Source organism: Hyperolius riggenbachi, chromosome 2, assembly GCF_040937935.1.
Source record: "Hyperolius riggenbachi isolate aHypRig1 chromosome 2, aHypRig1.pri, whole genome shotgun sequence".
NCBI classification, from domain to species: domain Eukaryota; kingdom Metazoa; phylum Chordata; class Amphibia; order Anura; family Hyperoliidae; genus Hyperolius; species Hyperolius riggenbachi.
This window is the reverse complement of record NC_090647.1, coordinates 3,187,287-3,257,500: the sequence shown is the minus strand read 5'-3', so window position 1 is coordinate 3,257,500 and position 70,214 is coordinate 3,187,287. Positions and strand designations below refer to the sequence as shown.

The 70,214-nt window shown below is 54.1% G+C and overlaps 1 protein-coding gene across 1 annotated transcript; it reads left to right on the top strand.

The window, feature by feature from the left end:
* The first annotated feature begins 9,698 nt into the window (after positions 1-9,698).
* Positions 9,699-62,141, top strand: ILK (integrin linked kinase). Its single transcript, XM_068263951.1, has 13 exons — positions 9,699-9,768; positions 12,789-12,913; positions 12,990-13,155; positions 24,066-24,161; positions 29,385-29,481; positions 29,552-29,635; positions 30,423-30,508; positions 43,420-43,529; positions 45,167-45,294; positions 51,277-51,398; positions 54,493-54,592; positions 60,701-60,831; positions 60,919-62,141. The coding sequence occupies exons 2-13, from the start codon at positions 12,825-12,827 to the stop codon at positions 61,066-61,068; spliced, it is 1,359 nt and encodes a 452-aa protein (XP_068120052.1). The 5' UTR covers positions 9,699-9,768; positions 12,789-12,824; the 3' UTR covers positions 61,069-62,141.
* The last annotated feature ends 8,073 nt before the right edge of the window (positions 62,142-70,214 follow it).

Sequence of the window (70,214 nt, the reverse complement as noted above, 5' to 3'; positions counted from 1 at the left end):
CTGGCGGAGGCCGGTACTGGCAGCGCTATGAGATATATATATATAGGCAGGTCTGCAGGCGGCCTCCTCCTGAGCACAGAGCAGTGACCCCTGCTGGCGGAGCGCCGGTACTGGCAGCGCTATGAGATATATATATATATATAGGCAGGTCTGCAGGCGGCCTCCTCCTGAGCGCAGAGCAGTGACCCCTGCTGGCGGAGGCCGGTACTGGTAGTGCTATGATATATATATATATATATAGGCAGGTCTGCAGGCGGCCTCCTCCTGAGCGCAGAGCAGTGACCCCTGCTGGCGGAGGCCGGTACTGGCAGCGCTATGAGATATATATATATAGGCAGGTCTGCAGGCGGCCACCTCCTGAGCGCAGGGCAGTGACCCCTGCTGGCGGAGGCCGGTACTGGCAGCGCTATGAGATATATATATATAGGCAGGTCTGCAGGCGGCCTCCTCCTGAGCACAGAGCAGTGACCCCTGCTGGCGGAGCGCCGGTACTGGCAGCGCTATGAGATATATATATATATATAGGCAGGTCTGCAGGCGGCCTCCTCCTGAGCGCAGAGCAGTGACCCCTGCTGGCGGAGGCCGGTACTGGCAGCGCTATGAGATATATATATATATATATATAGGCAGGTCTGCAGGCGGCCTCCTCCTGAGCACAGAGCAGTGACCCCTGCTGGCGGAGCGCCGGTACTGGCAGCGCTATGATATATATATATATAGGCAGGTCTGCAGGCGGCCTCCTCCTGAGCGCAGAGCAGTGACCCCTGCTGGCGGAGGCCGGTACTGGCAGCGCTATGAGATATATATATATAGGCAGGTCTGCAGGCGGCCTCCTCCTGAGTGCAGAGCAGTGACCCCTGCTGGCGGAGCGCCGGTACTGGTAGCGCTATGAGATATATATATATATAGGCAGGTCTGCAGGCGGCCTCCTCCTGAGCGCAGAGCAGTGACCCCTGCTGGCGGAGGCCGGTACTGGCAGCGCTATGAGATATATATATATAGGCAGGTCTGCAGGCGGCCACCTCCTGAGCGCAGAGCAGTGACCCCTGCTGGCGGAGGCCGGTACTGGCAGCGCTATGAGATATATATATATATATATAGGCAGGTCTGCAGGCGGCCTCCTCCTGAGCACAGAGCAGTGACCCCTGCTGGCGGAGCGCCGGTACTGGCAGCGCTATGATATATATATATATATAGGCAGGTCTGCAGGCGGCCTCCTCCTGAGCGCAGAGCAGTGACCCCTGCTGGCGGAGGCCGGTACTGGCAGCGCTATGAGATATATATATATAGGCAGGTCTGCAGGCGGCCTCCTCCTGAGCGCAGAGCAGTGACCCCTGCTGGCGGAGGCCGGTACTGGTAGTGCTATGATATATATATATATATATATAGGCAGGTCTGCAGGCGGCCTCCTCCTGAGCGCAGGGCAGTGACCCCTGCTGGCGGAGGCCGGTACTGGCAGCGCTATGAGATATATATATATAGGCAGGTCTGCAGGCGGCCTCCTCCTGAGCACAGAGCAGTGACCCCTGCTGGCGGAGCGCCGGTACTGGCAGCGCTAAGAGATATATATATATATAGGCAGGTCTGCAGGCGGCCTCCTCCTGAGCGCAGAGCAGTGACCCCTGCTGGCGGAGGCCGGTACTGGCAGCGCTATGATATATATATATATATATAGGCAGGTCTGCAGGCGGCCTCCTCCTGAGCGCAGAGCAGTGACCCCTGCTGGTGGAGGCCGGTACTGGCAGCGCTATGAGATATATATATAGGCAGGTCTGCAGGCGGCCTCCTCCTGAGCGCAGGGCAGTGACCCCTGCTGGCGGAGCGCCGGTACTGGTAGTGCTATGAGATATATATATATATATATAGGCAGGTCTGCAGGCGGCCTCCTCCTGAGCACAGAGCAGTGACCCCTGCTGGCGGAGCGCCGGTACTGGCAGCGCTATGATATATATATATATATAGGCAGGTCTGCAGGCGGCCTCCTCCTGAGCGCAGAGCAGTGACCCCTGCTGGCGGAGGCCGGTACTGGCAGCGCTATGAGATATATATATATAGGCAGGTCTGCAGGCGGCCTCCTCCTGAGCGCAGAGCAGTGACCCCTGCTGGCGGAGGCCGGTACTGGTAGTGCTATGATATATATATATATATATATAGGCAGGTCTGCAGGCGGCCTCCTCCTGAGCGCAGGGCAGTGACCCCTGCTGGCGGAGGCCGGTACTGGCAGCGCTATGAGATATATATATATAGGCAGGTCTGCAGGCGGCCTCCTCCTGAGCACAGAGCAGTGACCCCTGCTGGCGGAGCGCCGGTACTGGCAGCGCTAAGAGATATATATATATATAGGCAGGTCTGCAGGCGGCCTCCTCCTGAGCGCAGAGCAGTGACCCCTGCTGGCGGAGGCCGGTACTGGCAGCGCTATGATATATATATATATATATAGGCAGGTCTGCAGGCGGCCTCCTCCTGAGCGCAGAGCAGTGACCCCTGCTGGTGGAGGCCGGTACTGGCAGCGCTATGAGATATATATATAGGCAGGTCTGCAGGCGGCCTCCTCCTGAGCGCAGGGCAGTGACCCCTGCTGGCGGAGCGCCGGTACTGGTAGTGCTATGAGATATATATATATAGGCAGGTCTGCAGGCGGCCTCCTCCTGAGTGCAGAGCAGTGACCCCTGCTGGCGGAGGCCGGTACTGGCAGCGCTATGATATATATATATATAGGCAGGTCTGCAGGCGGCCTCCTCCTGAGCGCAGAGCAGTGACCCCTGCTGGCGGAGGCCGGTACTGGCAGCGCTATGAGATATATATATATAGGCAGGTCTGCAGGCGGCCTCCTCCTGAGTGCAGAGCAGTGACCCCTGCTGGCGGAGGCCGGTACTGGCAGCGCTATGATATATATATATATAGGCAGGTCTGCAGGCGGCCTCCTCCTGAGCGCAGGGCAGTGACCCCTGCTGGCGGAGCGCCGGTACTGGTAGTGCTATGAGATATATATATATAGGCAGGTCTGCTGGCGGCCTCCTCCTGAGCACAGAGCAGTGATCCCTGCTGGCGGAGGCCGGTACTGGCAGCGCTATGAGATATATATATAGGCAGGTCTGCAGGCGGCCTCCTCCTGAGCGCAGGGCAGTGACCCCTGCTGGCGGAGCGCCGGTACTGGTAGTGCTATGAGATATATATATAGGCAGGTCTGCAGGCGGCCTCCTCCTGAGCGCAGAGCAGTGACCCCTGCTGGCGGGGGCCGGTACTGGTAGCGCTATGAGATATATATAGGCAGGTCTGCAGGCGGCCTCCTCCTGAGCGCAGGGCAGTGACCCCTGCTGGCGGAGCGCCGGTACTGGTAGTGCTATGAGATATATATAGGCAGGTCTGCAGGCGGCCTCCTCCTGAGCGCAGGGCAGTGATCCCTGCTGGCGGAGGCCGGTACTGGTAGCGCTATGAGATATATATAGGCAGGTCTGCAGGCGGCCTCCTCCTGAGCGCAGGGCAGTGATCCCTGCTGGCGGAGGCCGGTACTGGCAGCGCTATGATATATATATATATAGGCAGGTCTGCAGGCGGCCTCCTCCTGAGCGCAGAGCAGTGACCCCTGCTGGCGGAGGCCGGTACTGGCAGCGCTATGAGATATATATATATAGGCAGGTCTGCAGGCGGCCTCCTCCTGAGCGCAGAGCAGTGACCCCTGCTGGCGGAGGCCGGTACTGGCAGCGCTATGAGATATATATATATAGGCAGGTCTGCAGGCGGCCTCCTCCTGAGCGCAGAGCAGTGACCCCTGCTGGCGGAGGCCGGTACTGGCAGCGCTATGAGATATATATATATAGGCAGGTCTGCAGGCGGCCTCCTCCTGAGCGCAGAGCAGTGACCCCTGCTGGCGGAGGCCGGTACTGGCAGCGCTATGAGATATATATATATAGGCAGGTCTGCAGGCGGCCTCCTCCTGAGCGCAGAGCAGTGACCCCTGCTGGCGGAGGCCGGTACTGGCAGCGCTATGATATATATATATAGGCAGGTCTGCAGGCGGCCTCCTCCTGAGCGCAGAGCAGTGACCCCTGCTGGCGGAGGCCGGTACTGGCAGCGCTACGAGATATATATATATAGGCAGGTCTGCAGGCGGCCTCCTCCTGAGCGCAGAGCAGTGACCCCTGCTGGCGGAGGCCGGTACTGGCAGCGCTATGATATATATATATATAGGCAGGTCTGCAGGCGGCCTCCTCCTGAGCGCAGAGCAGTGACCCCTGCTGGCGGAGGCCGGTACTGGCAGCGCTATGAGATATATATATATAGGCAGGTCTGCAGGCGGCCTCCTCCTGTGCGCAGAGCAGTGACCCCTGCTGGCGGAGGCCGGTACTGGCAGCGCTATGAGATATATATATAGGCAGGTCTGCAGGCGGCCTCCTCCTGAGTGCAGAGCAGTGACCCCTGCTGGCGGAGGCCGGTACTGGCAGCGCTATGAGATATATATATATATAGGCAAGTCTGCAGGCGGCCTCCTCCTGAGTGCAGAGCAGTGACCCCTGCTGGCGGAGCGCCGGTACTGGTAGCGCTATGAGATATATATATATATAGGCAGGTCTGCAGGCGGCCTCCTCCTGAGCGCAGAGCAGTGACCCCTGCTGGCGGAGGCCGGTACTGGCAGCGCTATGAGATATATATATATAGGCAGGTCTGCAGGCGGCCACCTCCTGAGCGCAGAGCAGTGACCCCTGCTGGCGGAGGCCGGTACTGGCAGCGCTATGAGATATATATATATATATATAGGCAGGTCTGCAGGCGGCCTCCTCCTGAGCACAGAGCAGTGACCCCTGCTGGCGGAGCGCCGGTACTGGCAGCGCTATGATATATATATATATAGGCAGGTCTGCAGGCGGCCTCCTCCTGAGCGCAGAGCAGTGACCCCTGCTGGCGGAGGCCGGTACTGGCAGCGCTATGAGATATATATATATAGGCAGGTCTGCAGGCGGCCTCCCCCTGAGCGCAGAGCAGTGACCCCTGCTGGCGGAGGCCGGTACTGGTAGTGCTATGATATATATATATATATATATAGGCAGGTCTGCAGGCGGCCTCCTCCTGAGCGCAGAGCAGTGACCCCTGCTGGCGGAGGCCGGTACTGGCAGCGCTATGAGATATATATATATAGGCAGGTCTGCAGGCGGCCACCTCCTGAGCGCAGGGCAGTGACCCCTGCTGGCGGAGGCCGGTACTGGCAGCGCTATGAGATATATATATATATATATAGGCAGGTCTGCAGGCGGCCTCCTCCTGAGCGCAGAGCAGTGACCCCTGCTGGCGGAGGCCGGTACTGGCAGCGCTATGAGATATATATATATAGGCAGGTCTGCAGGCGGCCACCTCCTGAGCGCAGGGCAGTGACCCCTGCTGGCGGAGGCCGGTACTGGCAGCGCTATGAGATATATATATATAGGCAGGTCTGCAGGCGGCCTCCTCCTGAGCACAGAGCAGTGACCCCTGCTGGCGGAGCGCCGGTACTGGCAGCGCTATGAGATATATATATATATATAGGCAGGTCTGCAGGCGGCCTCCTCCTGAGCGCAGAGCAGTGACCCCTGCTGGCGGAGGCCGGTACTGGCAGCGCTATGAGATATATATATATATATATATAGGCAGGTCTGCAGGCGGCCTCCTCCTGAGCACAGAGCAGTGACCCCTGCTGGCGGAGCGCCGGTACTGGCAGCGCTATGATATATATATATATAGGCAGGTCTGCAGGCGGCCTCCTCCTGAGCGCAGAGCAGTGACCCCTGCTGGCGGAGGCCGGTACTGGCAGCGCTATGAGATATATATATATAGGCAGGTCTGCAGGCGGCCTCCTCCTGAGTGCAGAGCAGTGACCCCTGCTGGCGGAGCGCCGGTACTGGTAGCGCTATGAGATATATATATATATAGGCAGGTCTGCAGGCGGCCTCCTCCTGAGCGCAGAGCAGTGACCCCTGCTGGCGGAGGCCGGTACTGGCAGCGCTATGAGATATATATATATAGGCAGGTCTGCAGGCGGCCACCTCCTGAGCGCAGAGCAGTGACCCCTGCTGGCGGAGGCCGGTACTGGCAGCGCTATGAGATATATATATATATATATAGGCAGGTCTGCAGGCGGCCTCCTCCTGAGCACAGAGCAGTGACCCCTGCTGGCGGAGCGCCGGTACTGGCAGCGCTATGATATATATATATATAGGCAGGTCTGCAGGCGGCCTCCTCCTGAGCGCAGAGCAGTGACCCCTGCTGGCGGAGGCCGGTACTGGCAGCGCTATGAGATATATATATATAGGCAGGTCTGCAGGCGGCCTCCTCCTGAGCGCAGAGCAGTGACCCCTGCTGGCGGAGGCCGGTACTGGTAGTGCTATGATATATATATATATATATATAGGCAGGTCTGCAGGCGGCCTCCTCCTGAGCGCAGGGCAGTGACCCCTGCTGGCGGAGGCCGGTACTGGCAGCGCTATGAGATATATATATATAGGCAGGTCTGCAGGCGGCCTCCTCCTGAGCACAGAGCAGTGACCCCTGCTGGCGGAGCGCCGGTACTGGCAGCGCTAAGAGATATATATATATATAGGCAGGTCTGCAGGCGGCCTCCTCCTGAGCGCAGAGCAGTGACCCCTGCTGGCGGAGGCCGGTACTGGCAGCGCTATGATATATATATATATATATAGGCAGGTCTGCAGGCGGCCTCCTCCTGAGCGCAGAGCAGTGACCCCTGCTGGTGGAGGCCGGTACTGGCAGCGCTATGAGATATATATATAGGCAGGTCTGCAGGCGGCCTCCTCCTGAGCGCAGGGCAGTGACCCCTGCTGGCGGAGCGCCGGTACTGGTAGTGCTATGAGATATATATATATAGGCAGGTCTGCAGGCGGCCTCCTCCTGAGTGCAGAGCAGTGACCCCTGCTGGCGGAGGCCGGTACTGGCAGCGCTATGATATATATATATATAGGCAGGTCTGCAGGCGGCCTCCTCCTGAGCGCAGAGCAGTGACCCCTGCTGGCGGAGGCCGGTACTGGCAGCGCTATGAGATATATATATATAGGCAGGTCTGCAGGCGGCCTCCTCCTGAGTGCAGAGCAGTGACCCCTGCTGGCGGAGGCCGGTACTGGCAGCGCTATGATATATATATATATAGGCAGGTCTGCAGGCGGCCTCCTCCTGAGCGCAGGGCAGTGACCCCTGCTGGCGGAGCGCCGGTACTGGTAGTGCTATGAGATATATATATATAGGCAGGTCTGCTGGCGGCCTCCTCCTGAGCACAGAGCAGTGATCCCTGCTGGCGGAGGCCGGTACTGGCAGCGCTATGAGATATATATATAGGCAGGTCTGCAGGCGGCCTCCTCCTGAGCGCAGGGCAGTGACCCCTGCTGGCGGAGCGCCGGTACTGGTAGTGCTATGAGATATATATATAGGCAGGTCTGCAGGCGGCCTCCTCCTGAGCGCAGAGCAGTGACCCCTGCTGGCGGGGGCCGGTACTGGTAGCGCTATGAGATATATATAGGCAGGTCTGCAGGCGGCCTCCTCCTGAGCGCAGGGCAGTGACCCCTGCTGGCGGAGCGCCGGTACTGGTAGTGCTATGAGATATATATAGGCAGGTCTGCAGGCGGCCTCCTCCTGAGCGCAGGGCAGTGATCCCTGCTGGCGGAGGCCGGTACTGGTAGCGCTATGAGATATATATAGGCAGGTCTGCAGGCGGCCTCCTCCTGAGCGCAGAGCAGTGACCCCTGCTGGCGGAGGCCGGTACTGGTAGCGCTATGAGATATATATAGGCAGGTCTGCAGGCGGCCTCCTCCTGAGCGCAGAGCAGTGATCCCTGCTGGCGGAGGCCGGTACTGGTAGCGCTATGAGATATATATAGGCAGGTCTGCAGGCGGCCTCCTCCTGAGCGCAGAGCAGTGATCCCTGCTGGCGGAGGCCGGTACTGGTAGCGCTATGAGATATATATAGGCAGGTCTGCAGGCGGCCTCCTCCTGAGTGCAGAGCAGTGATCCCTGCTGGCGGAGGCCGGTACTGGCAGCGCTATGATATATATATATATAGGCAGGTCTGCAGGCGGCCTCCTCCTGAGCGCAGAGCAGTGACCCCTGCTGGCGGAGGCCGGTACTGGCAGCGCTATGAGATATATATATATAGGCAGGTCTGCAGGCGGCCTCCTCCTGAGCGCAGAGCAGTGACCCCTGCTGGCGGAGGCCGGTACTGGTAGTGCTATGATATATATATATATAGGCAGGTCTGCAGGCGGCCTCCTCCTGAGCGCAGAGCAGTGATCCCTGCTGGCGGAGGCCGGTACTGGCAGCGCTATGATATATATATATATAGGCAGGTCTGCAGGCGGCCTCCTCCTGAGCGCAGAGCAGTGACCCCTGCTGGCGGAGGCCGGTACTGGCAGCGCTATGAGATATATATATATAGGCAGGTCTGCAGGCGGCCTCCTCCTGAGCGCAGAGCAGTGACCCCTGCTGGCGGAGCGCCGGTACTGGTAGTGCTATGAGATATATATATATAGGCAGGTCTGCAGGCGGCCTCCTCCTGAGTGCAGAGCAGTGACCCCTGCTGGCGGAGGCCGGTACTGGCAGCGCTATGAGATATATATATATAGGCAGGTCTGCAGGCGGCCTCCTCCTGAGCGCAGAGCAGTGACCCCTGCTGGCGGAGGCCGGTACTGGTAGCGCTATGATATATATATATATATATATAGGTAGGTCTGCAGGCGGCCTCCTCCTGAGCGCAGAGCAGTGATCCCTGCTGGCGGAGGCCGGTACTGGCAGCGCTATGATATATATATATATAGGCAGGTCTGCAGGCGGCCTCCTCCTGAGCGCAGAGCAGTGACCCCTGCTGGCGGAGGCCGGTACTGGCAGCGCTATGAGATATATATATATAGGCAGGTCTGCAGGCGGCCTCCTCCTGAGCGCAGAGCAGTGACCCCTGCTGGCGGAGCGCCGGTACTGGTAGTGCTATGAGATATATATATATAGGCAGGTCTGCAGGCGGCCTCCTCCTGAGTGCAGAGCAGTGACCCCTGCTGGCGGAGGCCGGTACTGGCAGCGCTATGAGATATATATATATAGGCAGGTCTGCAGGCGGCCTCCTCCTGAGCGCAGAGCAGTGACCCCTGCTGGTGGAGGCCGGTACTGGCAGCGCTATGAGATATATATATATAGGCAGGTCTGCAGGCGGCCTCCTCCTGAGTGCAGAGCAGTGACCCCTGCTGGCGGAGGCCGGTACTGGCAGCACTATGAGATATATATATAGGCAGGTCTGCAGGCGGCCTCCTCCTGAGTGCAGAGCAGTGACCCCTGCTGGCGGAGGCCGGTACTGGCAGCGCTATGAGATATATATATATAGGCAGGTCTGCAGGCGGCCTCCTCCTGAGTGCAGAGCAGTGACCCCTGCTGGCGGAGGCCGGTACTGGCAGCGCTATGATATACAGGCAGTAGGTGGTTCGCTCCGGGGCGGGTCACGTGGTGCCGCACTCTCTCCTCCTCCCTATATATGGGCATGCAGCGCTGAGAGGGGAGGGGGCGGGGCTGAGTGTGGGACTGGGCGGCCCCGCCCTTGTGATGTCACCGGTCTGGGCGCAGTGTGCGGCGAGTGAGCGGTGATTGGTTAGTGGGATGGTAGCCCCGCCCTCCTCCCGCAGCAGTTGGTGAGGGGACTGGTGGCTCCGCCCCGCCGTGGAATGTGACGTGTAGGGGTGTCGGGGTGCGCGCACGCAGGGCGAGTCGGGAGCGCGCATTGAGGTGTGAGGAGGGAGCGGCGGCCGGAGCGGTAATTATACATTATTATGCGGGAGTCCCGGGATGGAGGGGAGTGACGTCACGTCCCGGTGCGGCCCCGCCCCCTCCTCCTCCGGGTGTTCCCCCGGCCAGTGGTGGAGCTGTATATACATTACAGAGAACCTGCCAACTGCAGGGGACAGGAGCAGCTTGTATGCATTGTATATAGAGAGCTGATACTGCGGGTGAGGGGGGCCCCGGTGCAGCCTCTGCACCCCCTATTGCTTTATGCTCCTGTTACAGCTGTCTCCCCCCAACCCCCATCCTCTCTCCCCCTGGTATTGCCCCCCCTGGCATGGTGCCCTGGTATTGCCCCCTTCCCCCACCTCCCCCTGGTATTGCCCCCCCCCAGCATGGTGCCCTGGAATTGCCCCCTTCCCCCACCTCCCCCTGGTATTGCCCCCCCTGGCATGGTGCCCTGGAATTGCCCCCTTCCCCCACCTCCCCCTGGTATTGCCCCCCCCCAGCATGGTGCCCTGGAATTGCCCCCTTCCCCCACCTCCCCCTGGTATTACCCCCCCCCCCCCAGCATGGTGCCCTGGAATTGCCCCCTTCCCCCACCTCCCCCTGGTATTGCCCCCCCCCAGCATGGTGCCCTGGAATTGCCCCCTTCCCCCACCTCCCCCTGGTATTACCCCCCCCCCCCCCCCAGCATGGTGCCCTGGAATTGCCCCCTTCCCCCACCTCCCCCTGGAATTGCCCCCTTCCCCCACCTCCCCCTGGTATTGCCCCTCCACCAGCACCGTGCCCTGGTCTCCCGTCCTCAGTGGTGTTTCCGTGGACGGGGGCGTTTGCCACATACCCAGTTGCCATATTTTATGAATGGTGTAAATGTAGAACGCTCCTGGTGACGGGCGATTGAGGGGGGCGGGGCCACACATGTAGCCTCGATTGGCTGACACGGCCAGCTTTCAGAGGGGCTCATCTCACTAAATATGGAGGCATTCCTCTGGGGGAGTCAGTGCAGCCGCACCAGATTATGGGGGGAGGGATCTCCTGCGGGTCACAGGGTGGGGGGACTACACGACTCTCGTGCCCGCTGTAGGCACTCTCAGCTGCTGAGACGCGTCACTCAGGCAGGCCGCCTAATACAACTCCATATACAACTCTTGTGTGTACCTCTGTGGGAGGAGATAGGACTGGTAGCCCCACCCCCTGGTGATCAGTGACGTGGGGTGCTAAGGGATAACACTCCATATCGCCAATCAGTAATCATACAACAAGCCACCGCCCCCTTCATATCTCCATCATTACATAAGTATGGGGGCGTGGCTTATATATTGCCAGTACCTCTGTGGGAGGAGATATGACTGGTAGCCCCACCCCCTGGTGATCAGTGACGTGGGGTGCTAAGAGGTAACATCTCCAATCAGTAATTATATAACAAGCCACCGCCCCCTTCATATCGCCATCATTACATAAGTATGGGGGCGTGGCTTATATATTTCCTGTACCTCTGTGGGAGGAGATAGGACTGGTAGCCCCACCCCCTGGTGATCAGTGACGTGGGGTGCTAGGGGGTAACATCTCCAATAAGTAATTATATAACAAGCCACCGCCCCCTTCATATCGCCATCATTACATAAGTATAGGGGTGTGGCTTGTTATATATTGCCTGTACCTCTGTGGGAGGAGATATGACTGGTAGCCCTGCCCCTTTATGGTCAGGGATCCAGGCCTGCTTGCACAAGGCTTTAGATCCTTACTGTTGCCCATTTTTCTTGCTTCCAGCACATCACCTTGAAGAATCAGTTGTTTCACATTAGCTATATGCAAATCCTGGGCAGAAGCTATTGTGGACAGGCTACTCCCCTCAGCTGCCACGGGTTGTGGTTGGTCAGTGTTGGTATAGCGCTGTGTGTGAGTGTGTGTGTGTACACAGTGTGTGTGTGTACACAGTGTGTCTACAGTGTGTGTTTTGTGTGTGTGTGTGTGTGTGTGTGTACTGTGTGTGTGTGTGTGTGTGTGTGTGTGTGTGTGTGTGTGTGTACAGTGTGTGTACTGTGTGTGTGTACAGTGTGTGTGTGTATATAGTGTGTGTACTGTGTGTGTGTGTGTGTGTACTGTGTGTGTGTACACAGTGTGTATATAGTGTGTGTACTGTGTGTGTGTCTACAGTGTGTGTGTGTGTGTGTGTGTGTGTAGTGTGTGTGAGTGTGTGTGTGTAGTGTGTGTGAGTGTGTGTGTGTGAGTGTGTGTGAGTGTGTGTGTGTGTGTGTAGTGTGTGTACTGTGTGTGTGTGTATAGTGTGTGTATAGTGTGTGTACTATGTGTGTATATAGTGTGTGTGTGTATATAGTGTGTGTGTGTATATAGTGTGTGTGTGTGTATATAGTGTGTGTGTGTGTATATAGTGTGAGTGTGTGTGTACAGTGTGAGTGTGTGTGTACAGTGTGAGTGTGTGTGTGTACAGTGTGTGTGTGTACAGTGTGTGTGTGTACAGTGTGTGTGTGTACAGTGTGTGTGTGTACAGTGTGTGTGTGTACAGTGCGTGTGTATATAGTGCGTGTACAGTGTGTGTGTGTACAGTGTGTGTGTGTGTATATAGTGTGTGTGTGTATATAGTGTGTGTATTGTGTGTGTGTGTATATAGTGTGTGTATTGTGTGTGTGTGTGTGTACAGTGTGTGTGTGTGTGTATATAGTGTGTGTGTGTGTATATAGTGTGTGTACTGTGTGTGTATATAGTGTGTGTGTGTGTGTGTGTGTGTGTGTGTGTGTGTGTGTGTGTACTGTGTGTGTGTGTGTGTGTGTATGTGTACTGTGTGTGTGTGTGTGTGTGTGTATATAGTGTGTGTAGTGTGTGTACAGTGTATGTGTGTGTACAGTGTGTGTGTGTGTGTGTGTGTGTGTGTGTACTGTGTGTGTGTGTGTGTGTGGGGGGGGGGGGGGGGGGGGGTTATACGTGGAATGGGGAAGGGTTTTGTGTACAGGTTGTGGAAAGTGTGTGGATCAGGAGTTATGCGTTGGAGGTATTTTCTATATACATATATCTCACTTGTTGTCTCCTCAGGAAGATTGGATAGCAGATCACCCCAGATCGATTATCATGGACGACATTTTCACGCAGTGTCGGGAAGGGAATGCTGTGGCTGTACGTCTGTGGTTGGACAACACAGAGAATGACTTGAACCAGGGGTGAGTGTCTCATCCACGGCATGTTGTCCCCGTCTGGTAATGACAGGTCTGACAGCTTTGCATCCTTCTCTCGCAGTGATGATCATGGCTTCAGCCCCCTGCATTGGGCATGCCGGGAGGGCCGCAGTAACATCGTGGATATGTTGATCATGAGAGGAGCTCGGATAAATGTTATGAACCGTGGTGATGACACGCCTCTGCACCTGGCTGCCAGCCACGGCCACCGGGACATCGTCCAGAAGGTAAGTCGTCACTTCATCTACTGGAGCTTGGGTATTGGGAGATACATGTGGACAGTTGAGTTTTTAGACATCTTTGGGGTGATAAGATTGAGTTGGTGGTGTATAGATCTTTCTGTTGGTGGTGTATAGATCGTTCTGTTGGGGCTCCTCGTTGAGTTGGTGGTGTATAGATCGTTCTGTTGGTGCTCCTCGTTGAGTTGGTGGTGTATAGATCGTTCTGTTGGGGCTCCTCGTTGAGTTGGTGGTGTATAGATCGTTCTGTTGGTGCTCCTCATTGAGTTGGTGGTGTATAGATCGTTCTGTTGGTGCTCCTCATTGAGTTGGTGGTGTATAGATCGTTCTGTTGGTGCTTCTCGTTGAGTTGGTGGTGTATAGATCGTTCTGTTGGTGGTTTATAGATCGTTCTGTTGATGCTCCTCATTGAGTTGGTGGTTTATAGATCGTTCTGTTGGTGCGCCTCGTTGAGTTGGTGGTGTATAGATCTTTCTGTTGGTGCTCCTCGTTGAGTTGGTGGTGTATAGAACATTCTGTTGGTGCTCCTCATTGAGTTGGTGGTGTATAGATCGTTCTGTTGGTGCTCCTCGTTGATTCGGTGGTTTATAGATCGTTCTGTTGGTGCTTCTCGTTGAGTTGGTGGTGTATAGATCGTTCTGTTGGTGCTTCTCGTTGAGTTGGTGGTGTATAGATCGTTCTGTTGGTGCTTCTCGTTGAGTTGGTGGTTTATAGATCGTTCTGTTGGTGCTCCTCGTTGAGTTGGTGGTGTATAGATCGTTCTGTTGGTGCTCCTCGTTGAGTTGGTGGTTTATAGATCTTTCTGTTGGTGCTCCTCGTTGAGTTGGTGGTGTATAGATCGTTCTGTTGATGCTCCTCGTTGATTCGGTGGTTTATAGATCGTTCTGTTGGTGCTTCTCGTTGAGTTGGTGGTTTATAGATCGTTCTGTTGGTGCTCCTCGTTGAGTTGGTGGTTTATAGATCGTTCTGTTGGTGCTCCTCATTGAGTTGGTGGTGTATAGATCATTCTGTTGGTGCTCCTCGTTGAGTTGGTGGTGTATAGATCGTTCTGTTGGTGCTCCTCGTTGAGTTGGTGGTTTATAGATCGTTCTGTTGGTGCTTCTCGTTGAGTTGGTGGTGTATAGATCGTTCTGTTGGTGCTCCTCGTTGAGTTGGTGGTTTATAGATCGTTCTGTTGGTGCTCCTCGTTGAGTTGGTGGTGTATAGATCGTTCTGTTGGTGCTCCTCGTTGAGTTGGTGGTTTACAGATCGTTCTGTTGGTGCTCCTCGTTGAGTTGGTGGTGTATAGATCGTTCTGTTGGTGCTCCTCATTGAGTTGGTGGTTTATAGATCGTTCTGTTGGTGCTCCTCATTGAGTTGGTGGTGTATAGATCGTTCTGTTGGGGCTCCTCGTTGAGTTGGTGGTTTACAGATCGTTCTGTTGGTGCTCCTCGTTGAGTTGGTGGTTTATAGATCGTTCTGTTGGTGCTCCTCATTGAGTTGGTGGTGTATAGATCGTTCTGTTGGTGCTCCTCATTGAGTTGGTGGTTTATAGATCGTTCTGTTGGTGCTTCTCGTTGAGTTGGTGTATAGATCGTTCTGTTGGTGGTTTATAGATCGTTCTGTTGATGCTCCTCATTGAGTTGGTGGTTTATAGATCGTTCTGTTGGTGCTCCTCGTTGAGTTGGTGGTGTATAGATCTTTCTGTTGGTGGTGTATAGATCATTCTGTTGGTGCTCCTCTTTGAGTTGGTGGTGTATAGATCGTTCTGTTGGTGCTCCTCGTTGATTCGGTGGTTTATAGATCGTTCTGTTGGTGCTTCTCGTTGAGTTGGTGGTTTATAGATCGTTCTGTTGGTGCTCCTCGTTGAGTTGGTGGTGTATAGATCGTTCTGTTGGTGCTCCTCGTTGAGTTGGTGGTTTATAGATCGTTCTGTTGGTGCTCCTCGTTGAGTTGGTGGTGTATAGATCGTTCTGTTGGTGCTCCTCGTTGAGTTGGTGGTTTATAGATCGTTCTGTTGGTGCTCCTCATTGAGTTGGTGGTGTATAGATCGTTCTGTTGGTGCTCCTCATTGAGTTGGTGGTTTATAGATCGTTCTGTTGGTGCTTCTCGTTGAGTTGGTGGTTTATAGATCGTTCTGTTGGTGCTTCTCGTTGAGTTGGTGGTTTATAGATCGTTCTGTTGGTGCTCCTCGTTGAGTTGGTGGTGTATAGATCGTTCTGTTGGTGCTCCTCGTTGAGTTGGTGGTGTATAGATCGTTCTGTTGGTGCTCCTCATTGAGTTGGTGGTTCATAGATCGTTCTGTTGGTGCTCCTCGTTGAGTTGGTGGTTCATAGATCGTTCTGTTGGTGCTCCTCATTGAGTTGGTGGTTTACAGATCGTTCTGTTGGTGCTCCTCGTTGAGTTGGTGGTGTATAGATCGTTCTGTTGGTGCTCCTCATTGAGTTGGTGGTGTATAGATCGTTCTGTTGATGCTCCTCATTGAGTTGGTGGTGTATAGATCGTTCTGTTGGTGCTCCTCGTTGAGTTGGTGGTGTATAGATCTTTCTGTTGGTGCTCCTCGTTGAGTTGGTGGTGTATAGATCGTTCTGTTGGTGCTCCTCGTTGAGTTGGTGGTTTATAGATCGTTCTGTTGATGCTCCTCGTTGAGTTGGTGGTGTATAGATCGTTCTGTTGGTGCTCCTCGTTGAGTTGGTGGTGTATAGATCGTTCTGTTGATGCTCCTCGTTGAGTTGGTGGTTTATAGATCGTTCTGTTGGTGCTCCTCGTTGATTCGGTGGTTTATAGATCGTTCTGTTGGTGCTCTTCGTTGAGTTGGTGGTGTATAGATCGTTCTGTTGATGCTCCTCGTTGAGTTGGTGGTTTATAGATCATTCTGTTGGTGCTCCTCGTTGAGTTGGTGGTTTATAGATCGTTCTGTTGGTGCTTCTCGTTGAGTTGGTGGTGTATAGATCGTTCTGTTGGGGCTCCTCGTTGAGTTGGTGGTTTACAGATCGTTCTGTTGGTGCTCCTCGTTGAGTTGGTGGTGTATAGATCGTTCTGTTGGTGCTTCTCGTTGAGTTGGTGGTGTATAGATCGTTCTGTTGGTGCTCCTCGTTGAGTTGGTGGTGTATAGATCGTTCTGTTGGTGCTCCTCGTTGAGTTGGTGGTGTATAGATCGTTCTGTTGGGGCTGCTCGTTGAGTTGGTGGTGTATAGATCGTTCTGTTGGGGCTGCTCGTTGAGTTGGTGGTTTATAGATCGTTCTGTTGGTGCTTCTCGTTGAGTTGGTGGTTTACAGATCGTTCTGTTGGTGCTCCTCGTTGAGTTGGTGGTTTATAGATCGTTCTGTTGGTGCTCCTCGTTGAGTTGGTGGTGTATAGATCGTTCTGTTGGTGCTCCTCATTGAGTTGGTGGTGTATAGATCGTTCTGTTGGTGCTTCTCGTTGAGTTGGTGGTTTATAGATCGTTCTGTTGGTGCTCCTCGTTGAGTTGGTGGTGTATAGATCGTTCTGTTGGTGCTTCTCGTTGAGTTGGTGGTGTATAGATCGTTCTGTTGGTGCTCCTCATTGAGTTGGTGGTTTATAGATCGTTCTGTTGGTGCTTCTCGTTGAGTTGGTGGTTTATAGATCGTTCTGTTGGTGCTTCTCGTTGAGTTGGTGGTGTATAGATCGTTCTGTTGGTGCTCCTCGTTGAGTTGGTGGTGTATAGATCGTTCTGTTGGTGCTCCTCGTTGAGTTGGTGGTTTATAGATCGTTCTGTTGGTGCTTCTCGTTGAGTTGGTGGTTTATAGATCGTTCTGTTGGTGCTCCTCGTTGAGTTGGTGGTGTATAGATCGTTCTGTTGGTGCTCCTCATTGAGTTGGTGGTGTATAGATCGTTCTGTTGGTGGTGTATAGATCGTTCTGTTGGTGCTCCTCGTTGAGTTGGTGGTGTATAGATCGTTCTGTTGGTGCTTCTCGTTGAGTTGGTGGTGTATAGATCGTTCTGTTGATGCTCCTCGTTGATTCGGTGGTTTATAGATCGTTCTGTTGGTGCTCCTCGTTGAGTTTGTGGTGTATAGAGCGTTCTGTTGATGCTCCTCATTGAGTTGGTGGTGTATAGATCGTTCTGTTGGTGCTCCTCGTTGAGTTGGTGGTGTATAGATCGTTCTGTTGGTGCTCCTCATTGAGTTGGTGGTGTATAGATCGTTCTGTTGGTGCTTCTCGTTGAGTTGGTGGTGTATAGATCGTTCTGTTGGTGCTCCTCGTTGAGTTGGTGGTTTATAGATCGTTCTGTTGGTGCTCCTCGTTGAGTTGGTGGTGTATAGATCGTTCTGTTGGTGCTTCTCGTTGAGTTGGTGGTGTATAGATCGTTCTGTTGGTGCTCCTCGTTGAGTTGGTGGTGTATAGATCGTTCTGTTGGGGCTCCTCGTTGAGTTGGTGGTGTATAGATCGTTCTGTTGGTGCTCCTCGTTGATTCGGTGGTTTATAGATCGTTCTGTTGGTGCTCCTCGTTGAGTTGGTGGTTTATAGATCGTTCTGTTGGTGCTCCTCGTTGAGTTGGTGGTGTATAGATCGTTCTGTTGGTGCTCCTCATTGAGTTGGTGGTTTATAGATCGTTCTGTTGGTGCTTCTCGTTGAGTTGGTGGTTTATAGATCGTTCTGTTGGTGCTCCTCGTTGAGTTGGTGGTTTATAGATCGTTCTGTTGGTGCTCCTCATTGAGTTGGTGGTTTATAGATCGTTCTGTTGGTGCTCCTCATTGAGTTGGTGGTTTATAGATCGTTCTGTTGATGCTCCTCGTTGAGTTGGTGGTTTATAGATCGTTCTGTTGGTGCTCCTCGTTGAGTTGGTGGTGTATAGATCGTTCTGTTGGTGCTCCTCATTGAGTTGGTGGTGTATAGATCGTTCTGTTGGTGCTTCTCGTTGAGTTGGTGGTGTATAGATCGTTCTGTTGGTGCTTCTCGTTGAGTTGGTGGTTTATAGATCGTTCTGTTGGTGCTTCTCGTTGAGTTGGTGGTTTATAGATCGTTCTGTTGGTGCTCCTCATTGATTCGGTGGTTTATAGATCGTTCTGTTGGTGCTTCTCGTTGAGTTGGTGGTTTATAGATCGTTCTGTTGGTGCTTCTCGTTGAGTTGGTGGTTTATAGATCGTTCTGTTGGTGCTCCTCGTTGAGTTGGTGGTTTATAGATCGTTCTGTTGGTGCTCCTCGTTGATTCGGTGGTTCATAGATCGTTCCGTTGGTGCTCCTCGTTGATTCGGTGGTTTATAGAGCGTTCTGTTGGTGCTCCTCATTGAGTTGGTGGTTTATAGATCGTTCTGTTGGTGCTCCTCGTTGATTCGGTGGTTTATAGATCGTTCCGTTGGTGCTCCTCGTTGAGTTGGTAGTAGGGCTGCACGGTTTTTCGGTTCAAAACCGAAACCGCGGTTCGAGGCAAGACGATCTGCTGATCGTCAGTGCCTTCGGTTTTTTGGTCCGCTGTCTAACTTGCTTCTGGCCCCGCTGTGCGCTGATTGGCCAGAAGCAGTGAATATGCATAAGTGTTAATGAGCGGGGGGCGGATCCACTCGAGCGAGCGGCAGGCACATGCAGCATTACTAATCACTGGCTAGCGATGGAATGACGGCAGCGGTAGGCGGAGCTGTACAGAGCATACAGCTCCGCCTACCGCTGCCGTCATTCCATCGCTAGCCAGTGATTAGTAATGCTGCATGTGCCCGCTGCTCGCTCGAGTGGATCCGCCCCCCCGCCCGCTCATTAACACTTATGCATATTCACTGCTTCTGGCCAATCAGCGCATAGCGGGGCCAGAAGCAAGTTACAGACAGCGGACCGGGCATTGCGGACCGTGAACAAATTCCCCCCCCCCCCCCCCCCCCCCCCCCCCCCGAAGTGCAAAAAGCAGGATTTGAAAAAAAATCGGGGGAAAATCGAAATTGTGATTTCTGAGAGAAAAATCGCAATTTCGATTTTCCCCTAAAATCGTGCAGCCCTAGTTGGTAGTGTATAGATCGTTCTGTTGGTGCTCCTCGTTGATTCGGTGGTTCATAGATCGTTCTGTTGGTGCTTCTCGTTGAGTTGGTGGTGTATAGATCGTTCTGTTGGTGCTCCTCGTTGAGTTGGTGGTGTATAGATCGTTCTGTTGGTGCTCCTCATTGAGTTGGTGGTTTATAGTCGTTCTGTTGGTGCTCCTCGTTGAGTTGGTGGTTTATAGATCGTTCTGTTGGTGCTTCTCGTTGAGTTGGTGGTTTATAGATCGTTCTGTTGGGGCTCCTCGTTGATTCGGTGGTGTATAGATCGTTCTGTTGGTGCTCCTCGTTGAGTTGGTGGTGTATAGATCGTTCTGTTGGTGCTCCTCGTTGAGTTGGTGGTTTATAGATCGTTCTGTTGGTGCTCCTCGTTGAGTTGGTGGTGTATAGATCGTTCTGTTGGTGCTCCTCGTTGAGTTGGTGGTTTATAGATCGTTCTGTTGGTGCTCCTCGTTGAGTTGGTGGTGTATAGATCGTTCTGTTGGTGCTCCTCGTTGATTCGGTGGTTTATAGATCGTTCTGTTGATGCTCCTCGTTGAGTTGGTGGTTTATAGATCGTTCTGTTGGTGCTCCTCGTTGAGTTGGTGGTGTATAGATCGTTCTGTTGGTGCTCCTCGTTGAGTTGGTGGTTTATAGATCGTTCTGTTGGTGCTCCTCGTTGAGTTGGTGGTGTATAGATCGTTCTGTTGGTGCTCCTCGTTGAGTTGGTGGTTTATAGATCGTTCTGTTGGTGCTCCTCGTTGAGTTGGTGGTGTATAGATCGTTCTGTTGGTGCTCCTCGTTGAGTTGGTGGTGTATAGATCGTTCTGTTGGTGCTCCTCATTGAGTTGGTGGTTTATAGATCGTTCTGTTGGTGCTCCTCGTTGAGTTGGTGGTTTATAGATCGTTCTGTTGGTGCTTCTCGTTGAGTTGGTGGTTTATAGATCGTTCTGTTGGTGCTCCTCGTTGAGTTGGTGGTGTATAGATCGTTCTGTTGGGGCTCCTCGTTGATTCGGTGGTGTATAGCTAGTTCTGTTGGTGCTCCTCGTTGAGTTGGTGGTGTATAGATCGTTCTGTTGGTGCTCCTCGTTGAGTCGGTGGTTTATAGATCATTCTGTTGGTGCTCCTCGTTGAGTTGGTGGTGTATAGATCGTTCTGTTGGTGCTCCTCTTTGAGTTGGTGGTTTATAGATCGTTCTGTTGGTGCTCCTCGTTGATTCGGTGGTTTATAGATCGTTCTGTTGGTGCTCCTCGTTGAGTTGGTGGTGTATAGATCGTTCTGTTGGTGCTCCTCGTTGAGTTGGTGGTGTATAGATCGTTCTGTTGATGCTCCTCGTTGAGTTGGTGGTGTATAGATCGTTCTGTTGATGCTCCTCGTTGAGTTGGTGGTTTATAGATCGTTCTGTTGGTGCTCCTCATTGAGTTGGTGGTTTATAGATCGTTCTGTTGATGCTCCTCGTTGAGTTGGTGGTGTATAGATCGTTCTGTTGGTGCTCCTCGTTGAGTTGGTGGTGTATAGATCGTTCTGTTGGTGCTCCTCATTGAGTTGGTGGTGTATAGATCGTTCTGTTGGTGCTCCTCGTTGAGTTGGTGGTGTATAGATCGTTCTGTTGGTGCTCCTCATTGAGTTGGTGGTGTATAGATCGTTCTGTTGGTGCTCCTCATTGAGTTGGTGGTTTATAGATCGTTCTGTTGATGCTCCTCGTTGAGTTGGTGGTGTATAGATCGTTCTGTTGGTGCTCCTCATTGAGTTGGTGGTGTATAGATCGTTCTGTTGGTGCTCCTCGTTGAGTTGGTGGTGTATAGATCGTTCTGTTGGTGCTCCTCGTTGAGTTGGTGGTGTATAGATCGTTCTGTTGGTGCTCCTCGTTGAGTTGGTGGTGTATAGATCGTTCTGTTGATGCTCCTCGTTGAGTTGGTGGTGTATAGATCGTTCTGTTGGTGCTCCTCGTTGAGTTGGTGGTGTATAGATCGTTCTGTTGGTGCTCCTCATTGAGTTGGTGGTGTATAGATCGTTCTGTTGGTGCTCCTCGTTGATTCGGTGGTTTATAGATCGTTGTGTTGGTGCTCCTCGTTGATTCGGTGGTGTATAGATCGTTCTGTTGGTGCTCCTCGTTGATTCGGTGGTTTATAGATCGTTCTGTTGGTGCTCCTCGTTGAGTTGGTGGTTTATAGATCGTTCTGTTGGTGCTCCTCATTGAGTTGGTGGTTTATAGATCGTTCTGTTGGTGCTCCTCATTGAGTTGGTGGTGTATAGATCGTTCTGTTGATGCTCCTCATTGAGTTGGTGGTGTATAGATCGTTCTGTTGGTGCTTCTCGTTGAGTTGGTGGTGTATAGATCGTTCTGTTGGTGCTCCTTGTTGATTCGGTGGTTTATAGATCATTCTGTTGGTGCTCCTCATTGAGTTGGTGGTTTATAGATCGTTCTGTTGGTGCTCCTCGTTGATTCGGTGGTTTATAGATCGTTCTGTTGATGCTCCTCGTTGAGTTGGTGGTGTATAGATCGTTCTGTTGGTGCTCCTCGTTGAGTTGGTGGTGTATAGATCGTTCTGTTGGTGCTCCTCGTTGAGTTGGTGGTGTATAGATCGTTCTGTTGGTGCTCCTCGTTGAGTTGGTGGTTTATAGATCGTTCTGTTGGTGCTCCTCGTTGAGTTGGTGGTGTATAGATCGTTCTGTTGGTGCTCCTCGTTGAGTTGGTGGTGTATAGATCGTTCTGTTGGTGCTCCTCGTTGAGTTGGTGGTGTATAGATCGTTCTGTTGGTGCTCCTCGTTGAGTTGGTGGTGTATAGATCGTTCTGTTGGTGCTCCTCGTTGAGTTGGTGGTGTATAGATCGTTCTGTTGGTGCTCCTCGTTGAGTTGGTGGTGTATAGATCGTTCTGTTGGTGCTCCTCGTTGAGTTAGTGGTGTATAGATCGTTCTGTTGGTGCTCCTCGTTGAGTTGGTGGTGTATAGATCGTTCTGTTGGTGCTCCTCGTTGAGTTGGTGGTGTATAGATCGTTCTGTTGGTGCTCCTCATTGAGTTGGTGGTGTATAGATCGTTCTGTTGGTGCTCCTCGTTGAGTTGGTGGTGTATAGATCGTTCTGTTGGTGCTCCTCGTTGAGTTGGTGGTGTATAGATCGTTCTGTTGGTGCTCCTCATTGAGTTGGTGGTTTATAGATCGTTCTGTTGATGCTTCTCGTTGATTCGGTGGTTTATAGATCGTTCTGTTGGTGCTCCTCGTTGAGTTGGTGGTTTATAGATCGTTCTGTTGATGCTCCTCGTTGAGTTGGTGGTGTATAGATCGTTCTGTTGGTGCTCCTCGTTGAGTTGGTGGTGTATAGATCGTTCTGTTGGTGCTCCTCGTTGAGTTGGTGGTGTATAGATCGTTCTGTTGGTGCTCCACGTTGAGTTGGTGGTGTATAGATCGTTCTGTTGGTGCTCCTCATTGAGTTGGTGGTTTATAGATCGTTCTGTTGGTGCTTCTCGTTGAGTTGGTGGTTTATAGATCGTTCTGTTGGTGCTCCTCGTTGATTCGGTGGTTTATAGATCGTTCTGTTGGTGCTCCTCGTTGAGTTGGTGGTTTATAGATCGTTCTGTTGGTGCTCCTCGTTGAGTTGGTGGTGTATAGATCGTTCTGTTGGTGCTCCTCGTTGAGTTGGTGGTTTATAGATCGTTCTGTTGATGCTCCTCATTGAGTTGGTGGTTTATAGATCGTTCTGTTGGTGCTTCTCGTTGAGTTGGTGGTGTATAGATCGTTCTGTTGGTGCTCCTCGTTGAGTTGGTGGTGTATAGATCGTTCTGTTGGTGCTCCTCATTGAGTTGGTGGTGTATAGATCGTTCTGTTGGTGGTTTATAGATCGTTCTGTTGATGCTCCTCGTTGAGTTGGTGGTGTATAGATCGTTCTGTTGGTGCTCCTCGTTGAGTTGGTGGTTTATAGATCGTTCTGTTGATGCTCCTCGTTGAGTTGGTGGTGTATAGATCGTTCTGTTGGTGCTCCTCGTTGAGTTGGTGGTGTATAGATCGTTCTGTTGATGCTCCTCGTTGAGTTGGTGGTGTATAGATCGGTCTGTTGGTGCTCCTCATTGAGTTGGTGGTGTATAGATCGTTCTGTTGGTGCTTCTCGTTGAGTTGGTGGTGTATAGATCGTTCTGTTGGTGCTCCTCATTGAGTTGGTGGTTTATAGATCGTTCTGTTGGTGCTCCTCGTTGAGTTGGTGGTTTATAGATCGTTCTGTTGATGCTCCTCGTTGAGTTGGTGGTGTATAGATCGTTCTGTTGGTGCTCCTCGTTGAGTTGGTGGTGTATAGATCGTTCTGTTGGTGGTTTATAGATCGTTCTGTTGGTGCTCCTCGTTGAGTTGGTGGTGTATAGATCATTCTGTTGGTGCTCCTCGTTGAGTTGGTGGTGTATAGATCGTTCTGTTGGTGCTCCTCGTTGAGTTGGTGGTGTATAGATCGTTCTGTTGATGCTCCTCGTTGAGTTGGTGGTGTATAGATCGGTCTGTTGGTGCTCCTCATTGAGTTGGTGGTGTATAGATCGTTCTGTTGGTGCTTCTCGTTGAGTTGGTGGTGTATAGATCGTTCTGTTGGTGCTCCTCATTGAGTTGGTGGTTTATAGATCGTTCTGTTGGTGCTCCTCGTTGAGTTGGTGGTTTATAGATCGTTCTGTTGATGCTCCTCGTTGAGTTGGTGGTGTATAGATCGTTCTGTTGGTGCTCCTCGTTGAGTTGGTGGTGTATAGATCGTTCTGTTGGTGGTTTATAGATCGTTCTGTTGGTGCTCCTCGTTGAGTTGGTGGTGTATAGATCATTCTGTTGGTGCTCCTCGTTGAGTTGGTGGTGTATAGATCGTTCTGTTGGTGCTTCTCGTTGAGTTGGTGGTGTATAGATCGTTCTGTTGATGCTCCTCATTGAGTTGGTGGTGTATAGATCGTTCTGAAGTAGGAAGCCCTAATAATGCTCTCCTTCCTTCAGCTCATTCAGCAGAAGGCGGATGTCAATGCGGTGAATGAACACGGGAACTCTGCCCTGCACTACGCCTGTTTCTGGGGGCAGGACGAGGTGGCGGAGGTAAGTACCGCAACATGCAGGTGAATGTGTGTTCCTCTTCACTCACAGGAAATGCTGCTTTCTGGTGATGTCCGCTCTGGCTCCTCCCATTACTCCATCTATCCAGGAGTCCTATGCTGGCTCCTCCCACTGCTTCCTCTTTAGGAGTTCGATGCTGGCTCCTCCCATTAGTTCATTCAGTCCAGGAGTCCCGTGTTGGCTTTTCCCACTACTTCACCTCCAGGAGTTCAATATTTCCATTAGTCATCCGTTCCAGGAGTTCCATGCTGGCTCAGCCAAAGTGTGTGTGACACCAGTGCGCATGTGATGGCATCAGAGCGTGTGTGATGTCAGGGGGTGTGTGTGACGTCAGAGCGTGTTTGAGGCAGGGAATGCGTGACTTCGGAGCGTGTGTGAGACCGGGGCGTGTGTGAGACCGGGGCGTGTGTGAGACCGGGGCGTGCGTGAGACCGGGGCGTGCGTGAGACCGGGGCGTGCGTGAGACCGGGGCGTGCGTTAGACCGGGGCGTGCGTTAGACCGGGGCGTGCGTGAGACCGGGGGCGTTAGACCGGGGCGTGCGTTAGACCGGGGCGTGCGTGAGACCGGGGCGTGCGTGCGTGAGACCGGGGCGTGCGTGCGTGAGACCGGGGCGTGCGTGCGTGAGACCGGGGCGTGCGTGTGAGACCGGGGCGTGCGTGTGAGACCGGGGCGTGCGTGTGACTCCGGGGAGTGTGCGTGTGACTCCGGGGAGTGTGCGTGACCACGGGGTGTGTGTGTGACCATGGGGAGTGTGCGTGACACAGTTATGTGTGTGTGTGTGACCACGGGGAGTGTGCGTGACACAGTTATGTGTGTGTGTGTGACCACGGGGAGTGTGCGTGACACAGTTATATGTGTGTGTGTGTGACCACGGGGCGTGCGTGAGACCGGGGCGTGCGTGAGACCGGGGCGTGCGTGAGACCGGGGCGTGCGTGAGACCGGGGCGTGCGTGTGACCACGGGGAGTGTGCGTGACACAGTTATGTGTGTGTGTGACCACGGGGAGTGTGCGTGACCACGGGGAGTGTGCGTGACACAGTTATGTGTGTGTGTGCGACCACGGGGAGTGTGCGTGACACAGTTATGTGTGTGTGTGACCACGGGGAGTGTGCGTGACACAGTTATGTGTGTGTGTGTGACCACGGGGAGTGTGCGTGACACAGTTATGTGTGTGTGTGTGACCACGGGGAGTGTGCGTGACACAGTTATGTGTGTGTGTGACCACGGGGAGTGTGCGTGACACAGTTATGTGTGTGTGTGTGACCACGGGGAGTGTGCGTGACACAGTTATGTGTGTGTGTGACCACGGGGAGTGTGCGTGACACAGTTATGTGTGTGTGTGACCACGGGGAGTGTGCGTGACACAGTTGTGTGTGTGTGTGACCACGGGGAGTGTGCGTGACACAGTTGTGTGTGTGTGTGACCACGGGGAGTGTGCGTGACACAGTTGTGTGTGTGTGTGACCACGGGGAGTGTGCGTGACACAGTTATGTGTGTGTGTGACCACGGGGAGCGTGCGTGAGACCGGGGCGTGCGTGAGACCGGGGCGTGCGTGTGACCACGGGGAGTGTGCGTGACACAGTTATGTGTGTGTGTGTGACCACGGGGAGTGTGCGTGACACAGTTATGTGTGCGTGTGACCACGGGGAGTGTGCGTGACACAGTTATGTGTGTGTGTGACCACGGGGAGTGTGCGTGACACAGTTATGTGTGTGTGTGACCACGGGGAGTGTGCGTGACACAGTTATGTGTGTGTGTGTGACCACGGGGAGTGTGCGTGACACAGTTATGTGTGTGTGTGTGACCACGGGGAGTGTGCGTGACACAGTTATGTGTGCGTGTGACCACGGGGAGTGTGCGTGACACAGTTATGTGTGTGTGTGACCACGGGGAGTGTGCGTGACACACTTATGTGTGCGTGTGACCACGGGGAGTGTGCGTGACACAGTTATGTGTGTGTGTGACCACGGGGAGTGTGCGTGACACAGTTATGTGTGCGTGTGACCACGGGGAGTGTGCGTGACACAGTTATGTGTGTGTGTGACCACGGGGAGTGTGCGTGACACAGTTATGTGTGTGTGTGTGACCACGGGGAGTGTGCGTGACACAGTTATGTGTGCGTGTGACCACGGGGAGTGTGCGTGACACACTTATGTGTGCGTGTGACCACGGGGAGTGTGCGTGACACAGTTATGTGTGCGTGTGACCACGGGGAGTGTGCGTGACACAGTTATGTGTGCGTGTGACCACGGGGAGTGTGCGTGACACAGTTATGTGTGTGTGTGTGACCACGGGGAGTGTGCGTGACACAGTTATGTGTGTGTGTGACCACGGGGAGTGTGCGTGACACAGTTATGTGTGTGTGTGACCACGGGGAGTGTGCGTGACGCAGTTATGTGTGCGTGTGACCACGGGGAGTGTGCGTGACACAGTTATGTGTGTGTGTGACCACGGGGAGTGTGCGTGACACAGTTATGTGTGTGTGTGACCACGGGGAGTGTGCGTGACACAGTTATGTGTGCGTGTGACCATGGGGAGTGTGCGTGACACAGTTATGTGTGTGTGTGACCACGGGGAGTGTGCGTGACAGAGTTGTGTGTGTGTGTGTGACCACGGGGAGTGTGCGTGACACAGTTATGTGTGCGTGTGACCACGGGGAGTGTGCGTGACACAGTTATGTGTGTGTGACCACGGGGAGTGTGCGTGACACAGTTATGTGTGCGTGTGACCACGGGAAGTGTGCGTGAGACCGGGGCGTGCGTGTGACCACGGGGAGTGTGCGTGACACAGTTATGTGTGTGTGTGACCACGGGGAGTGTGCGTGACAGAGTTATGTGTGTGTGTGTGACCACGGGGAGTGTGCGTGACACAGTTATGTGTGCGTGTGACCACGGGGAGTGTGCGTGACACAGTTATGTGTGTGTGACCACGGGGAGTGTGCGTGACACAGTTATGTGTGTGTGACCACGGGGAGTGTGCGTGACACAGTTATGTGTGTGTGTGACCACGGGGAGTGTGCGTGACACAGTTATGTGTGTGTGTGTGACCACGGGGAGCGTGCGTGACACAGTTATGTGTGTGTGTGACCACGGGGAGTGTGCGTGACACAGTTATGTGTGTGTGTGACCACGGGGAGTGTGCGTGACACAGTTATGTGTGTGTGTGACCACGGGGAGTGTGCGTGACACAGTTATGTGTGTGTGTGTGACCACGAGGAGTGTGCGTGACACAGTTATGTGTGTGTGTGACCACGGGGAGCGTGCGTGAGACCGGGGCGTGCGTGAGACCGGGGCGTGCGTGAGACCGGGGCGTGCGTGAGACCGGGGCGTGCGTGAGACCGGGGCGTGCGTGAGACCGGGGCGTGCGTGTGACCACGGGGAGTGTGCGTGACACAGTTATGTGTGCGTGTGACCACGGGGAGTGTGCGTGACACAGTTATGTGTGCGTGTGACTACGGGGAGTGTGCGTGACACAGTTATGTGTGCGTGTGACCACGGGGAGTGTGCGTGACACAGTTATGTGTGTGTGTGACCACGAGGAGTGTGCGTGACACAGTTATGTGTGTGTGTGACCACGGGGAGTGTGCGTGACACAGTTATGTGTGTGTGTGACCACGGGGAGTGTGCGTGACACAGTTATGTGTGTGTGTGACCACGGGGAGTGTGCGTGACACAGTTATGTGTGTGTGTGACCACGGGGAGTGTGCGTGACACAGTTGTGTGTGTGTGACCACGGGGAGTGTGCGTGACACAGTTATGTGTGTGTGTGACCACGAGGAGTGTGCGTGACACAGTTATGTGTGTGTGTGACCACGGGGAGTGTGCGTGACACAGTTATGTGTGTGTGTGACCACGGGGAGTGTGCGTGACACAGTTATGTGTGCGTGTGACCACGGGGAGTGTGCGTGACACAGTTATGTGTGCGTGTGACCACGGGGAGTGTGCGTGACACAGTTATGTGTGCGTGTGACCACGGGGAGTGTGCGTGACACAGTTATGTGTGCGTGTGACCACGGGGAGTGTGCGTGACACAGTTATGTGTGTGTGTGACCACGGGGAGTGTGCGTGACACAGTTATGTGTGTGTGTGACCACGGGGAGTGTGCGTGACACAGTTATGTGTGTGTGTGACCACGGGGAGTGTGCGTGACACAGTTATGTGTGTGTGTGACCACGGGGAGTGTGCGTGACACAGTTATATGTGTGTGTGACCACGGGGAGTGTGCGTGACACAGTTATGTGTGTGTGTGACCACGGGGAGTGTGCGTGACACAGTTATGTGTGTGTGACCACGGGGAGTGTGCGTGAGGCCGGGGCATGCGTGACACAGTTATGTGTGTGTGACCACGGGGAGTGTGCGTGACACAGTTATGTGTGTGTGTGTGTGTGTGTGTGTGTGTGTGTGTGTGTGTGTGTGACCACGGGGAGTGTGCGTGACACAGTTGTGTGTGTGTGTGACCACGGGGAGTGTGCGTGACACAGTTATGTGTGTGTGTGACCACGGGGAGTGTGCGTGACACAGTTGTGTGTGTGTGTGTGTGTGTGTGTGTGACCACGGGGAGTGTGCGTGACACAGTTATGTGTGTGTGTGTGTGTGTGTGTGTGTGTGTGTGTGTGTGTGTGTGTGTGTGTGTGTGTGACCACGGGGAGTGTGCGTGACACAGTTGTGTGTGTGTGTGACCACGGGGAGTGTGCGTGACACAGTTATGTGTGTGTGTGACCACGGGGAGTGTGCGTGACACAGTTGTGTGTGTGTGTGTGTGTGTGTGTGACCACGGGGAGTGTGCGTGACACAGTTATGTGTGTGTGACCACGGGGAGTGTGCGTGACACAGTTATGTGTGCGTGTGACCACGGGGAGTGTGCGTGACACAGTTATGTGTGCGTGTGACCACGGGGAGTGTGCGTGACACAGTTATGTGTGTGTGACCACGGGGAGTGTGCGTGACACAGTTATGTGTGCGTGTGGCCACGGGGAGTGTGCGTGACACAGTTATGTGTGCGTGTGACCACGGGGAGTGTGCGTGACACAGTTATGTGTGTGTGACCACGGGGAGTGTGCGTGACACAGTTATGTGTGCGTGTGACCACGGGGAGTGTGCGTGACACAGTTATGTGTGTGTGACCACGGGGAGTGTGCGTGACGCTGGAGCATGTTGATAGTGTACAGCTTTCTATGTATGTTCAGTAATGACTCTTGTCTGGTAGGATCTGGTGAATAATGGAGCTTACATCTACATCTGTAACAAATATGGGGAGACTCCGCTGGACAAGGCCAAGCCGCATCTCAGGGAGCTTCTGCGGGGTGCGTACTGTCCTGTACTCTTCCTGTGTGGCTGCCTCAGGCCGTGTACTCATGTATGTGTTCCTTCCAGACCGCGGAGAGAAGATGGGGCAGAGTATGAGCCGCATTCCCTATAAGGACACCTTCTGGAAGGGGACCACCAGAACCCGACCACGTAAGCACCGACCGCATGACTGTATTGTAGATTCTGTATCCTGACTCCACCCATCCCGGGCCGGACTCCTCCCCTGACACCACCCACCTAGAGCGGACTCCTCCCCTGACACCACCCACCTAGAGCGGACTCCTCCCCTGACACCACCCACCTAGAGCGGACTCCTCCCCTGACACCACCCACCTAGACCTGACTCCTCCCCTGATGCCACCCACCTAGACCTGACTCCTCCCCTGATCACCCACCTAGGCCTGACTCCTCCCCTTACCCCACCTAGGCCTAACTCCTCCCCTTACCCCACCTGGACCTGACTCCTCCCCTTACCCCATCCACCCTGGGCCTGACTCCTCCCCTTACACCACCCATCCCATTCTTGACTCCTCCCCTACCCCACCCATCCAAGGCTTGACACCTTCCCTTATTCCACCCATTCTGGGCCTGACTCCTCCCCTTATTCTTTCCATCCTGGGCCTCACTCCTCCCCTTACTCCACCCCTCCGAGGCCTGAATCATCCTACTCCACCGATCCCAGGCTTGACTCCTCCCCTTACTCCATCTGTCCCATGCCTGACTCCTCCCCTTACTCCACCCACCCCAGGCTTGACTCCTTCCTTTACTCCACCTATCCCAGGCCTGACTCCTCCCTTTACTCCACCTATCCCAGGCCTGACTCCTCCCCTTACTCTACCTATTCCAGGCCTGACTCCTCCCCTTACTCCAGCCATCACTGTTTTGGGTTGCTCATTGACTTGCCGTTGACTCACCTGCCCTCCCCTCTCCCCTCCAGGTAACGGTACTCTTAATAAACAGGCTGGCATTGACTACAAGCAGCTGACATTAAGCCACAAGCTGAATGACAACCAGTCTGGAGAGGTGAGTCCTGCAGACACCTGGCTAACCAGCCCACCAGTACAGTCATAATGCTAAACACCTGTATTCCCTTGTTATGGAACAAAACAAAGGGAGGAAGGGAAGCAAACTGGGCAGAATGTACACATGGCCTGGACACAATTATTGGCACCCTTTGAAAATTGTGGATAGATAAGATTTTCACGCATGTGCCCGGGGCAAATAACAGGTGTGGGGAATTTACACATCACACCTGAAAGCAGATAAAAAGGAGAGAAGTTCACTTTGTCTTTACATTTTGGGTGGATTCATAAAGCATTACCGCATTCTGTAATGCAGAACAGCTGACTTTACTGAGCACTTAGGAAAATGTCAATTCATAAAGGCTGTTACCACATGAAAAGCTCCTGCGCAGTGAGGTAAATGACCCACTTGTGCGCTAATTACCTCAACACATGTCAGTAAATGTCAATTCATGAAGATTAGAGCAGGCGGTAATGGCACGGAACATACCACCTGCTTTGTAGAGGTGATAAGAGAGCGAAGTCTGTGCCGGACTGTGTGACTCACAAGCAGAAGCAGTGAGATCTCCCCCCAGCGGAACAAACAAGGCTTCCCCTGAATACCTCAGGCTGTGTGTGGCTGTTTAACCTCTTGGGTACCTGCTTTCAGGATGTGCGTTTCACATAACAAAGCCTGGCATGTGTGAAGTTTCTTGAAGTTCTTCTAAGCTGTGGCAATGAAATAGATTGTTAGGAAAGACTAATAGACAGATATAGAGCAGATTCAGGGCAAGCAGAGGCAGTACGACAACACAAGCACATCTGAAGGGAAGTTGGGGATGCCTCTTATTGTAATGCTGTCGCTGCACAGACACCGGGAATGTTGTAACAATGTTACCGACAGTTGGGCTTCGGTAAATCCTGCACTTCTGTGTCTGTGTATGCCACACTAAGCATGGACAACAGAAAGAGGAAACGAGAACTGTCTGAGGACTTGAGAACCAAAATTGTAGAAAAACATCAACAATCTCAAGGTTACAAGACCATCTCCAGAGATCTAGATCTGCCTTTGTCCACTTTTCAGGAACTTTACAACCCATGGCACTGTAGCTAATGGATGTGGATGGAAGAGAAAAATTGCTAAAAGGTTGCGATGCAGGATAGTCTGGATGGTGGATAAGCAGCCACAGGCAAGTTCCAAAGACATTCAAGCTGTCCTGCAGGCCCACGGAGCATCAGTGTCAGCGCAAACTATCCATCAACATTCTTTGTTTTGTTCCAATACACACAGAGAATAAACGTGTTTAGCAAAACATGTTACTGCAATACTTTTCTGTGAGAAAGACTTGATTGTCTGGGGAAAATTCTGGGGTGCTAACAGCTTCAACCATGACTGTAAGAAGGGCCACTAATCTCCCTGTGCAGTGCCACTGCTCTGCTCCTCTCCCTGTGTGCCACTGCTCTGCTCCTCTCCCTGTACAGTACCACTGCTCTGCTCCTCTCCCTGTGCAGTGCCACTGCTCTGCTCCTCTCCCTGTGCAGTGCCACTGCTCTGCTCCTCTCCCTGTGCAGTGCCACTGATCTGCTCTCCCTGTGCAGTGCCACTGATCTGCTCCTCTCCCTGTGCAGTGCCACTGCTCTGCTCCTCTCCCTGTGCAGTGCCACTGATCTGCTCCTCTCCCCGTGCAGTGCCACTGATCTGCTCCTCTCCCTGTGCAGTGCCACTGCTCTGCTCCTCTCCCTGTGCAGTGCTACTGATCTGCTCCTCTCCCTGTGTGCCACTGCTCTGCTCCTCTCCCTGTGCAGTGCCACTGCTCTGCTCCTCTCCCTGTGCAGTGCCACTGCTCTGCTCCTCTCCCTGTGCAGTGCCACTGATCTGCTCCTCTCCCTGTGTGCCACTGATCTGCTCTCCCTGTGCAGTGCCACTGATCTGCTCCTCTCCCTGTGCAGTGCCACTGCTCTGCTCCTCTCCCTGTGCAGTGTCACTGCTCTGCTCCTCTCCCTGTGCAGTGCCACTGATCTGCTCTCCCTGTGCAGTGCCACTGCTCTGCTCCTCTCCCTGTGCAGTGCCACTGATCTGCTCCTCTCCCTGTGCAGTGCCACTGCTCTGCTCCTCTCCCTGTGCAGTGCCACTGCTCTGCTCCTCTCCCTGTGCAGTGCCACTGCTCTGCTCCTCTCCCTGTGCAGTGCCACTGCTCTGCTCCTCTCCCTGTGCAGTGCCACTGCTCTGCTCCTCTCCCTGTGCAGTGCCACTGATCTGCTCCTCTCCCTGTGCAGTGCCACTGATCTGCTCCTCTCCCTGTGCAGTGCCACTGATCTGCTCCTCTCCCTGTGTGTCACTGATCTGCTCCTCTCCCTGTGTGTCACTGCTCTGCTCCTCTCCATGTGCAGTGCCACTGATCTGCTCCTCTCCCTGTGCAGTGCCACTGATCTGCTCCTCTCCCTGTGTGCCACTGATCTGCTCCTCTCCCTGTGCAGTGCCACTGCTCTGCTCCTCTCCATGTGCAGTGCCACTGATCTGCTCCTCTCCCTGTGCAGTGCCACTGATCTGCTCCTCTCCCTGTGTGCCACTGATCTGCTCCTCTCCCTGTGTGCCACTGATCTGCTCCTCTCCCTGTGCAGTGCCACTGCTCTGCTCCTCTCCCTGTGTGTCACTGATCTGCTCCTCTCCCTGTGTGCCACTGATCTGCTCCTCTCCCTGTGCAGTGCCACTGATCTGCCCCTCTCCCTGTGCTGTGCCACTGCTCTGCTCCTCTCCCTGTGTGTCACTGATCTGCTCCTCTCCCTGTGTGCCACTGATCTGCTCCTCTCCCTGTGCAGTGCCACTGATCTGCCCCTCTCCCTGTGCTGTGCCACTGCTCTGCTCCTCTCCCTGTGTGCCACTGATCTGCTCCTCTCCCTGTGTGCCACTGATCTGCTCCTCTCCCTGTGCAGTGCCACTGATCTGCTCCTCTCCCTGTGCAGTGCCACTGATCTGCTCCTCTCCCTGTGCAGTGCCACTGATCTGCTCCTCTCCCTGTGCAGTGCCACTGATCTGCTCCTCTCCCTGTCCAGTGCCACTGCTCTGCTCCTCTCCCTGTGCAGTGCCACTGCTCTGCTCCTCTCCCTGTGCAGTGCCACTGCTCTGCTCCTCTCCCTATGCAGTGCCACTGATCTGCTCCTCTCCCTGTGTGCCACTGATCTGCTCCTCTCCGTGTGCCACTGCTCTGCTCCTCTCCCTGTGCAGTGCCACTGATCTGCTCCTCTCCCTGTGCAGTGCCACTGCTCTGCTCCTCTCCCTGTGCAGTGCCACTGATCTGCCCCTCTCCCTGTGCAGTGCCACTGATCTGCCCCTCTCCCTGTGCTGTGCCACTGCTCTGCTCCTCTCCCTGTGCAGTGCCACTGATCTGCTCCTCTCCCTGTGTGCCACTGATCTGCTCCTCTCCCTGTGTGCCACTAATCTGCTCCTCTCCCTGTGCAGTGCCACTGACCTGCTCCTCTCCCTGTGCAGTGCCACTGCTCTGCTCCTCTCCCTGTGCTGTGCCACTGCTCTGCTCCTCTCCCTGTGTGCCACTGATCTGCTCCTCTCCCTGTGTGCCACTGATCTGCTCCTCTCCCTGTGCAGTGCCACTGATCTGCCCCTCTCCCTGTGCTGTGCCACTGATCTGCTCCTCTCCCTGTGCAGTGCCACTGCTCTGCTCCTCTCCCTGTCCAGTGCCACTGCTCTGCTCCTCTCCCTGTCCAGTGCCACTGCTCTGCTCCTCTCCCTGTGCAGTGCCACTGCTCTGCTCCTCTCTCCGCGTGCCACTGATCTGCTCCTCTCCCTGTGTGCCACTGATCTGCTCCTCTCCCTATGCAGTGCCACTGCTCTGCTCCTCTCCCCGTGCAGTGCCACTGATCTGCTCCTCTCCCCGTGTGCCACTGCTCTGCTCCTCTCCCTGTGCAGTGCCACTGATCTGCTCCTCTCCCTGTGCAGTGCCACTGATCTGCTCCTCTCCCTGTGCAGTGCCACTGATCTGCTCCTCTCCCTGTGTGCCACTGATCTGCTCCTCTCCCTGTGCTGTGCCACTGCTCTGCTCCTCTCCCTGTGTGCCACTGATCTGCTCCTCTCCCTGTGTGCCACTGATCTGCTCCTCTCCCTGTGCAGTGCCACTGATCTGCCCCTCTCCCTGTGCTGTGCCACTGCTCTGCTCCTCTCCCTGTGTGCCACTGATCTGCTCCTCTCCCTGTGCAGTGCCACTGATCTGCTCCTCTCCCTGTCCAGTGCCACTGCTCTGCTCCTCTCCCTGTCCAGTGCCACTCCTCTCCCTGTGCAGTGCCACTGATCTGCTCCTCTCCCTGTCCAGTGCCACTGCTCTGCTCCTCTCCCTGTCCAGTGCCACTCCTCTCCCTGTGCAGTGCCACTGATCTGCTCCTCTCCCTGTGCAGTGCCACTGATCTGCCCCTCTCCCTGTGCTGTGCCACTGCTCTGCTCCTCTCCCTGTGTGCCACTGATCTGCTCCTCTCCCTGTGCAGTGCCACTGCTCTGCTCCTCTCCCTATGCAGTGCCACTGATCTGCTCCTCTCCCTGTGTGCCACTGATCTGCTCCTCTCCGTGTGCCACTGCTCTGCTCCTCTCCCTGTGCAGTGCCACTGATCTGCTCCTCTCCCTGTGCAGTGCCACTGCTCTGCTCCTCTCCCTGTGCAGTGCCACTGATCTGCCCCTCTCCCTGTGCAGTGCCACTAATCTGCCCCTCTCCCTGTGCTGTGCCACTGCTCTGCTCCTCTCCCTGTGCAGTGCCACTGATCTGCTCCTCTCCCTGTGTGCCACTGATCTGCTCCTCTCCCTGTGTGCCACTGATCTGCTCCTCTCCCTGTGTGCCACTAATCTGCTCCTCTCCCTGTGCAGTGCCACTGATCTGCTCCTCTCCCTGTGCAGTGCCACTGATCTGCTCCTCTCCCTGTGCAGTGCCACTGATCTGCCCCTCTCCCTGTGCTGTGCCACTGCTCTGCTCCTCTCCCTGTGTGCCACTGATCTGCTCCTCTCCCTGTGTGCCACTGATCTGCTCCTCTCCCTGTGCAGTGCCACTGATCTGCCCCTCTCCCTGTGCTGTGCCACTGCTCTGCTCCTCTCCCTGTGTGCCACTGATCTGCTCCTCTCCCTGTGCAGTGCCACTGATCTGCTCCTCTCCCTGTCCAGTGCCACTGCTCTGCTCCTCTCACTGTCCAGTGCCACTGCTCTGCTCCTCTCACTGTCCAGTGCCACTGCTCTGCTCCTCTCCCTGTCCAGTGCCACTGCTCTGCTCCTCTCCCTGTCCAGTGCCACTGCTCTGCTCCTCTCCCTATGCAGTGCCACTGCTCTGCTCCTCTCCCTATGCAGTGCCACTGATCTGCTCCTCTCCCTGTGTGCCACTGATCTGCTCCTCTCCGTGTGCCACTGCTCTGCTCCTCTCCCTGTGCAGTGCCACTGATCTGCTCCTCTCCCTTTGCAGTGCCACTGCTCTGCTCCTCTCCCTGTGCAGTGCCACTGCTCTGCTCCTCTCCCTGTGTGCCACTGATCTGCTCCTCTCCCTGTGTGCCACTGATCTGCTCCTCTCCCTGTGCAGTGCCACTGCTCTGCTCCTCTCCCTGTGCAGTGCCACTGCTCTGCTCCTCTCCCTGTGCAGTGCCACTGCTCTGCTCCTCTCCCTGTGCAGTGCCACTGCTCTGCTCCTCTCCCTGTGCAGTGCCACTGCTCTGCTCCTCTCCCTGTGTGCCACTGCTCTGCTCCTCTCTCCGCGTGCCACTGCTCTGCTCCTCTCTCCGCGTGCCACTGATCTGCTCCTCTCCCTGTGTGCCACTGATCTGCTCCTCTCCCTATGCAGTGCCACTGCTCTGCTGCTCTCCCTGTGCAGTGCCACTGCTCTGCTGCTCTCCCTGTGCAGTGCCACTGCTCTGCTGCTCTCCTTGTGTGCCACTGATCTGCTCCTCTCCCTGTGTGCCACTGATCTGCTCCTCTCCCTGTGTGCCACTGATCTGCTCCTCTCCCTGTACAGTGCCACTGATCTGCTCCTCTCCCTGTACAGTGCCACTGATCTGCTCCTCTCCCCGTGTGCCACTGCTCTGCTCCTCTCCCTGTGCAGTGCCACTGATCTGCTCCTCTCCCTGTGCAGTGCCACTGATCTGCTCCTCTCCCTGTGCAGTGCCACTGCTCTGCTCCTCTCCCTGTGCAGTGCCACTGATCTGCCCCTCTCCCTGTGCTGTGCCACTGCTCTGCTCCTCTCCCTGTGTGCCACTGATCTGCTCCTCTCCCTGTGTGCCACTGATCTGCTCCTCTCCCTGTGCAGTGCCACTGATCTGCCCCTCTCCCTGTGCTGTGCCACTGCTCTGCTCCTCTCCCTGTGCAGTGCCACTGCTCTGCTCCTCTCCCTGTGCAGTGCCACTGATCTGCTCCTCTCCCTGTGCAGTGCCACTGCTCTGCTCCTCTCCCTGTGCAGTGCCACTGCTCTGCTCCTCTCCCTGTGCAGTGCCACTGCTCTGCTCCTCTCCCTGTGCAGTGCCACTGATCTGCTCCTCTCCCTGTGCAGTGCCACTGATCTGCTCCTCTCCCTGTGCAGTGCCACTGATCTGCTCCTCTCCCTGTGCAGTGCCACTGATCTGCTCCTCTCCCTGTGTGCCACTGCTCTGCTCCTCTCTCCGCGTGCCACTGCTCTGCTCCTCTCTCCGCGTGCCACTGATCTGCTCCTCTCCCTGTGTGCCACTGATCTGCTCCTCTCCCTATGCAGTGCCACTGCTCTGCTGCTCTCCCTGTGCAGTGCCACTGCTCTGTTGCTCTCCCTGTGCAGTGCCACTGCTCTGCTGCTCTCCCTGTGTGCCACTGATCTGCTCCTCGCCCTGTGTGCCACTGATCTGCTCCTCTCCCTGTGTGCCACTGATCTGCTCCTCTCCCTGTGTGCCACTGATCTGCTCCTCTCCCTGTGTGCCACTGATCTGCTCCTCTCCCTGTACAGTGCCACTGATCTGCTCCTCTCCCTGTACAGTGCCACTGATCTGCTCCTCTCCCCGTGTGCCACTGCTCTGCTCCTCTCCCTGTGCAGTGCCACTGATCTGCTCCTCTCCCTGTGCAGTGCCACTGATCTGCTCCTCTCCCTGTGCAGTGCCACTGCTCTGCTCCTCTCCCTGTGCAGTGCCACTGCTCTGCTCCTCTCCCTGTGCAGTGCCACTGCTCTGCTCCTCTCCCTGTGTGCCACTGATCTGCTCCTCTCCCTGTGTGCCACTGATCTGCTCCTCTCCCTGTGTGCCACTGATCTGCTCCTCTCCCTGTGCAGTGCCACTGATCTGCCCCTCTCCCTGTGCTGTGCCACTGCTCTGCTCCTCTCCCTGTGCAGTGCCACTGCTCTGCTCCTCTCCCTGTACAGTGCCACTGATCTGCCCCTCTCCCTGTGCTGTGCCACTGCTCTGCTCCTCTCCCTGTGTGCCACTGATCTGCTCCTCTCCCTGTGTGCCACTGATCTGCTCCTCTCCCTGTGCAGTGCCACTGATCTGCCCCTCTCCCTGTGCTGTGCCACTGCTCTGCTCCTCTCCCTGTGTGCCACTGATCTGCTCCTCTCCCTGTGCAGTGCCACTGATCTGCTCCTCTCCCTGTCCAGTGCCACTGCTCTGCTCCTCTCCCTGTCCAGTGCCACTGCTCTGCTCCTCTCCCTGTGCAGTGCCACTGCTCTGCTCCTCTCCCTATGCAGTGCCACTGATCTGCTCCTCTCCCTGTGTGCCACTGATCTGCTCCTCTCCGTGTGCCACTGCTCTGCTCCTCTCCCTGTGCAGTGCCACTGCTCTGCTCCTCTCCCTGTGCAGTGCCACTGATCTGCCCCTCTCCCTGTGCAGTGCCACTGATCTGCCCCTCTCCCTGTGCTGTGCCACTGCTCTGCTCCTCTCCTTGTGCAGTGCCACTGATCTGCTCCTCTCCCTGTGTGCCACTGATCTGCTCCTCTCCCCGTGTGCCACTGATCTGCTCCTCTCCCTGTGTGCCACTGATCTGCTCCTCTCCCTGTGTGCCACTGATCTGCTCCTCTCCCTGTGTGCCATTGATCTGCTCCTCTCCCTGTGCAGTGCCACTGATCTGCTCCTCTCCCTGTGCAGTGCCACTGATCTGCTCCTCTCCCTGTGCAGTGCCACTGCTCTGCTCCTCTCCGTGTGCCACTGCTCTGCTCCTCTCTCCGCGTGCCACTGATCTGCTCCTCTCCCTGTGTGCCACTGATCTGCTCCTCTCCCTATGCAGTGCCACTGCTCTGCTGCTCTCCCTGTGCAGTGCCACTGATCTGCTCCTCTCCCTGTGCAGTGCCACTGATCTGCTCCTCTCCCTGTGCAGTGCCACTGATCTGCTCCTCTCCCTGTGTGCCACTGATCTGCTCCTCTCCCTGTACAGTGCCACTGATCTGCTCCTCTCCCCGTGTGCCACTGCTCTGCTCCTCTCCCTGTGCAGTGCCACTGATCTGCTCCTCTCCCTGTGTGCCACTGATCTGCTCCTCTCCCTGTGCAGTGCCACTGATCTGCCCCTCTCCCTGTGCTGTGCCACTGCTCTGCTCCTCTCCCTGTGTGCCACTGATCTGCTCCTCTCCCTGTGTGCCACTGATCTGCTCCTCTCCCTGTGCAGTGCCACTGATCTGCTCCTCTCCCTGTCCAGTGCCACTGCTCTGCTCCTCTCCCTGTCCAGTGCCACTGCTCTGCTCCTCTCCCTGTGCAGTGCCACTGCTCTGCTCCTCTCCCTATGCAGTGCCACTGATCTGCTCCTCTCCCTGTGTGCCACTGATCTGCTCCTCTCCGTGTGCCACTGCTCTGCTCCTCTCCCTGTGCAGTGCCACTGCTCTGCTCCTCTCCCTGTGCAGTGCCACTGATCTGCTCCTCTCCCTGTACAGTGCCACTGATCTGCCCCTCTCCCTGTGCTGTGCCACTGCTCTGCTCCTCTCCCTGTGTGCCACTGATCTGCTCCTCTCCCTGTGTGCCACTGATCTGCTCCTCTCCCTGTGCAGTGCCACTGATCTGCCCCTCTCCCTGTGCTGTGCCACTGATCTGCTCCTCTCCCTGTGCAGTGCCACTGATCTGCTCCTCTCCCTGTGCAGTGCCACTGATCTGCTCCTCTCCCTGTCCAGTGCCACTGCTCTGCTCCTCTCCCTGTCCAGTGCCACTGCTCTGCTCCTCTCCCTGTGCAGTGCCACTGCTCTGCTCCTCTCCCTATGCAGTGCCACTGATCTGCTCCTCTCCCTGTGTGCCACTGATCTGCTCCTCTCCGTGTGCCACTGCTCTGCTCCTCTCCCTGTGCAGTGCCACTGCTCTGCTCCTCTCCCTGTGCAGTGCCACTGATCTGCCCCTCTCCCTGTGCAGTGCCACTGATCTGCCCCTCTCCCTGTGCTGTGCCACTGCTCTGCTCCTCTCCTTGTGCAGTGCCACTGATCTGCTCCTCTCCCTGTGTGCCACTGATCTGCTCCTCTCCCTGTGTGCCACTGATCTGCTCCTCTCCCCGTGTGCCACTGCTCTGCTCCTCTCCCTGTGCAGTGCCACTGATCTGCTCCTCTCCCTGTGCAGTGCCACTGATCTGCTCCTCTCCCTGTACAGTGCCACTGATCTGCTCCTCTCCCTGTACAGTGCCACTGATCTGCTCCTCTCCCCGTGTGCCACTGCTCTGCTCCTCTCCCTGTGCAGTGCCACTGATCTGCTCCTCTCCCTGTGCAGTGCCACTGATCTGCTCCTCTCCCTGTGCAGTGCCACTGCTCTGCTCCTCTCCGTGTGCCACTGCTCTGCTCCTCTCTCCGCGTGCCACTGATCTGCTCCTCTCCCTGTGTGCCACTGATCTGCTCCTCTCCCTGTGTGCCACTGATCTGCTCCTCTCCCCGTGTGCCACTGATCTGCTCCTCTCCCTGTGTGCCACTGATCTGCTCCTCTCCCTGTGTGCCACTGATCTGCTCCTCTCCCTGTGTGCCATTGATCTGCTCCTCTCCCTGTGCAGTGCCACTGATCTGCTCCTCTCCCTGTGCAGTGCCACTGATCTGCTCCTCTCCCTGTGCAGTGCCACTGCTCTGCTCCTCTCCGTGTGCCACTGCTCTGCTCCTCTCTCCGCGTGCCACTGATCTGCTCCTCTCCCTGTGTGCCACTGATCTGCTCCTCTCCCTATGCAGTGCCACTGCTCTGCTGCTCTCCCTGTGCAGTGCCACTGCTTTGCTCCTCTCCCTGTGCAGTGCCACTGATCTGCTCCTCTCCCTGTGCAGTGCCACTGATCTGCTCCTCTCCCTGTGTGCCACTGATCTGCTCCTCTCCCTGTACAGTGCCACTGATCTGCTCCTCTCCCTGTACAGTGCCACTGATCTGCTCCTCTCCCCGTGTGCCACTGATCTGCTCCTCTCCCTGTGTGCCACTGATCTGCTCCTCTCCCTGTGCAGTGCCACTGATCTGCTCCTCTCCCTGTGCAGTGCCACTGATCTGCTCCTCTCCCTGTCCAGTGCCACTGCTCTGCTCCTCTCCCTGTCCAGTGCCACTGCTCTGCTCCTCTCCCTGTGCAGTGCCACTGCTCTGCTCCTCTCCCTATGCAGTGCCACTGATCTGCTCCTCTCCCTGTGTGCCACTGATCTGCTCCTCTCCGTGTGCCACTGCTCTGCTCCTCTCCCTGTGCAGTGCCACTGCTCTGCTCCTCTCCCTGTGCAGTGCCACTGATCTGCTCCTCTCCCTGTACAGTGCCACTGATCTGCCCCTCTCCCTGTGCTGTGCCACTGCTCTGCTCCTCTCCCTGTGTGCCACTGATCTGCTCCTCTCCCTGTGTGCCACTGATCTGCTCCTCTCCCTGTGCAGTGCCACTGATCTGCCCCTCTCCCTGTGCTGTGCCACTGCTCTGCTCCTCTCCCTGTGTGCCACTGATCTGCTCCTCTCCCTGTGCAGTGCCACTGATCTGCTCCTCTCCCTGTCCAGTGCCACTGCTCTGCTCCTCTCCCTGTCCAGTGCCACTGCTCTGCTCCTCTCCCTGTGCAGTGCCACTGCTCTGCTCCTCTCCCTGTGCAGTGCCACTGATCTGCCCCTCTCCCTGTGCAGTGCCACTGATCTGCCCCTCTCCCTGTGCTGTGCCACTGCTCTGCTCCTCTCCTTGTGCAGTGCCACTGATCTGCTCCTCTCCCTGTGTGCCACTGATCTGCTCCTCTCCCCGTGTGCCACTGATCTGCTCCTCTCCCTGTGTGCCACTGATCTGCTCCTCTCCCTGTGTGCCACTGATCTGCTCCTCTCCCTGTGTGCCACTGATCTGCTCCTCTCCCTGTGCAGTGCCACTGATCTGCTCCTCTCCCTGTGCAGTGCCACTGATCTGCTCCTCTCCCTGTGCAGTGCCACTGCTCTGCTCCTCTCCGTGTGCCACTGCTCTGCTCCTCTCTCCGCGTGCCACTGATCTGCTCCTCTCCCTGTGTGCCACTGATCTGCTCCTCTCCCTATGCAGTGCCACTGCTCTGCTGCTCTCCCTGTGCAGTGCCACTGATCTGCTCCTCTCCCTGTGCAGTGCCACTGATCTGCTCCTCTCCCTGTGCAGTGCCACTGATCTGCTCCTCTCCCTGTGTGCCACTGATCTGCTCCTCTCCCTGTACAGTGCCACTGATCTGCTCCTCTCCCCGTGTGCCACTGCTCTGCTCCTCTCCCTGTGCAGTGCCACTGATCTGCTCCTCTCCCTGTGTGCCACTGATCTGCTCCTCTCCCTGTGCAGTGCCACTGATCTGCCCCTCTCCCTGTGCTGTGCCACTGCTCTGCTCCTCTCCCTGTGTGCCACTGATCTGCTCCTCTCCCTGTGCAGTGCCACTGATCTGCTCCTCTCCCTGTGCAGTGCCACTGATCTGCTCCTCTCCCTGTCCAGTGCCACTGCTCTGCTCCTCTCCCTGTCCAGTGCCACTGCTCTGCTCCTCTCCCTGTGCAGTGCCACTGCTCTGCTCCTCTCCCTATGCAGTGCCACTGATCTGCTCCTCTCCCTGTGTGCCACTGATCTGCTCCTCTCCGTGTGCCACTGCTCTGCTCCTCTCCCTGTGCAGTGCCACTGCTCTGCTCCTCTCCCTGTGCAGTGCCACTGATCTGCTCCTCTCTCTGTGTGCCACTAATCTGCTTCTCTCTCTGTGTGCCACTAATCTGCTCCTCTCTCTGTGTGCCACTAATCTGATTCTCTCTCTGTGTGCCACTAATCTGATTCTCTCTCTGTGTGCCACTAATCTGATTCTCTCTCTGTGTGCCACTGATCTGATTCTCTCTCTGTGTGCCACTAATCTGATTCTCTCTCTGTGTGCCACTAATCTGCTCCTCTCTCTGTGTGCCACTAATCTGCTCCTCTCTCTGTGTGCCACTAATCTGATTCTCTCTCTGTGTGCCACTAATCTGATTCTCTCTCTGTGTGCCACTAATCTGCTCCTCTCTCTGTGTGCCACTAATCTGCTCCTCTCTCTGTGTGCCACTAATCTGATTCTCTCTCTGTGTGCCACTAATCTGATTCTCTCTCTGTGTGCCACTGATCTGATTCTCTCTCTGTGTGCCACTAATCTGATTCTCTCTCTGTGTGCCACTAATCTGCTCCTCTCTCTGTGTGCCACTAATCTGCTCCTCTCTCTGTGTGCCACTAATCTGATTCTCTCTCTGTGTGCCACTAATCTGCTCCTCTCTCTGTGTGCCACTAATCTGCTCCTCTCTCTGTGTGCCACTAATCTGATTCTCTCTCTGTGTGCCACTAATCTGATTCTCTCTCTGTGTGCCACTAATCTGCTCCTCTCTCTGTGTGCCACTAATCTGCTCCTCTCTCTGTGTGCCACTAATCTGATTCTCTCTCTGTGTGCCACTAATCTGATTCTCTCTCTGTGTGCCACTAATCTGATTCTCTCTCTGTGTGCCACTAATCTGCTCCTCTCTCTGTGTGCCACTAATCTGCTCCTCTCTCTGTGTGCCACTAATCTGCTCCTCTCTCTGTGTGCCACTAATCTGATTCTCTTGCTTTAGTTGTGGAAAGGTCGTTGGCAGGGGAACGACATTGTAATCAAAGTTATGAAAATACGAGACTGGACCACACGCAAGAGCCGGGACTTCAACGAAGAGTATCCGAAATTGCGGTAAGCTTAAAACTGGGCTCTGGTCTTGTCCTGTGTTTAAATGCCAAGAACAGTGTCATTCCTGATGGCCATTGTATTGGTGTCCTGTTCTACCATCCTGCTGAGATTTGCAGTCCCTGAGAGGTGCCTTATTCCTTGTATTGATGTCCTCTGTCCTACCATCCCTGATGGTGGTCCTGCTGAGATCTGGTGCCTCTCAGAGATTCCATCATTCCTGGTGGCCATTGTATTGATGTCCTCTGTCCTACCATCCCTGATGGTGGTCCTGCTGAGATCTGGTGCCTCTCAGAGGTGCAATCATTGTATTGGTACCATCACTTGTTGTCCTTGTCTAGAGATGCAGATGATTCTGGCTTGAATACAAATTGTTTGCGGCTAGGATTGGGCCAGTCACATTCAGGACGTGTGTCTGATTGGCCCAGGTCCAGTCTCCATGCAATTTGCACTAAATCTTCATGCAAAGCAGAATTTAATCTCCCTCGCCATCTCTGTCCTTGTGTTACCAGTCATTGCATGCATCAGAAATGTAGGGATGGCAGGAGCCGTTTGCCAGCCAACGGTTCCACCATTTTTGACCCTTCACAATAAAGTCAGGTGGGACAGGACAGCCAATCCAACCTGATCATAGCCCAGGCCACTCCCCCTTGTGACACGATGCATATTGCTGTGCTACCCCCACACAGTGTCACCCCAAAACATGTGACCATACTGCGTGTTACCGGTGATATCCGTGTGCATTTGTGACCATACCCCTTTGGTGGTCGCTGCCCGCGGTGTGACCAACGTGGAGCATTAGTGTCACGTCATTCTTGGTAGCTGTCAGATGTGTCCTCCTCACTTGTTGTCCATCGTGTCTTCTGGTGGGATTGTACAGTCCGGATTGTAAGGTGTAGAGCCAGCTGTAATGATATCCAGCGGGCCTCCCGGCATTAGACCAGGGATCAGCATTATAGTCTACCCTCTGCAGTGTACATACCCTTGCCTGGCCTATGCAGTGGTGCGGAGGGTGACACGTGGCACGTTCATGTTTCCACCATTTGGAAGTGCAGTTGAGAATGCCCCCCCCCCGGGTTCACACCAACAGTATCAACTGGTAGGGCCAGTCTACACGGCTGTGCTGATGCTTGGCGAAGCTTAGGTCGCCTTAAAGCAATCCCGTGGCGAAGCTCGACTTGAAAATAAGATACTTACCTGTAGAGAGGGAAGCCTCAGAATCCTATGGAGGCTTCCCTCGGTGGTCTGATGTCCCCCGTCGCTAAGCGTGGCCCCCCCTCTCCACATCGGGGTCGTGGAGCTCCTCTGCAGTAGCACACGGCCAATGGCTGCCGAAGGAAGAGGAGGTGCGCGATATTGGGGACAATGCCTTGTCACTAATCCTCTGGAAGCGGGGGCGTGCTCAGAAACAGGGGACATAAGAGCCCCTAGGGGAACCTCACTGGGATCCCGAGGCTGCTCTCTCTGCAGGTAAGTATCTCATTTGTACCCGAGCTTCGGCTGGGGTACACTTTAGGATAACAGCCGGTATACACAGAAGAGTGGGCAGACAGTAAGGGGGGCACTGCTCTTGTATACTACCATTGTGTATGTTCCATCTGTCTTATGTCCTCACGGTACACCTCATGTCATGTCCTCCATAGGATATTCTCTCACCCCAATGTCCTCCCTGTTCTGGGTGCCTGTCAAGCTCCACCTGCCCCTCATCCTGTGCTCATCACCCATTGGATGCCTTATGGATCTCTGTACAATGTGCTGCACGAGGGGACCAGTGAGTATTGTGCTGGTAGCTCTGCTAATGGCCAGGCTGCTGAGAGAAGATATTGCCTATCAGTTGTGGGTGGGGGAAGTATTTGTGGTGCTAAGGTCTTTACTATCTCTGGGGAGATGACTCACGCTGCTGTTGGCCAGTACTGTATAGTGGAGAGGAAGGTGAGGTTGTTCTGCTCAGGGGTGGTATGGGGAGGAGTTGTACTCAGGGGAGGTATTGGCCAGTACTGTATAGAGGAGAGGAAGATGAGGTTGTTCTGCTCAGGGGTGATATGGGGAGGAGTTGTACTCAGGGGTGGTATTGGCCAGTACTGTATAGAGGAGAGGAAGGTGAGGTCGTTCTGCTCAGGGGTGGTATGGGGAGGAGTTGTACTTCTCAGGGGAGGTATTAGCCAGTACTGTATAGAGGAGAGGAAGGTGAGGTTGTTCTGCTCAGGGGTGGTATGGGGAGGAATTTTACTCCTCAGGGGAAGTATTGGCCAGAACTGTATAGGGGAGAGGAAGGTGAGATTGTTCTGCTCAGGGGTGGTATGGGTAGGAGTTCTACGTCTCAGGGGCGGTATTGGCCAGTACTGTATAGGGGAGGGGAAGGTGAGGTTGTTCTGCTCAGGGGTGGTATGGGGAGGAGTTTTACTCAGGGGAGGTATTGGCCAGTACTGTATAAGGGAGAATGTGAGGTTGTTCTGCTCAGGGGTGGTATGGGCAGGAGTTGTACTCCTCAGGGGCCGTATTGGCCAGTACTGTATAGAGGAGAGGAAGGTGAGGTTGTTCTGCTCAGGGGTGGTATGGGGAGGAGTTGTACTCCTCAGGGGCGGTATTGGCCAGTACTGTATAGGGGAGAGGAAGGTGAGGTTGTTCTGCTCAGGGGTGGTATGGGGAGGAGTTGTACTGCTCAGGGGAGGTATTGGCCAGTACTGTATAGAGGAAGGTGAGGTTGTTCTGCACAGGGGTGGTATGGGGAGGAGTTGTACTCCTCAGGGGAGGTATTGGCCAGTACTGTATAGGGGAGAGGAAGGTGAGGTTGTTCTGCTCAGGGGTGGTATGGGGAGGAGTTGTACTCCTCAGGGGTGGTATTGGCCAGTACTGTATAGAGGAGAGGAAGGTGAGGTTGTTCTGCTCAGGGGTGGTATGGGGAGGAGTTGTACTGCTCAGGGGAGGTATTGGCCAGTACTGTATAGGGGAGAGGAAGGTGAGATTGTTCTGCTCAGGGGTGGTATGGGGAGGAGTTGTACTCCTCAGGGGTGGTATTGGCCAGTACTGTATAGAGGAGAGGAAGGTGAGATTGTTCTGCTCAGGGGTGGTATGGGGAGGAGTTGTACTCCTCAGGGGTGGTATTGGCCAGTACTGTATAGAGGAGAGGAAGGTGAGGTTGTTCTGCTCAGGGGTGGTATGGAGAGGAGTTTTACTCCTCAGGGGAGGTATTGGCCAGTACTGTATAGAGGAGAGGAAGGTGAGATTGTTCTGCTCAGGGGTGGTATGGGGAGGAGTTGTACTCCTCAGGGGAGGTATTGGCCAGTACTGTATAGGGGAGAGGAAGGTGAGGTTGTTCTGCTCAGGGGTGGTATGGGGAGGAGTTGTACTCCTCAGGGGAGGTATTGGCCAGTACTGTATAGAGGAGAGGAAGGTGAGGTTGTTCTGCTCAGGGGTGGTATGGGGAGGAGTTGTACTCCTCAGGGGAGGTATTGGCCAGTACTGTATAGAGGAGAGGAAGGTGAGGTTGTTCTGCTCAGGGGTGGTATGGAGAGGAGTTGTACTCCTCAGGGGAGGTATTGGCCAGTACTGTATAGAGGAGAGGAAGGTGAGGTTGTTCTGCTCAGGGGTGGTATGGGGAGGAGTTGTACTCCTCAGGGGCGGTATTGGCCAGTACTGTATAAGGGAGAGGAAGGTGAAGTTGTTCTGCTCAGGGGTGGTATGGGGAGGAGTTATACTCAGGGGAGGTATTGGCCAGTACTGTATAGAGGAGAGGAAGGTGAGGTTGTTCTGCTCAGGGGTGGTATGGGGAGGAGTTGTACTCCTCAGGGGAGGTATTAGCCTGTACTGTATGGAGGAAGGTGAGGTTGTTCTGCGCAGGGGTGGTATGGGGAGGAGTTGTACTCCTCACGGGCTGTATTGGCCAGTACTGTATAGAGGAGAGGAAGGTGAGGTTGTTCTGCTCAGGGGTGGTATGGGGAGGAGTTGTACTCCTCAGGGGCAGTATTGGCCAGTACTGTATAGAGGAGAGGAAGGTGAAGTTGTTCTGCACAGGGGTGGTATGGGGAGGAGTTGTACTCCTCAGGGGAGGTATTGGCCAGTACTGTATAGAGGAGAGGAAGGTGAGGTTGTTCTGCTCAGGGGTGGTATGGGGAGGAGTTGTACTCCTCAGGGGCGGTATTGGCCAGTACTGTATAGAGGAGAGGAAGGTGAGGTTGTTCTGCTCAGGGGTGGTATGGGGAAGAGTTGTACTCCTCAGGGGAGGTATTGGCCTGTACTGTATAGAGGAGAGGAGGTTGAGGTTGTTCTGCTCAGGGGTGGTATGGGGAGGAGTTGTACTCCTCAGGGGCGGTATTGGCCAGTACTGTATAGAGGAGAGGAAGGTGAGGTTGTTCTGCTCAGGGGTGGTATGGGGAGGAGTTGTACTCCTCGAGGGTATTGGCCAGTACTGTATAGAGGAAAGGAAGGTGAGGTTGTTCTGCTCAGGGGTGGTATGGGGAGGAGTTGTACTCCTCGGAGGTATTGGCCAGTACTGTATAGAGGAAAGGAAGGTGAGGTTGTTCTGCTCAGGGGTGGTATGGGGAGGAGTTATACTCAGGGGAGGTATTGGCCAGTACTGTATAGAGGAGAAGGTGAGGTTGTTCTGCTCAGGGGTGGTATGGGGAGGAGTTGTACTCCTCAGGGGAGGTATTGGCCAGTACTGTATAGAGGAGAGGAAGGTGAGGTTGTTCTGCTCAGGGGTGGTATGGGGAGGAGTTATACTCAGGGGAGGTATTGGCCAGTACTGTATAGAGGAGAAGGTGAGGTTGTTCTGCTCAGGGGTGGTATGGGGAGGAGTTGTACTCCTCAGGGGAGGTATTGGCCAGTACTGTATAGAGGAGAGGAAGGTGAGGTTGTTCTGCTCAGGGGTGGTATGGGGAGGAGTTGTACTCCTCAGGGGCGGTATTGGCCAGTACTGTATAAGGGAGAGGAAGGTGAAGTTGTTCTGCTCAGGGGTGGTATGGGGAGGAGTTATACTCAGGGGAGGTATTGGCCAGTACTGTATAGAGGAGAGGAAGGTGAGGTTGTTCTGCTCAGGGGTGGTATGGGGAGGAGTTGTACTCCTCAGGGGAGGTATTAGCCTGTACTGTATGGAGGAAGGTGAGGTTGTTTTGCTCAGGGGTGGTATGGGGAGGAGTTGTACTCCTCAGGGGAAATATTGGCCAGTACTGTATAGGGGAGAGGAAGGTGGTTTTTCTGCTCAGGGGTGGTGTGGGGAGGAGTTGTACTCAGGGGAAATATTGGCCAGTACTGTATAGGGGAGAGGAAGGTGAGGTTGTTCTGCTCAGGGGTGGTATGGGGAGGAGTTGTACTCCTCAGGGGAGGTATTGGCCAGAACTGTATAGGGGAGAGGAAGGTGAGGTTGTTCTGCTCAGGGGTGGTATGGGGAGGAGTTGTACTCCTCAGGGGTGGTATTGGCCAGTACTGTATAGAGGAGAGGAAGGTGAAGTTGTACTGCACAGGGGTGGTATGGGGAGGAGTTGTACTCCTCAGGGGCAGTATTGGCCAGTACTGTATAGAGGAGAGGAAGGTGAAGTTGTTCTGCACAGGGGTGGTATGGGGAGGAGTTGTACTCCTCAGGGGAGGTATTGGCCAGTACTGTATAGAGGAGAGGAAGGTGAGGTTGTTCTGCTCAGGGGTGGTATGGGGAGGAATTTTACTCCTCACGGGCTGTATTGGCCAGTACTGTATAGAGGAGAGGAAGGTGAGGTTGTTCTGCTCAGGGGTGGTATGGGGAGGAGTTGTACTCCTCAGGGGCAGTATTGGCCAGTACTGTATAGAGGAGAGGAAGGTGAAGTTGTTCTGCACAGGGGTGGTATGGGGAGGAGTTGTACTCCTCAGGGGAAATATTGGCCAGTACTGTATAGGGGAGAGGAAGGTGGTTTTTCTGCTCAGGGGTGGTGTGGGGAGGAGTTGTACTCAGGGGAAATATTGGCCAGTACTGTATAGGGGAGAGGAAGGTGAGGTTGTTCTGCTCAGGGGTGGTATGGGGAGGAGTTGTACTCCTCAGGGGAGGTATTGGCCAGAACTGTATAGGGGAGAGGAAGGTGAGGTTGTTCTGCGCAGGGGTGGTATGGGGAGGAGTTGTACTCCTCAGGGGAGGTATTGGCCAGTACTGTATAGAGGAGAGGAAGGTGAAGTTGTTCTGCACAGGGGTGGTATGGGGAGGAGTTGTACTCCTCAGGGGCAGTATTGGCCAGTACTGTATAGAGGAGAGGAAGGTGAAGTTGTTCTGCACAGGGGTGGTATGGGGAGGAGTTGTACTCCTCAGGGGCAGTATTGGCCAGTACTGTATAGAGGAGAGGAAGGTGAAGTTGTTCTGCACAGGGGTGGTATGGGGAGGAGTTATACGCCTCAGGGGAAGTATTGGCCTGTACTGTATAGAGGAGAGGAAGGTGAGGTTGCTCTGCTCAGGGGTGGTATGGGGAGGAGTTGTACTCCTCAGGGGCGGTATTGGCCAGTACTGTATAGAGGAGAGGAAGGTGAGGTTGTTCTGCTCAGGGGTGGTATGGGGAGGAATTTTACTCCTCACGGGCTGTATTGGCCAGTACTGTATAGAGGAGAGGAAGGTGAGGTTGTTCTGCTCAGGGGTGGTATGGGGAAGAGTTGTACTCCTCAGGGGAGGTATTGGCCTGTACTGTATAGAGGAGAGGAGGTTGAGGTTGTTCTGCTCAGGGGTGGTATGGGGAGGAGTTGTACTCCTCAGGGGCGGTATTGGCCAGTACTGTATAGAGGAGAGGAAGGTGAGGTTGTTCTGCTCAGGGGTGGTATGGGGAGGAGTTGTACTCCTCGGAGGTATTGGCCAGTACTGTATAGAGGAAAGGAAGGTGAGGTTGTTCTGCTCAGGGGTGGTATGGGGAGGAGTTATACGCCTCAGGGGAAGTATTGGCCTGTACTGTATAGAGGAGAGGAAGGTGAGGTTGCTCTGCTCAGGGGTGGTATGGGGAGGAGTTGTACTCCTCAGGGGCGGTATTGGCCAGTACTGTATAGAGGAGAGGAAGGTGAGGTTGTTCTGCTCAGGGGTGGTATGGGGAGGAATTTTACTCCTCACGGGCTGTATTGGCCAGTACTGTATAGAGGAGAGGAAGGTGAGGTTGTTCTGCTCAGGGGTGGTATGGGGAAGAGTTGTACTCCTCAGGGGAGGTATTGGCCTGTACTGTATAGAGGAGAGGAGGTTGAGGTTGTTCTGCTCAGGGGTGGTATGGGGAGGAGTTGTACTCCTCAGGGGCGGTATTGGCCAGTACTGTATAGAGGAGAGGAAGGTGAGGTTGTTCTGCTCAGGGGTGGTATGGGGAGGAGTTGTACTCCTCGGAGGTATTGGCCAGTACTGTATAGAGGAAAGGAAGGTGAGGTTGTTCTGCTCAGGGGTGGTATGGGGAGGAGTTATACGCCTCAGGGGAAGTATTGGCCTGTACTGTATAGAGGAGAGGAAGGTGAGGTTGCTCTGCTCAGGGGTGGTATGGGGAGGAGTTGTACTCCTCAGGGGCGGTATTGGCCAGTACTGTATAGAGGAGAGGAAGGTGAGGTTGTTCTGCTCAGGGGTGGTATGGGGAGGAGTTGTACTGCTCAGGGGTGCTATGGGGAGGAGTTGTACTGCTCAGGGGTGGTATGGGGAGGAGTTATACTCCTCAGGGGAAGTTTTGGCCATGTGTGGGTCAGGGGTTGATGAGGGAGTCAGCTAGGAGGAGATAGCTGGGGAGGTGTTATCTCTGTTGTCTCATGCGTCTCTCTGTGCCGCCATCTTTCCCCGCAGACTTAGTGGTGGATCAGTGCCAGGCTGTAAAGTTTGCGTTGGACATTGCTCGCGGTATGGCATTTCTTCACACGCTGGAGCCCCTCATACCTCGCCATTACTTGAACAGCCGCAGTATTATGGTGAGTATGTGTTTGTGTGTCCCTGAAAATGTCTGACATCCTATTCCCAGTATACTAGCAGCTTGTACAAACCTCTTATAGCTCCGCCCTGCCGATAGACTGTCTGCTCCTCCCTCTGCCACACCTGTGGCTGTGCGATAGGAATACAGTCTGAGGATCATGCAGTGTATGTGTACATGACATGCATGCCTATGGGCAGTGTGCCTATAGAGACACTGAATATGTACAGCATAGAGCAATGCATACGTACGGCAGTGTATTGGCACAATGGTCATTGTGAAGCCTTATATAATGTTCTGTCTTTTTATATAAAAGTAGCCTAGTTAAAAGGGAATTGGAGTCTGGCATAATACAGAATATAATGTGTTTCCATACTCTTTTATTTCCCGCTGTGATTTTTACATGGATGACATTACTTTTGGACAAGGACAAGTCCCCCTAGCTCACAGAACAGCATTGTTATAAGCTGTGCATTTCAGGGAAATAGAACTTAATTGCTTTCATTGGTGATTGTTTTTGGTGGTGGTATGCATTTATTAAGCATTTTACTTATTGATATACGGTATATTTCATTTATCAAGTTTCAATCACTTAAAGTAAACCTGAGCTTCAGCTCTGCTTCAAACTGGGTAATGACCATAAAGAGAGGGAAGTATAGGTAATGTAATGAAACAAAAATATGGTGGAGGGGAGGGTGTCTTTACCACTCAAGAGGGAAGAACCCAAACCACAGGGTGAATGTAAAAAGATCAAATTATTTATTCAGCACGATAATATAATAATTGTGCTGAATAAATAATGTAATCTTTTTACATTAACCCTGTGGTTTGGGTTCTTTCCTCTTGAGTGGTAAAGACACCCTCCCCTCCACCATATTTTTGTTTCATCACATTGCCCATCTCTGGGTGCCTCCACCGCCCAGTACTATACATTGCATCTCCTTTGGAGGTGTTCACCTTCCGGGTGTGGTAAGAAGGACCAACCAGGAGTGCGACCATCCAGTGCCAGCAGGACCTGTAATACCGAGCAGGGGCGGTTATTTCCCTGTCGGCGATGTACGGTGTTTGCAGGAACTGCCACCCACCTTTGTGAGTATAAATACTCTTATACTACAATCTAACACCCCACAATACTGCACCATGTGGCTCCTGGTCTCTCCTTGCCATACAGGTGACCGTGGTATCCCCACAGTGACCACCTTTACTACTATGGAGAGAGGGAAGCCTGAGGATCCTATTGAGGCTTCCCTCGGTGGGCCGCAGTCCCCCCTGTTGCTAAGCGCGGTCCATCTCCACGTCAGGGGCCGCGCCACTCCTCTTCCTGATTCATGGCTGCTTGCTGCGCATGCGTGGGCGGGCTCGCGCATCTACTATGAATCAAGCGTCCATGAGTCAGGAAGAGGAGCTGCGCTGCCCTGATATGATTAGCGACAATACCTTGTCGCTAATCTTCGAGGGATGTGATTTCCCTTGCTGATTTCCACCGAAGCTGAAGCAATAAGCCGGCGTGCACTAGCAACCTTTTGTATCAGGGCCGTCAATGCTGGATCCCTTCTGCAGAGGACAATGGGGGAAGAATCATTGAGATCCGGAGGCCTCGCCCCTCCTGAGGTAACGCCCTCCCACCCCACACCCGGGGCACTTTTTTCTCCGTACAGTTTTACTTTAAGTCCAAGGTATGGCTACCCTGCCATATACACCATTGTTGGTCAGTGATCTCCTGGTGGTGGAATGATGACCATTGCTGGTCAGTGATCTCCTGGTGTTGGAGTAATGACCATTGCTGGTCAGTGGTCTCCTGGTGGTGGACTGATGACCATTGCTGGTCAGTGGTCTCCTGGTGGTGGACTGATGACCATTGCTGGTCAGTGGTCTCCTGGTGGTGGACTGATGACCATTGCTGGTCAGTGGTCTCCTGGTGGTGGACTGATGACCATTGCTGGTCAGTGGTCTCCTGGTGGTGGACTGATGACCATTGCTGGTCAGTGGTCTCCTGGTGGTGGACTGATGACCATTGCTGGTCAGTGGTCTCCTGGTGGTGGACTGATGACCATTGCTGGTCAGTGGTCTCCTGGTGGTGGACTGATGACCATTGCTGGTCAGTGGTCTCCTGGTGGTGGACTGATGACCATTGCTGGTCAGTGGTCTCCTGGTGGTGGACTGATGACCATTGCTGGTCAGTGATCTCCTAGTGTTGGAGTTATGACCATTGCTGGTCAGTGGTCTCCTGGTGGTGGACTGATGACCATTGCTGGTCAGTGGTCTCCTGGTGGTGGACTGATGACCATTGCTGGTCAGTGGTCTCCTGGTGGTGGACTGATGACCATTGCTGGTCAGTGGTCGCCTGGTGGTGGACTAATGACCATTGCTGGTCAGTGGTCTCCTGGTGGTGGACTAATGACCATTGCTGGTTAGTGGTCTCCTGATGGTGGAATGATGACCATTGCTGGTCAGTGATCTCCTGATGGTGGACTAATGACCATTGCTGGTCAGTAGTATCCTAGTGGCGGACTGTTGGCCATTGCTGGGCAGTGATCTCCTGATGGTGGACTAATGACCATTGCTGGTCAGTGGTCTCCTGGTGGTGGTCTAATGACCATTGCTGGTCAGTGGTCTCCTGGTGGTGGACTAATGACCATTGCTGGTTAGTGGTCTCCTGATGGTGGAATGATGACCATTGCTGGTCAGTGATCTCCTGATGGTGGACTAATGACCATTGCTGGTCAGTGGTCTCCTAGTGGTGGACTATTGGCCATTGCTGGTCAGTGATCTCCTGATGGTGGACTAATGACCATAGCTGGTCAGTAGTATCCTGGTGGTGAATTAAGGACCATTGCTGGTCAGTGGTCTCCTGATTGACTCATAACCATCAACATTTACCAATGTGATATAGGCCTTCAACTGCTTAGATGTTATCCTTGGTTTCTTTATAACCTCCCAGCCTATTCTATGCCTTGCAGTTACCTCTGGTACCCGATCACTTCTAGGTAGGCCAACAAAGTCCTGAATTTCCTCCATTTCTGTTGACTGGTGGAGTCTGAACTCTTTAGAGATGGTCAGGCCTCTTCTCATGACTCGCTGCTTGTCTTTTGCAGATTGATGAAGACATGACGGCACGGATCAGCATGGCGGATGTCAAACTTTCCTTCCAGTGTGCGGGGCGCATGTACTGTCCGGCATGGGTGGCACCTGAAGGTACAACATAACACCTCCATCTAACTGGTATCCTCATTATCTGTCCCAGGATCTCCTGCTGTCCCCTCTGTGGATCTCTGTGTAGTATTATTTATTTATGTAACACCAACATCTTCCATAGCGCTGTACATACTGCAGAACAAACATTGGTGAACACAGATACATGATCAGTACAACACTCAGTGCCACCAGGACATCCTGTAATACAAGTACAGATACTGACATGGCTGACATCACCGATACTGCTACATGCTCATATTATAGATCACAGCACAATAAGTAACACTAGGAGGAGGTCTCTGCCCTTGCCAGCTTACAACTGAGAGGGCGGTGAGTTGGAGACATTAGGGGGGGGGGAGACACAGGGGTTAGGGGATGAGGCAATGAACCTCCAATGCTCCCTATAGCAAATTATAGGCTTTTCTAACAAGGTGTGTTTTGAGAGAACCTTTAAAGAATGTAGAGCTTTGTGTGATAGTGGGAGGAGCTTAACCATTACGTCCAGAAGGCCATGTGCGCTCACATGGCCGATCGTGCGCGAGCTTCCGGGTCGTTAACCCAGGAATCAATGAATTGGGATATGGTGTCGATGATTGATTCCTCTCCCCCGCAGAAAAAGCGACTGCTTCTCTCAGAAGCCTCACTTTTTCTGCCTCTTGCGTCCCCCTAAACGTACATGTAACGCTTAGTGATGTCATGTAAACAAACTCTTGGCTGCCATCTTGTGGCCAAAAATTAAAACTACATCTACATGTAAAAAAAAAACATATATTTACATAAAAAAGATTACTATTTACATCCCACCCTCCCAAATATACCCAAATAAAATGTTTAATTAAAAAAATAAATAAAAAAAAGTAAATATTTACCTAACTTTATAAATATCAATGTAAAGATTAAATTTTCTATTTTTTTTATTATTATAAGCTTGTAAATAATAATCAGAATCAGCTTTATTCGCCAAGTACGCGGAATGACGTACCCGGAATTGTTTTTGGTACACATGGCATGGCAGTCGAACATATACAAACATATACAAACATATACAACATAGCTCCTGGTGGTCTAATGACCATTGCTGGTCAGTGGTCTCCTGATGGTGGAATGATCCCTTGGGTAATTGGTAGCCAGTGGAGAGATTGGCAGAGAGGGGCAGCCTCAGAGGAGCGGGAGGAGAGGTGGATAATAAGGGCAGCAGAGGTCAGTAGGGATTGGCAGAGAGGGGCAGCATCAGAGGAGTGGGAGGAGAGGTGGATGAGATGAGCAGCAGAGGTCAGTAGGGATTGGCAGAGAAGGAGCAGCATCAGAGGAGTGGGAGGAGAGGTGGATGAGATGAGCAGCAGAGGTCAGTAGGGATTGGCAGAGAGGAGCAGCATCAGAGGAGTGGGAGGAGAGGTGGATGAGATGAGCAGCAGAGGTCAGTAGGGATTGGCAGAGAAGGAGCAGCATCAGAGGAGTGGGAGGAGAGGTGGATGAGATGAGCAGCAGAGGTCAGTAGGGATTGGCAGAGAGGAGCAGCATCAGAGGAGCGGGAGGAGAGGTGGATGAGATGAGCAGCAGAGGTCAGTAGGGATTGGCAGAGAGGAGCAGCATCAGAGGAGTGGGAGGAGAGGTGGATGAGATGAGCAGCAGAGGTCAGTAGGGATTGGCAGAGAGGAGCAGCATCAGAGGAGAGGTGGATGAGACAGGCAGCAGAGGTCAGTAGGGATTGACAGAGAGGTGCAGCATCAGAGGAGCGGGGGGAGAGTTGGATGAGATGGGCAGCAGAGGTCAGTAGGGATTGGGAGAGAGGTGCAGCATCAGAGGAGCGGGAGGAGAGGTGGATGAGATGGGCAGCAGAGGTCAGTAGGGATTGGGAGAGAGTTGCAGCATCAGAGGAGTGGGAGGAGAGGTGGGTGACATGGGCTGCAGAGGTCAGTAGGGATTGGCAGAGAGGGGCAGCATCAGAGGAGCGGGAGGAGAGGTGGATGAGACAGGCAGCAGAGGTCAGTAGGGATTGGCAGAGAGGGGCAGCATCAGAGGAGCGGGAGGAGAGGTGGATGAGATGAGCAGCAGAGGTAAGTAGGGATTGGCAGAGAAGGAGCAGCATCAGAGGAGTGGTAGGAGAGGTGGATGAGATGAGCAGCAGAGGTCAGTAGGGATTGGCAGAGAGGAGCAGCATCAGAGGAGCAGGAGGAGAGGTGGATAATAAGGGCAGCAGAGGTCAGTAGGAATTGGCAGAGAGGGGCAGCATCAGAGGAGCGGGAGGAGAGGTGGATGAGATGAGCAGCAGGGGTCAGTGGGGATTGGCAGAGAAGGAGCAGCATCAGAGGAGTGGGAGGAGAGGTGGATGAGATGAGCAGCAGAGGTCAGTAGGGATTGGCAGAGAGGGGCAGCATCAGAGGAGCGGGAGGAGAGGTGGATGAGATGAGCAGCAGAGGTCAGTAGGGATTAGCAGAGAAGGAGCAGCATCAGAGGAGTGGGAGGAGAGGTGGATGAGATGAGCAGCAGAGGTCAGTAGGGATTGGCAGAGAGGAGCAGCATCAGAGGAGCAGGAGGAGAGGTGGATGAGATGAGCAGCAGAGGTCAGTAGGGATTGGCAGAGAAGGAGCAGCATCAGAGGAGTGGAAGGAGAGGTGGATGAGATGAGCAGCAGAGGTCAGTGGGGATTGGCAGAGAGGTGCAGCATCAGAGGAGCGGGAGGAGAGGTGGATAAGATGAGCAGCAGAGGTCAGTAGGGATTGGCAGAGAAGGAGCAGCATCAGAGGAGTGGGAGGAGAGGTGGATGAGATGAGCAGCAGAGGTCAGTAGGGATTGGCAGAGAGGAGCAGCATCAGAGGAGAGGTGGATGAGACAGGCAGCAGAGGTCAGTAGGGATTGGGAGAGAGGTGCAGCATCAGAGGAGCGGGAGGAGAGGTGGATGAGATGGACAGCAGAGGTCAGTAGGAATTGGCAGAGAGGGGCAGCACCAGAGGAGCGGGAGGAGAGGTGGATGAGATGAGCAGCAGAGGTTAGTTGGGATTGGCAGAGAGGAGCAGCATCAGAGGAGTGGGAGGAGAGGTGGATGAGACAGGCAGCAGATGTCAGTAGGGATTGGCAGAGAGGTGCAGCATCAGAGGAGTGGGAGGAGAGGTGGATGAGACAGGCAGCAGGGGTCAGTAGGGATTGGCAGAGAGGGGCAGCATCAGAGGAGCTGGAGGAGAGGTGGATGAGATGAGCAGCAGAGGTAAGTAGGGATTGGCAGAGAAGGAGCAGCATCAGAGGAGTGGGAGGAGAGGTGGATGAGATGAGCAGCAGAGGTCAGTAGGTATTGGCAGAGAGGAGCAGCATCAGAGAAGCAGGAGGAGAGGTGGATAATAAGGGCAGCAGAGGTCAGTAGGGATTGGCAGAGAGGGGCAGCATCAGAGGAGCGGGAGGAGAGGTGGATGAGATGAGCAGCAGAGGTCAGTAGGGATTGGCAGAGAAGGAGCAGCATCAGGAGTGGGAGGAGAGGTGGATGAGACAGGCAGCAGATGTCAGTAGGGATTGGCAGAGAGGTGCAGCATTAGAGGAGTGGGAGGAGAGGTGGATGAGACAGGCAGCAGAGGTCAGTAGGGATTGGCAGAGAGGGGCAGCATCAGAGGAGCGGGAGGAGAGGTGGATGAGATGGGCAGCAGAGGTTAGTAGGGATTTGGAGAAAGGGGCAGCATCAGAGGAGCGGGAGGAGAGGTGGGTGACATGGGCTGCAGAGGTCAGTAGGGATTGGCAGAGAGGGGCAGCATCAGAGGAACGGGAGGAGAGGTGGATGAGGCAGGCAGCAGAGGTCAGTAGGGATTAGCAGAGAGGAGCAGCATCAGAGGAGAGGAAGGAGAGGTGGATGAGATGAGCAGCAGAGGTCAGTGGGGATTAGCAGAGAGGAGCAGCATCAGAGGAGTGGGAGGAGAGGTGGATGAGATGAGCAGCAGAGGTCAGTAGGCATTGGCAGAGAGGGGCAGCATCAGAGGAGCGGGAGGAGAGTTGGATGAGGCAGGCTGCAGAGGTCAGTAGGGATTGGCAGAGAGGAGCAGCATCAGAGGAGCGGGAGGAGAGGTGGATGACAGGCAGCAGAGGTCAGTAGGGATTGGCAGAGAGGAGCAGCATCAGAGGAGTGGGAGGAGAGGTGGATGAGATGAGCAGCAGAGGTCAGTAGGGATTGGCAGAGAGGAGCAGCATCAGAGGAGCGGGAGGAGAGATGGATGAGGCAGGCAGCAGGGGTCAGTAGGGATTGGGAGAGAGGGGCAGCATCAGAGGAGCGGGAGGAGAGGTGGATGAGATGGGCAGCAGAGGTCAGTATGGATTGGCAGAGAGGGGCAGCTTCAGAGGAGCGGGAGGAGAGGTTGGTGAGGCAGGCAGCAGAAGTCAGTAGAGATTGGCAGAGAGGGGGAGCATCAGAGGAGCGGGAGGAGAGGTGGATGAGATGGGCAGCAGAGGTCAGTAGGGATTGGCAGAGAGGTGCAGCATCAGAGGAGCGGGAGGAGAGGTGGATGAGGCAGGCAGCAGAGGTCAGTAGGGATTGGCAGGGAGGGGCAGCATTAGAGGAGTGTGAGGAGAGGTGGATGAGATGGGCAGCAGGGGTCTGTAGGGATTGGCAGAGAGGGGCAGCTTCAGAGGAGCGGGAGGAGAGGTTGGTGAGGCAGGCAGCAGAAGTCAGTAGAGATTGGCAGAGAGGGGGAGCATCAGAGGACTGGGAGGAGAGTTTGTTCTCACCTGAGCTATGTGATTTTACAAACATACCCCATAACCTTGCATTAGCCAGAGCTACTAATCGCTACCACTAAAAAGCTCTTGCAGTGTGAGCAGCCCGTAGTTTACATTTTTTAGATCTTGCCATTGAGCTGATTGCCTCAATAAAGTTTATCTTGTAGAAGCTGCCATGATTCCTCTTGCGGGTGAGATTGTCTGACTTCCTCTTGTGGGTGAGATTGCCTGACTTCCTCTTGTGAGTGAGATTGCCTGACTCTTGCGGGTGAAATTGCCTGACTTCCTCTTGTGGGTGAGATTGCCTGACTCTTGCGGGTGAAATTGCCTGACTTTCTCTTGCGGGTGAGATTGTCTGACTTCCTCTTGCGGGTGAGATTGTCTGACTTCCTCTTGTGGGTGAGATTGCCTGACTTCCTCTTGCGGGTGAGATTGCCTTCCTCCCTCTTGCGGGTGAGATTGCCTTCCTCCCTCTTGCGGGTGAGATTGCCTGACTTCCTCTTGCGGGTGAGATTGCCTGACTTCCTCTTGTGGGTGAGATTGCCTGACTTCCTCTTGTGGGTGAGATTGCCTGACTTCCTCTTGCAGGTGAGATTGCCTGACTTCCTCTTGCAGGTGAGATTGCCTGACTTCCTCTTGCGGGTGAGATTGGCTGACTGTCTCTTGCGGGTGAGATTGCCTTCCTCTTGTGGATGAGATTGCCTGACTTCCTCTTGTGGGTGAGATTGCCTGACTTCCCCTTGCGGGTGAGATTGCCTGACTTCCCCTTGTGGGTGAGATTGCCTGACTTCCCCTTGTGGGTGAGATTGCCTGACTTCCTCTTGTGGGTGAGATTGCTTGACTTCCTCTTGCGGGTGAGATTGACTTCCTCTTGTGGGTGAGATTGCCTGACTTCCTCTTGTGGGTGAGATTGCCTGACTTCCCCTTGCGGGTGAGATTGCCTGACTTCCCCTTGCGGGTGAGATTGCCTGACTTCCCCTTGCGGGTGAGATTGCCTGACTTCCCCTTGCGGGTGAGATTGCCTGACTTCCCCTTGCGGGTGAGATTGCCTGACTTCCCCTTGCGGGTGAGATTGCCTGACTTCCCCTTGCGGGTGAGATTGCCTGACTTCCCCTTGCGGGTGAGATTGCCTGACTTCCCCTTGCGGGTGAGATTGCCTGACTTCCCCTTGCGGGTGAGATTGCCTGACTTCCCCTTGCGGGTGAGATTGCCTGACTTCCCCTTGCGGGTGAGATTGCCTGACTTCCCCTTGCGGGTGAGATTGCCTGACTTCCCCTTGCGGGTGAGATTGCCTGACTTCCTCTTGCGGATGAGATTGCCTGACTTCCTCTTGCGGGTGAGATTGCATGACTTTCTCTTGTGGGTGAGATTGACTTCCTCTTGCGGATGAGATTGTCTGACTTCCTCTTGCAGCCTTGCAGAAGCGTCCGGAGGACATTAACCGCCGCTCTGCTGACATGTGGAGCTTTGCAGTTCTGCTTTGGGAGTTGGTGACTCGAGAGGTACCGTTTGCTGATCTGTCTAACATGGAGATTGGAATGAAGGTGAGTCTATGAGGGGATCCCGACTGGAAATGTAGGCAGGTTTCCCCATCAAATAGCCAGACTCACACCTCTTCTGATGTCTTCCAGGTGTCGTTGGAAGGTTTACGTCCCACCATTCCTCCTGGCATTTCCCCCCACATCTGTAAACTCATGAAGATCTGTATGAACGAAGATCCGGCCAAGCGGCCAAAGTTTGACATGATCGTCCCGATCCTGGAGAAGATGCAAGACAAATAATCACACTAACTTCTTCATCACAATGTCCCAATCTGACTGCCACACAAGCACCATTGCTGCCCAGTGTGAATCCTGTTCACCACTGCATCAGCCAGAAGATGTGGTCCAGCCATACCCGACCAGCTACATCTTGCTACCAAGTGCCTTCTGGGAAAGTCATGTCCAACGGACTGTCCTGCAGCCGAGGACCGGTGCTTGCATGAAGCTTGTCTCTTGTCCACTGCTTGCAGACGCATTACTGTATGTCCTTGTATTTCCTGTATACAGTGTTAGAGCTGGAACCTGCCAGAAATCGGGAATCAATTAGCCATATTGTGGGGGGGTTAGAGAGTGGAGTGTGACTGTCAGTACATTTCACATGGAAAGTAGTCCTCATAAGAGTTTTACAAATATTGCTTGACTAATCATTTCAGGAAAAAAGACAATGGTGGTGACCAGTGAAGGATCCAAGTCTTGTGATGGTTTGAATGCCTACATGTCGTGGTATAGTTTGAAGGCTACTCCCAGTCTTCATACAGTTAGTCCTCAGAAGAACAAAAAGTTTAATTGGAAATTGGTTGTAGGTAATCCTGGGGTGGTAAAATGAGGGGTTCTCAAGGTATTAATGGTCCTTTTGTATTTCAGAGATTGGTGGTTTTGAGGCAGAGAAGGGGCGCTGCTGTCCTACGCAGGTTCTAGTTTGTTACAAATAAGATTTTTCTATTGGCTGGTCATATCTACTCAATGTCACACTGCTTACTGTGCTCCGCCCCCGAGGAGCCAGGGAATGTGCCTTGCTGGTGCTTGGCCACGTGTCGGAGGGCAGTGTATTGTATTAGTACCCCTCTCGTCATACTGTGCTGCCACAGCTTTATATGCCAATATGTATGTATGTGTATATATATATAAATATATTATATCACAGTGTATCACTAAAATGCCATGTATATTATGTCAGGGGTGGCGTGTCTGCCCTTCAGTCCTTCTGCCCTTCAGTCCTTCTGCCCTTACAGCAGAGAGAGAAATGTATTTTTTTTATATATAAATTAACCATTGCGCACCTTGTGAGAGCTTAATAAATATTATTCTAGACATTCCCTTATCATTTATTAGTAATTATCAGATGACCTATGATGTCAGTGTTTGGTAACAGATGTTGTGGTGTGATGTCAGTCTTACAATGTGGGGTGTTGTGATGTCACAGCGTTTCAGCATTGGGTGGTGTGATGTCACAGCGTTGCTGTCACTGTACGTCCAGAAACATCTCATACAGAGCCCCGTGTCTGCCCCATAGATGGACCTCTGCTGTCACTGTACAGCCAGGAACATCTCATACAGAGATCCGTGTCTGCCTCATAGATGGACCTCTGCTGTCACTACAGCCAGGAACATCTCATACAGAGCCCCGTGTCTGCCCCATAGATGGACCTCTGCTGTCACTGTACAGCCAGGAACATCTCATACAGAGATCCGTGTCTGCCCCATAGATGGACCTCTGCTGTCACTACAGCCAGGAACATATCATACAGAGCCCCGTGTCTGCCCCATAGATGGGCCTCTGCTGTCACTACAGCCAGGAACATCTCATACAGAGCCCCGTGTCTGCCCCATAGATGGACCTCTGCTGTCACTGTACAGCCAGGAACATCTCATACAGAGCCCCGTGTCTGCCCCATAGATGGACCTCTGCTGTCACTGTACAGCCAGGAACATCTCATACAGAGCCCCGTGTCTGCCCCATAGATGGACCTCTGCTGTCACTACAGCCAGGAACATCTCATACAGAGCTCAGTGTCTACCTCATAGATGGGCCTCTGCTGTCACTACAGCCAGGAACATCTCATACAGAGCCCCGTGTCTGCCTCATAGATGGGCCTCTGCTGTCACTACAGCCAGGATCATCTCATACAGAGCTCAGTGTCTGCCTCATAGATGGACCTCTGCTGTCACTACAGCCAGGAACATCTCATACAGAGTCCCGTGTCTGCTCCATAGATGGGCCTCTGCTGTCACTACAGCCAGGAACATCTCATACAGAGCCCCGTGTCTGCCCCATAGATGGACCTCTGCTGTCACTGTACAGCCAGGAACATCTCATACAGAGCCCCGTGTCTGCCCCATAGATGGACCTCTGCTGTCACTGTACAGCCAGGAACATCTCATACAGAGTCCCGTGTCTGCTCCATAGATGGGCCTCTGCTGTCACTACAGCCAGGAACATCTCATACAGAGCCCCGTGTCTGCCCCATAGATGGACCTCTGCTGTCACTGTACAGCCAGGAACATCTCATACAGAGTCCCGTGTCTGCCCCATAGATGGACCTCTGCTGTCACTGTACAGCCAGGATCATCTCATACAGAGCTCAGTGTCTGCCCCATAGATGGACCTCTGCTGTCACTGTACAGCCAGGAGCATCTCACACAGAGCCCCATGTCTGCCCCATAGATGGGCCTCTGCTGTCACTGTACAGCCAGGATCATCTCACACAGAGCTCAGTGTCTGCCCCATAGATGGACCTCTGCTGTCACTACAGCCAGGAACATCTCATACAGAGTCCCGTGTCTGCTCCATAGATGGGCCTCTGCTGTCACTACAGCCAGGAACATCTCATACAGAGCCCCGTGTCTGCCCCATAGATGGACCTCTGCTGTCACTGTACAGCCAGGAACATCTCATACAGAGCCCCGTGTCTGCCCCATAGATGGACCTCTGCTGTCACTGTACAGCCAGGAACATCTCATACAGAGTCCCGTGTCTGCTCCATAGATGGGCCTCTGCTGTCACTACAGCCAGGAACATCTCATACAGAGCCCCGTGTCTGCCCCATAGATGGACCTCTGCTGTCACTGTACAGCCAGGAACATCTCATACAGAGTCCCGTGTCTGCCCCATAGATGGACCTCTGCTGTCACTGTACAGCCAGGATCATCTCATACAGAGCTCAGTGTCTGCCCCATAGATGGACCTCTGCTGTCACTGTACAGCCAGGAGCATCTCACACAGAGCCCCATGTCTGCCCCATAGATGGGCCTCTGCTGTCACTGTACAGCCAGGATCATCTCACACAGAGCTCAGTGTCTGCCCCATAGATGGACCTCTGCTGTCACTGTACAGCCAGGAACATCTCATACAGAGCTCAGTGTCTGCCCCATAGATGGACCTCTGCTGTCACTGTACAGCCAGGAACATCTCATACAGAGCCCCGTGTCTGCTCCATAGATGGACCTCTGCTGTCACTGTACAGCCAGGAGCATCTCACACAGAGCCCCATGTCTGCCCCATAGATGGGCCTCTGCTGTCACTGTACTGCCAGGAGCATCTCATACAGAGCTCCATGTCTGCCTCACAGATGGACCTCTGCTGTCACTGTACGTCCAGAAACATCTCATACAGAGCCCCGTGTCTGCCCCATAGATGGACCTCTGCTGTCACTGTACAGCCAGGAACATCTCATACAGAGATCCGTGTCTGCCTCATAGATGGACCTCTGCTGTCACTGTACAGCCAGGAACATCTCATACAGAGCTCAGTGTCTGCCTCATAGATGGGCCTCTGCTGTCACTGTACGGCCAGGAACATCTCATACAGAGTCCCGTGTCTGCCCCATAGATGGACCTCTGCTGTCACTGTACAGCCAGGAACATCTCATACAGAGCCCCGTGTCTGCCCCATAGATGGACCTCTGCTGTCACTGTACAGCCAGGATCATCTCATACAGAGCCCCGTGTCTGCCTCATAGATAGACCTCTGCTGTCACTGTACAGCCAGGAACATCTCATACAGAGTCCCGTGTCTGCCCCATAGATGGACCTCTGCTGTCACTGTACGGCCAGAAACATCTCACACAGAGCTCAGTGTCTGCCCCATAGATGGACCTCTGCTGTCACTGTACAGCCAGGAACATCTCATACAGAGATCCGTGTCTGCTCCATAGATGGGCCTCTGCTGTCACTGTACAGCCAGGAACATCTCATACAGAGATCCGTGTCTGCTCCATAGATGGACCTCTGCTGTCACTGTACGTCCAGAAACATCTCATACAGAGTCCCGTGTCTGCCCCATAGATGGGCCTCTGCTGTCACTGTACGGCCAGAAACATCTCATACAGAGTCCCGTGTCTGCCTCATAGATGGACCTCTGCTGTCACTGTACTGCCAGGAGCATCTCATACAGAGCTCCATGTCTGCCTCACAGATGGACCTCTGCTGTCACTGTACAGCCAGGAACATCTCATACAGAGCCCCGTGTCTGCTCCATAGATGGACCTCTGCTGTCACTGTACAGCCAGGAACATCTCATACAGAGTCCCGTGTCTGCCCCATAGATGGACCTCTGCTGTCACTGTACAGCCAGGAACATCTCATACAGAGCCCCGTGTCTGCCCCATAGATGGGCCTCTGCTGTCACTGTACAGCCAGGAACATCTCATACAGAGCCCCGTGTCTGCCTCACAGATGGGCCTCTGCTGTCACTGTACAGCCAGGAACATCTCATACAGAGCCTCGTGTCTGCCTCATAGATGGACCTCTTCTGTCACTGTACTGCCAGGAGCATCTCATACAGAGCCCCGTGTCTGCTCCATAGATGGACCTCTGCTGTCACTGTACAGCCAGGAACATCTCATACAGAGCCCCGTGTCTGCTCCATAGATGGACCTCTGCTGTCACTGTACAGCCAGGAACATCTCATACAGAGCCCCGTGTCTGCTCCATAGATGGACCTCTGCTGTCACTGTACAGCCAGGAACATCTCATACAGAGCCCCGTGTCTGCTCCATAGATGGACCTCTGCTGTCACTGTACAGCCAGGAACATCTCATACAGAGCCCCGTGTCTGCTCCATAGATGGACCTCTGCTGTCACTGTACAGCCAGGAACATCTCATACAGAGCCCCGTGTCTGCTCCATAGATGGACCTCTGCTGTCACTGTACAGCCAGGAACATCTCATACAGAGCCCCGTGTCTGCTCCATAGATGGACCTCTGCTGTCACTGTACGTCCAGAAACATCTCATACAGAGTCCCGTGTCTGCCCCATAGATGGACCTCTGCTGTCACTGTACGGCCAGGAACATCTCATACAGAGCTCAGTGTCTGCCCCATAGATAGACCTCTGCTGTCACTGTACGGCCAGAAACATCTCATACAGAGTCCCGTGTCTGCCCCATAGATGAGCCTCTGCTGTCACTGTACTGCCAGGAGCATCTCATACAGAGCCCCGTGTCTGCTCCATAGATGGACCTCTGCTGCCACTGTACGGCCAGAAACATCTCATACAGAGCTCAGTGTCTGCCTCATAGATGGACCTCTGCTGTCACTGTACAGCCAGGAACATCTCATACAGAGCTCCGTGTCTGCTCCATAGATGGACCTCTGCTGCCACTGTACGGCCAGAAACATCTCATACAGAGCTCAGTGTCTGCCTCATAGATGGACCTCTGCTGTCACTGTACAGCCAGGAACATCTCATACAGAGCTCCGTGTCTGCCCCATAGATGGGCCTCTGCTGTCACTGTACGGCCAGAAACATCTCATACAGAGCTCAGTGTCTGCCTCATAGATGAGCCTCTGCTGTCACTGTACAGCCAGGAACATCTCATACAGAGCCCCGTGTCTGCCCCATAGATGGACCTCTGCTGTCACTGTACGGCCAGGAACATCTCATACAGAGCCCCGTGTCTGCCCCATAGATGGGCCTCTGCTGTCACTGTACAGCCAGGAACATCTCATACAGAGCCCCGTGTCTGCCCCATAGATGGGCCTCTGCTGTCACTGTACAGCCAGGAACATCTCATACAGAGCTCCGTGTCTGCCTCATAGATGGACCTCTGCTATCACTACAGCCAGGAACATCTCATACAGAGCCCCGTGTCTGCTCCATAGATGGGCCTCTGCTGTCACTACAGCCAGGATCATCTCATACAGAGCTCCATGTCTGCCCCATAGATGGGCCTCTGCTGTCACTGTACAGCCAGGAACATCTCACACAGAGCACCGTGTCTGCCCCATAGATGGACCTCTGCTGTCACTGTACAGCCAGGATCATCTCACACAGAGCCCCATGTCTGCCCCATAGATGGGCCTCTGCTTTCACTACAGCCAGGATCATCTCATACAGAGCCCCGTGTCTGCCCCATAGATGGACCTCTGCTGTCACTGTACAGCCAGGATCATCTCATACAGAGCCCCGTGTCTGCCCCATTGATGGACCTCTGCTGTCACTGTACAGCCAGGAACATCTCATACAGAGATCCGTGTCTGCCCCATAGATGGACCTCTGCTGTCACTGTACAGCCAGGATCATCTCACACAGAGCCCCATGTCTGCCCCATAGATAGACCTCTGCTGTCACTGTACAGCCAGGAACATCTCATACAGAGCTCAGTGTCTGCCTCATAGATGGACCTCTGCTGTCACTATAGCCTAGAACATCTCACACAGAGCTCAGTGTCTGCCCCATAGATGGACCTCTGCTGTCACTGTACAGCCAGGAACATCTCAAACAGAGCCCCGTGTCTGCTCCATAGATGGACCTCTGCTGTCACTGTACAGCCAGGAACATCTCATACAGAGCCCCATGTCTGCCCCATAGATGGACCTCTGCTTTCACTACAGCCAGGAACATCTCATACAGAGCCCCATGTCTGCCCCATAGATGGGCCTCTGCTGTCACTGTACAGCCAGGATCATCTCACACAGAGCCCCATGTCTGCCCCATAGATGGACCTCTGCTGTCACTGTACAGCCAGGAACATCTCATACAGAGCTCAGTGTCTGCCTCATAGATGGACCTCTGCTGTCACTGTACAGCCAGGAACATCTCATACAGAGATCCGTGTCTGCTCCATAGATGGACCTCTGCTGTCACTGTACAGCCAGGAACATCTCATACAGAGATCCGTGTCTGCTCCATAGATGGACCTCTGCTGTCACTGTACAGCCAGGAACATCTCATACAGAGCCCAGTGTCTGCCCCATAGATGGGCCTCTGCTGTCACTGTACAGCCAGGAACATCTCATACAGAGCCCCGTGTCTGCCCCATAGATGGGCCTCTGCTGTCACTGTACAGCCAGGAACATCTCATACAGAGCCCCGTGTCTGCCCCATAGATGGGCTTCTGCTGTCACTGTACAGCCAGGAACATCTCATACAGAGCCTCGTGTCTGCCCCATAGATGGGCCTCTGCTGTCACTACAGCCAGGAACATCTCATACAGAGATCCGTGTCTGCTCCATAGGTGGACCTCTGCTGTCACTGTACAGCCAGGATCATCTCACACAGAGCCCCATGTCTGCCCCATAGATGGACCTCTGCTGTCACTACAGCCAGGAACATCTCATACAGAGCCCCGTGTCTGCTCCATAGATGGGCCTCTGCTGTCCCTGTACAGCCAGGAACATCTCATACAGAGCTCCGTGTCTGCTCCATAGATGGGCCTCTGCTGTCACTACAGCCAGGAACATCTCATACAGAGATCCGTGTCTGCTCCATAGATGGACCTCTGCTGTCACTGTACAGCCAGGAACATCTCATACAGAGCCTCGTGTCTGCCCCATAGATGGACCTCTGCTGTCACTGTACAGCCAGGATCATCTCATACAGAGCACCGTGTCTGCTCCATAGATGGACCTCTGCTGTCACTACAGCCCGGAACATCTCATACAGAGCTCCATGTCTGCCCCATAGATGGACCTCTGCTGTCACTACAGTCAGGAACATCTCATACAAAGCTCCGTGTCTGCTCCATAGATGGACCTCTGCTGTCACTACAGCCAGGAACATCTCATACAGAGCCCCGTGTCTGCTCCATAGATGGGCCTCTGCTGTCCGTGTACAGCCAGGAACATCTCATACAGAGCCCCGTGTCTGCTCCATAGATGGGCCTCTGCTGTCACTACAGCCAGGAACATCTCATACAGAGATCCGTGTCTGCTCCATAGATGGACCTCTGCTGTCACTGTACAGCCAGGAACATCTCATACAGAGCCTCGTGTCTGCCCCATAGATGGACCTCTGCTGTCACTGTACAGCCAGGATCATCTCATACAGAGCACCGTGTCTGCTCCATAGATGGACCTCTGCTGTCACTACAGCCCGGAACATCTCATACAGAGCTCCATGTCTGCCCCATAGATGGACCTCTGCTGTCACTACAGTCAGGAACATCTCATACAAAGCTCCGTGTCTGCTCCATAGATGGACCTCTGCTGTCACTACAGCCAGGAACATCTCATACAGAGCCCCGTGTCTGCCCCATAGATGGTGCTCTGTATGAGATGTTCCTGGCTGTAGTGACAGCAGAGGTCCATCTATGGGGCAGACACGTGGCTCTGTATGAGATGTTCCTGGCTGTAGTGACAGCAGAGGTCCATCTATGGGGCAGACATGGGGCTCTGTGTGAGATGTTCCTGGCTGTAGTGACAGCAGAGGCCCATCTATGGGGCAGACATGGTGCTCTGTATGAGATGTTCTAGGCTATAGTGACAGCAGAGGTCCATCTATGGAGCAGACACGGTGCTCTGTATGATATGTTCCTGGCTGTAGTGACAGCAGAGGTCCGTGTCTGCTCCATAGATGGACCTCTGCTGTCACTACAGCCAAGAACATCTCATACAGAGCTCCATGTCTGCCCCATAGATGGGCCTCTGCTGTCACTACAGCCAGGAACATCTCATACAGAGCCCTGTGTCTGCCCCATAGATGGACCTCTGCTGTCACTGTACAGCCAGGCTCGGTACAGGAGGTTCTGTAGAAAGATAGATGGTGCAGGGCTGGACACCATGGTTTGGTAATTTAGACGTGACCAGACTGGTGAGTGGAGATTCAGCTGGAGAAAGCATCTTATAATTCTATCTCGCTAGCTAAGAAGTGATAGTCATGCCACACATGGGCCACATGCACACACAGAATACACAAGGAACACACAAAGGTCACATACCACACAAAGTATACACACGCGATATTCTTCAGCTCCTGGTCCTTTCTGTAAGTAGCGAAAATTGCCAAAACCTGAACCTTTCAGGTGACACGACTCTCTACATTTATTCTATAATCATTTTTAGATTTAAAAATAAGGTACTGTTTTATACAACTTTGGGACATTATCCCCCTAAAATCTCTTGCGATTCCAGGAAAATGAAAAGAGGGAAGAGAGGTAAACGAGGAG

Coding starts and splice junctions, on each gene's coding strand:
- ILK (XM_068263951.1), top strand. CDS start 12,825: ATGGACGACATTTTCACGCAGTGTCGGGAAGGGAATGCTGTGGCTGTA. Junction 13,156..24,065: donor ACCGGGACATCGTCCAGAAG/GTAAGTCGTCAC, acceptor TCCTTCCTTCAG/CTCATTCAGCAGAAGGCGGA. Junction 30,509..43,419: donor ATGACAACCAGTCTGGAGAG/GTGAGTCCTGCA, acceptor CTCTTGCTTTAG/TTGTGGAAAGGTCGTTGGCA.